This window comes from Erinaceus europaeus, chromosome 2, assembly GCF_950295315.1.
Source record: "Erinaceus europaeus chromosome 2, mEriEur2.1, whole genome shotgun sequence".
Classification (NCBI taxonomy): Eukaryota; Metazoa; Chordata; class Mammalia; order Eulipotyphla; family Erinaceidae; genus Erinaceus; species Erinaceus europaeus.
The window spans coordinates 28,434,882-28,506,321 of NC_080163.1; the positions used below are offsets into that span (position 1 = coordinate 28,434,882).

Consider the following 71,440-nt stretch of genomic DNA (forward strand, 5'->3'; position numbering starts at 1 on the left):
ACTCTATAGAGGACAAAGGAAAGGAGAGTTACCCAGTACATGCCAGTCTCCATAGTTAATTTTGTTAAGGTCCCTTTTAGAGTTCTATTCATCCTTTCTACCTGTCCTGAGTTTTGGGGCCTGTAGGTACAATGTAATTTCCATTTTGCCCCAAGGACACCTACCAAGTTCTGGGTTACCTGGGAAGCAAAGGCTGGACCTTTATCTGGGCTTAACTGAATGGGCATACCAAAACTGGGAAAAATCTCTTCTAATAGCTTTTTCACCACTGTCTGGGCCATCTCCCTCTTGGTCAGGAATGCTTCAGTCCATCCTGAAAAGGTATCTACAAAAAATAACATATATTTATACACGTATTTTCCTGGTTTTACCTCAATGAAGTCTATGTCCCAGTGGGTGCCTGGTCTGGTTCCTTTCTCACACACCCCTGGAGTTCTAGGCTGGTTGCTAGCATTTGTAAGTCTGCAGGCTTTGCATTCTGCAACTATTTCCTCAGTCAGTTGGTTCTTGCTGTGGATTCTCTGGCTGGCCTCTTGCAAAAGTTCGGCCCTTTTTCTCCACCCAAGGTGGGTGGTTCTGTGTATATGTTGTAGCAGGTGTTTGGCCATGGCTTGGGGTAAGATGAGTTCACCATCAGCTGTCAACCACTAGTTACCCTGCTCATTGGCAAGAGGTAACTTTTTATCTGGAGCTCATCATCTGGTGTATATTCTGGCTTATCAGGCAGTGTGGGCTCTCCAGGGTCTGGCAGACAAAGAGCCAATTAGTCAGTTCTTTCTAATGTGACTTGTCTGGCTGTGATATCTGCTAGGAAGTTGCCCTCACTCCACAGAACTTTCTCGCTTTTGGTGCCCAGGGCAGTGTATTATGGCTACCTCATCTTGCATTCAGATAGCCTCTAACAGGTCTAATATTTCTTGATTGGTTTTGATAGCTTTACCTTTAGCTGTTAGCAGCCCTATTTCTTGATATATAGCCCCATGGGCTGTGGCAAAGGCATTGGTGTAGATGTTAAGTCTTTTTCCTTTTCCCAGGTTGAGGGCTTTTGTGAGGACAATTAATTCAGCTTTTTGGGCTGAAGTCCCAGCAGGTAGGGTGGCTGCCCACACAGCCTCTTGTTCAGTAGTTACTGCAGCCACAACATACCTTATCCCATCTCTGATGAAGCTGCTCCCATCAGTGTACCAGTTCACTTCTGTTCCTTTTAAAGGCTGGTCATTCAGGTCTTCCCAGAGGCTAGATGTGTAGCTCAGAATCTCAGAGCAGTCATGTACGGGAGTGTCTAATTTGGAGTCAGGGAGAAAGGCAGCTGGGTTCAAGGAAGTGCTGGGTGAGAACTGAATGAGGGGTGGGTTTAGCAACAAGCTTTGATAATGAGTTAGCCTGGCATTGCTGATCCACCTGTCAGGAGGTTGTCAGAGGATTCCATCTACAGCATGAGGAATAGTCATGGTCAATTTCTGAGCGAGAGTCAACTTCTGAGTGACCATTGTCAGCATGGCCATAGCAGCTATGATGTGGAGGCACAGTGTCCATACAGCCACCACTAGTTTTTTTGAGAGATAAGCTACTGGCCATGTCCAGGGCCCTACTGTTTTTGTTAGGACCCCCTTTTGCTATCCCTTGCTTTTCCTCTATGAAAAGGTGGAAGGGTTTAGTGACATCAGGCAGTCCCAAGACCAGAGCCGACAACAGGGCATGCTTTAGTTGTTTGAAGGTGCTCTCATGAGCCTCAGTCCATTTAAAAGGCTGCCCATCTCAGGTGACCTCATAAAGGGGTTTTGCTATTTCAGCAAAACTGGGGATCCACAGCTGGCAAAACCACACCGACCCCAAGAATTCTCTTACTGCCCATTGGGTCGTGGGAGTAAGTATCTTAAGTACAGTCTCTTTTCTTGGTTCAGACAACCATCTTTGCCCATCATTGAGGATGTACCCCAGGTAGGTCACTTTTCCTGGCACAGCTGAGCCTTCTTTGTGGAGGCTTGGTATCCTTGATCTCTCAAGACTGGAAGGAGATCTTCAGTACTGTTATGGCACTCTTCCATTGTTCTGGCCACCACCAGGAGATCATCAACGTACTGTAAGAGGGAGGTCTCAGGGTGTGCCTGCCAGTACTCACTCAGGTCTTGGTGCAGTGCCTCATCAAAGATGGTCGGAGAGTTTTTGAATCCCTGTGGTAGCCGGGTCCAAGTCAGCTGTCTGCTGAATCCTGCTTCAGGGTCTTGCCACCCAAAGGAAAATATTGGCTGGGTCTTTGTTGCTAAGGGGAGGCTGAAGAAGGCATCTTTTAGGTCCAGGACTGAGTACCATACTTGGTCTGGATCTAAGGAACTCAGGAGTGTGTAGGGGTTGGGTACTGTAGGATATATGTCCACAACCCTATCATTTACTTCCCATAGGTCTTGGATGGGTCTATAGTCTCCCATGCCTGGTTTTTTTTTTTAACCAGTAAGAGCGGGGTGTTCCAGGGTTATTGGCAAGATACCAGAATGCCCAACTCCCGTAATCTTCTGATATAGGGGGCAATGCCCTTACAGGCTTCTAGAGGGAGAGGATACTGTCGAACCCGGATCAGCTCTACCCCAGGTTTGAGTTCTACCCAGGTGGGGGTCTGATGTTCTGCCAGCCCCATTCCTCCAATTTTGGCCCATGCAAGTGGAAATTTATTCATCCAGACTACCATCTGGGGAGGAGGCTCTGAAGGGCTAGGTTTCTGGTAAAGTCAGTATTTATCAGTCAAATTTAAGGTAAGGATAGGAACTGGCATGGAGTTGGTGGTCATAACTACTTGGGGTTGGAAAGTAATAGTTGCTCCCATGTTAGAAAGCAGGTCTCTCCCAAGAAGGAGGTAGGGGCATTAGGGAATAAGCATAAAAGAATGAGATACCTGTCCCTTCCCCAAGTCCACAGTCCTCTAGGTGGTCCAGGAATATTGTTTCATGCCAGTCACTCCTTGCACCCAGGTCTTTTGTTTGGATAGTTTTCCCATGGATTGGGTTAACGCTGAATGTTGAGCCCCCATATGTACTAGGAAGCTAACAGGTCTCCTCTACTTTTAAAGTTACCCTGGGTTCAGGGAGGGGACCCAAACCCCATCGGCCTTAGTCACCGAGCTCACCCAGTTCTAGGATTTTTGTCTTATTGCCCTCAGTGAGGTTTCAAGTCTGTCACTCGCTCGCTGCTGTCATTGTCCGTAATTGGCATTCTTCAGGGGTCTCTCAGTTGTTAAAGACTTTCTCTGCTACTGCCAGCAGTTCCTGTAAAGACTTATCTGCTAATCTATCTATTTTATGGAGTTTTTTTCCAGATATCAGGGGCAGCCTGGTTTACAAGGCCATAATTACTGCTGACTTATTCTCTGGAGTTTCTGGATCTAGGAGAGTGAACATTTGATACGCCGCCATGATTCTTTCTAAGAAGGCAGCTGGGGTTTCTGTCTTTTCCAAACTGGTGGGTTGGTGTGCCGCTGCCCAGAGACCTCCCATTAGAGTCTGGCGATAGACCTGGAGCCTCTCCTTACTACTTCAGGTGAGTTAAAACCCCAGATGGGTCTTATCAGAGGGAAACTGCCATCTATCAGAGCTGGGCTTAAGGTGGGGTTCCTGTCTGCCCCGGGCACAAGTTTTTGGGCTTCCAAGAGGATCCTTTCTCTTTCTTCCATGGTAAAAAGAATCTGTAAAAGCTGCTGGCAGTCATCCCAGGTTGGCTGATGAGTAAAAATAACAGAATCTAACAGGTCAAGGAGTGCTGCTGGTTTTTCTGAAAACTTAGGGTTCTGAATTTTACAATTATAAAGATCACTAGTGGAAAATGGCCAATATTGCATCAATTGTTCACCATTCTCATTCAGGGATCCTAGGGCCTGGAGGAGCAGGGCCATTGAATCAGGGGTCCTCTGGGCTGTATGGGCTCTCATATGGGGAGGGCTCTGTAAGTCCTGGCCTGCTGCCAGAGGTTCCTGTGGGACTGGGGGAGGTTGAGGTTGATAGGGAGGAGGGTGCCCTAGGAGGTCTTCTTCGGGACCACCTTGGAGAATAGGGTAGGAGGGGGAAGTGAGAGGGAATGCAGAGGGGACAGTAGGTTGAGATGAGAATCCTTTAAAGCAAGAATGGCAGGTCACAACCCCTCTGGAGGAATAAAAGGTTTTAGCCAAGGGGGGGAGGTTTCTCTACCAGATCCTACCAAGTGAGGATATAAGAGATCTGGTCCGGGTGTCCTGGGTCAGAAGATGATGTCATTGGTGGCATAGATAGTAGGCAGGTCCCAGGTTCCTTCTGGGGGCCAACTGGTAGAGAAGGTTGGCCATTCGCTTCAACAATAAGTGATCATCCAGTCCTGTTTTACCCCTAGATTCAAATTATGAGCCCTATATTTGAATTCTTTGAAATTATACAGGACCATAGTCAGAGGAGTTGAAGTAGCCTGACCCATGATTTTAGACTCAAGAAAGACAAGACTGATAATGAACACAGAGACAATACACACAAAGAAAACTCCAGCGGCCCTAGGACCCCTGAACGAGAATGGCGAAAGAAAACCAACAGGTGGGAGGACGGCCTTTCACCGTTTCATGGGTGCGACCCACTCTCCCCTTCAAAATTTGTGAGGGGGATCCAATCCCCTACAGCAGGGCCTAGGACATTTCCCAGAACCCTGGACCTGGAGCCACCCAGCGTTTCCACCTTCGACTCCAAGGGGTCTCTCATGACAGATAAGGATATGAATAGGAATGTATATACCTGAAGTTTGACTGGTCCTGAAGGCTCAGTGAGACTGGTGTTCCTTCAGTGAGATGGGGATCCTGGACAAGCCCCTAAATGTTGCGCCCAGAAGTTTAGGTCCCGATCACACACAAGGAAGTCCAGAGTCACATGCAAGTACAAGAGCCTTTATTAGCAAGCTTAAGCTTGGGTCCCAAGGGCCTCCATGCAGGGGAAGTCTTGTGACCCCGAACATTTTTCATCTCAGCTTTTTATAGTTAGCACAGGGTGGGTACAGGTGGGGATGTTTATGCAGAACAAGGAACGGTTGTTTTTGGGTCAATGGCTGTTCTTATTTACCTCCTCACCTCCCTGCTGCTTGCTGTTCTAGATTCTGAGGGCAGTAGCAATGGAGACTCAGAGTTGCACTTGGTGAGTCTCAGGGGAGTCCTCTCCTTCCTACCTTCATCTGTCCCCTTGTTGGTGAAACAGACTAGAGGTGGTGTCTCAACTGATAAACTCCAAGACTGTTACCAGCCACTTATTCTCTCCCTAGGCTCCTCTCTGTCCACCAGCTACACGTGTTTGCACTCACCGGTGATTTGGTGGGTTCCTGTAGTCATTCTAGTCCTGCCTTGTTTCGGTCCCAGGTGGTCTCCTTTGGTATTCCTAGTTGATCTGGGAGAGGAGAGGAGACCAGAGAAAGCCATTTTCAAAATCCAATTCATGAAGAAAATGCTATGGAAATGGGGGAGTAGATGGGAAATCCCTCAAGATAGTGGAGTCCATATATAGCAAACCTACAGCCAACATCATACTAAATGGTAAAACTCTGGAAGCATGCCCCCTCAGATGAGGTACTAGACAGGGTTGCCCACTATCACCATTATTATTCAACATAGTGTTGGAAGTTCTTGCCATAGCGATCATGCAGGAGCAAGGAATTAAAGGGATACAGATAGGAAGAGAAGAAGTCAAACTCTCCCTATTTGTTGATGACGTGATAGTATACATAGAAAAGCCAAAGAATACACCAGGAACCTCTTGGAAATTATCAGACAATATAATAAGATGTCAGGCTACATAATCAATATACAAAAGTCAGTGGCATTCCTCTATAAAAACACTAAGTTAGCAGAAGAAGAAATACAGAAATCAATTCCTTTTACTATAGCAACAAAACAACAAATATCTAGGAATAAACCTAAGAAAAAAGAAGAGAAATACTTGTATACTGAAAATTATGAGTCACTATTCAAGAAAATAGAAAAAGACACTTAGTAATGGAAAGATGTTTCATGTGCATGTGTTGGAAGACTTAACATCATCAGCATGAATATGCTAGGGGGCCAGGAAACAATGCACTGGGTTAGATCAAATTGCAAGTACCAGCACAATGATCCTGGTTTGAGCGTCCAGCTGCCCATGTGCAGTAAGGTCATTTTGTAACTGGTAAAGCAGGTCTGCAGGTGTCTATCTTTCTCTCCTCCTCTTTTTATTTCCCTCATCTCTCAATTTATTTTGAATTATTATTATTATTTTTTAAATATTTATTTTATTTATTCCCTTTTGTTGCCCTTGTTTGTTTTATTGTTGTAGTTATTATTGTTGTTGTCGTCGTTGGATAGGACAGAGAGAAATGGAGAGAGGAGGGGAAGACAGAGAGGAGGAGAGAAAGATAGACACCTGCAGACCTGCTTCACCGCCTGTGAAGCGACTCCCCTTCAGGTGGAGAGCCGGGGTTCGAACTGGGATCCTTATGCCGGTCCTTGTGCTTTGCGCCACCTGCGCTTAACCTGCTGCACTACAGCCCGACTATTTTGAATTATTTTTTAAAAAATTATTTGTTAATTAATAGTGGTTTACAAAACTATCAGATCAAAGGGGTATAGTTCCACACCGCTTCCAGCACTAAAGTTCTCTGTGATCTTTCTTTACTTCCCAACTAATAACCACTTCAGTTATCACAAAGTTTTAGAGATAGTTTGAAGTTGGATTTATTTTTGTAAGTTTGTATGTTTCAATCCTCTGTATTCCACATATGAGTGAAACCATTCTGCAGTTGTTTTTCACCTCCCTAGTTACTTCACTAAGCTTAATCAGCTCTACTTCCATCCATTGTGTTCTGAGGGATATGATACCATATTTTTGAACAGCAGGGTAGTATTCCCTTGAATATATATCCTACAGTTTACTTATTCAATTATGTCCTGATGGGCAGTTAGGCTGCTTCCATAATTTGGCTATCATCAAAAACACAGTTATAATACAGGGATGTGTATGCCCCTTTGAATTAGTGATTTAATGTCCTTTCGATGTATTCCTAGAAATAGAAATGCAGGGTCATAAATTATTTTCATTGTGGGGGACTTTCCATACTGGTTTCTATAAGGACTGCAACAGTTTATATTCCCACCACAATGTAACAGGGTTCCTTTTTCTCCACATCCTCTTCAGCACTTGTCATCACTTGATTTGTTGATGTGAGTCATTCTCACAGATGGGAGGTGCTATTTCATTGCAGTTTTAATTTGCATTTCTCTACTGACAAGTGAAGCAGTATGTTTCTTCATATATCAGTGGACCATATGCATGTCTTCTTTAGAAAACAGTCTATGCACATCTTTTGCTAGCCTTTGGTGGGGCATTATTATTGAGGTTGTTGTTGAAGATGTATGAATTCTTAATAAATATCTGATAATGATTTATGATGTACAAATATATTCTCACAATTGCTGGGCTGCCTGTTTATTCTTATGTAGTTTTCTTCTGAGATATATAGAAGCTTCGCAATTGGATGTAGTCCCATTTATTTAATCTTGTTTCAATATCACTTCCTCATCAGGTTGAGTCTCCAAAAACATTTCTGATGTAAAGATTCAAGTGTTTCGCCAATGTTTTCTTCTATTTATTTTATAGTTTCAGGTATAATATCCATGCCCTTAATCCCTTTTGATTTAATTTTGGTGTGTGATGTTAAGTGGTGATCTAGTTTCATTTTTTCCCCCACATGTGGCTATATATAGTCATCCAAATTAGAATGTGAACACCAAAAAAAATCTATTTTTTAAATTTTTATGAGAAAGGTTGGAAGAAAGGGTGGGAAAATAAGAGAGTATCAGAGTATAGCTCTGTTCTGGTACATATGATGTCAGGGATTGAATCTGTTGTCTCTGGAGCACTGAGTTACTCCCCAGTCCTCTAAAACAATACATGTTTACAAATTATTCGATTTTATCCTAGAGTCCACAATAATTAATAATAAAATAAAATAATAAGGTTTCAGGATACAAAGTCAACATATAAAATCAATACTTGTGGGGCTGGGCAGTAGCGCATCAGGTTAAATGCACATGGCATGAAACCAGCTAACGGATCTGGTTCGAGCCCTCCCCCACCTGCAGGGAGGTCATTTTACAGGCAGTGAAGCAGGTCTGAATGTGTCTATTTTTCTCTCCCCATCTCTGTTTTCTCCTCCTCTCTTAATTTCTTTCTGTTCTGTCAAACAACAACAGCAATAATAATAATAACAACAAGGGCAACAAAAAAGGGAAAAATGGCCTCCAAGAGCAGTGTACTCATAGCGCAGGCACTGAGCTCCAGAAGTAACCCTGGAGGCAACCTCCCCCCCAAAAAATACTTGCCAAAAATAAACTATTTAAGGGCGGAGGGTAGATAGCATAATAGTTATGCAAACAGACTCTTGTGCCTGAGGCTTCAAAGTCCTAGGTTCAATCCCCCACACCACCATAAGCCAGAGCTGAACAGTGCTCTGGTAAAAAAAAAAAAAAAAAACTATTTTAAAAAGAAAAGTAAGAAAACATTTTTTATTTATAATAGTACCAAAAAGAATAAAACATAGGAATACACATAGCTAAATATTATGAAAGAACTTATATACTGAAAGCTATGAAACATTGATGAAAGAAGACACGACAGACGGATGAAAAAAATCCGTGACTGGCATACTGTCAAAATAGCCACTTTACACAGTAATGGTACGCAGATTCAGTGTAATCTCTATCAAATTCCAATGACATTTAACTTACAGAAAAAGAAACAAATAAAACAAAGCAATTGTATATTTCACATGGAACCATTAAACATTACAACTGGCCAAATCAACACTAAGAAAGGTGAACAAACCTGGAAGCCTTACGTTTTCTGACTTCAAAATATATTACAGAGTTACATTAATAAGAATAGAATGGTATGCTATAAAAACCAACATATAGACCAATGGGAGAGAAAAAAAAAAGTCCAGAAGTACATCCACATATTTATATTCAGCTGACCTACTACAAAGATGCCCCCAAAAGTGGGTGAAGGGGCAATCTCTTTAGCCAATGATAATAGGAAAACTGGATATCCACATGAGAATGAATAAAACTGACCCACTATTTTATTTTTATTTATTTATTTTTTAATTTTTTATTTAAGAAAGGATTAGTGAACAAAAGCATAAGGTAGGAGGGGTACAACTCCACACAATTCCCACCACCCAATCCCCATAACCCACCCCCTCCCATGGTAGCTTTCCCATTCTCTATCCCTCTGGGAGCATGGACCCAGAGACCCACTATTTTATACCACACATACAAAACTACTCAGACAGGACTTCGCAACATTGGTCTTGGCAATACTATCATGAATAACAGGTCATAAAATACACATGGGAAAAAAGAAGTAGAACATCACATTAAAGTAAAAAAGCTTTCTGTACAGCAAGAGAAACAAACAGAAAAGAAAAGAAAAAAGCAGCCTACACAATGATAAACCATAACAAACCATATATCTTACATGGGGTTAACCTCCAAAATAAATTGTGAATTTATGGAGCTCAACAGCAAAAACTCTAATAACTCAATTGAAAACAAAATGACTATGGGCTTGAATAATCATTTCTTCAAAAACATATGTAAACAGCTTAATGTCACTAATTGTCATAGTGTAAATGAAAACTACTTAAGACAGCCACTAAGATATCATCTCATACCAGCTAAGTTCTAAGATGATGACTATTATAAAAAAAAAAAAAAGAAAGATGACAAAGAGAAAGAAAAAGAAAGAAAGAGAGAGAAAGAAAAGAAAATAACAGGAACAGCCAACAGGGATGTTGAGAATGTGAATGTGGAGTCCTTGTGCACTATTGATTGATATGTAAATTGTTACATCTACTATGGAAAACAGAATGGAGATATCTTATTCCCCAGGGGAACCACAGTTACTCCTATGTCCCTGTATAGTGGGTCTGGGTCCTAGGATCTGGGAAATCAATTGGAAAAGCTGTCTCCATTTCCAATTTAAGGAGAATTACACTTTTCCCTTTTCAGATATCAGAAAAGCACTCCACTCTACCTCTCCAATTTAAATTAAGTTCTCAACAAGTGTTGGATTCTAGAAAATAAACCCAGAAGGAGGTGTTTTTTTTTTTATATTTACTTATTCCCTTTTGTTGCCCTTGTTGTTTTATTGTTGTAGTTATTATTGTTGTTGTTCTTGATGTCGTAGTTGTTGGATAGGACAGAGAGAGATAGGACAGAGAGAAATGGAGAGAGGAGGGGAGACAGAGAGGGGGGAGAGAAAGACAGACACCTGCTGACCTGCTTCACAGCTTGTGAAGCGACCACCCTGCAGGTGGGGAGCCGGGGGCTCCAACCAGGATCCTTACGCAGGTCCTTGCACTTTGCGCCATGTGTACTTAGCCCGCTGCGCTACCGCCTGACTCCTGAAAGAGGTGTTTCTATTGTCAATCTTTTCCTGTCTACTAATACAGTTGTCTTCCAGGCAAGAATCTTAAGAGGCTGTCATTTTAGAATAATTATGTGGGGTGGGATGAGAAGAATTCAGGTTGAAAAGAGATAAATGCATAGAGAAAACACATGTTAAAAACTTGATCTTTCAATTCAACAAATGCTACTGATCATCCACTGTACATTAGACACTTTCTAGATTCTAGTAATAAAGCATTAAATAAAACAAACTCACTTCCTTTCACATACTTGAAATTTTTGTCAGAGGAGATCAGCATGAACAAATGACTAAGTAAAGTATACTGTGGGTTTGTGGAAGATGAATGTTATTTAAAGAAATAAAGCAGAGGCGGAATAGGTTATGGCAAGGTATGTGTCATTTGTTATAAGAAGGGCCCAGGATATGTTAGTAATGACACTTGAATCAAGAATAAGAAGAGGAAATAAGAAGAATAAGAGAGGAAATCTTGAGTAGATGGTTGAGGGAAGAGTTTTGCGAGCAGATTGTGAGCAGAGGCTAAGTTTAGCTTGTATGAGTAAGGGAAAGGAAGGTTTAAGTGTGGCCTTGGGATTAAGTGGAAGTCACGGATGGGAAGGGCAGAGCTGTTAGTCACTGTTAGCACCATGGCTTCTCCTGAGGAATGGCAAGGTAGGAGTTCTGTGTTAAAATGATCCCTCTGGCTGTTCAATGAATCATCCTGCCATGGAAGAACTTTAAGTGACATTGAGCTCCACAGCACTGCCACATGGTGCCTGTTGGGAGATTTTTGGGTTTGTTTTGAGGGCATACAAGAATAAAGAGAATGAGATCCAGCTGGTGCAGTGTGACAGTTAACTTTTTGCTCTACAATCTGGGGAGAAGTTTGTTACTGAGAGAACTCTACAGACACCACAGGGTCCCTGAAAACTAGCAAAGTGTAATTGCTTGAAATCATCACTGAATCATTCCACCACTCATGTCTATCAACTTTTTGGAAGTGTGAACAACATTCTAAAGCACTTCTCTTCACTAAGTCCTGGTTATTTTTGGCAATAAGGGACCTCCTTTGGAATTCTAACTTCCAGGTAGCTTTCCTGGGTGGACGAATGACATTTTGCATGGCTGAATGACCACCTGCCATAAAAGAATAACAGAATTTACTAACTCTGAAGTTAACTGTGAAGTCTTGAGGGGTTCTGCTTTGCTCAGTTCTCATTGAGATGAAATCTTCTTAATCAATTTGGAAAAGACACTTCCCTCCTGCTCCAGGCTGGGCCTTATTGTAAAAAATAGTTTCTGGTTGAATGTCATGATTTATTTGTTTTTCAAAAGATGTCTTATTTTCTGTTATGTAAAATTGTATTTATATTGTTCATGCTGACTAAAAGCTTAATAAGTATGGAGAGAGAGAGAGACTGAGAGAGAGATACATATTCTGACTTTGACGGCAGTCCATTTTGGGGAAGAGATCAGCAATCATCAGACTTTTCATTGAAATCTAAGATACAAACAACACAAAAGCAGATTCCTGTTTCAGCGGAGTTTTGCACTTATTAGTGAAGTGATACTTTATGAATCACTTGCTAAAATGCACAAGGTTGTCTCTTTAATGAGATTCTGTAGATTTTCTGTTTCTGGTCTTTCAGTGTTGCACACTAAAATAATATCTTAAAGTGGCATATGTGGATTTCAGTATCCACTGAGCTCTCTCCCCTGAAAACACCTCACACTACCTTTTAAGTCTAACTGAAGATAGCAAAGAGAGACAGAGACAGAGATTAAAACTGTCAGACCTTTAAACTGGGATTCACACACATAGACTAAATACAATATGCCAAGATTTGTTACTGCTAAAATTTCACCAAGGGAAAGTCTCTCTCTCTTTCTCTCCCTCTCTCTCTCTCTCTCTCTCTCTCTCTCTCTGTCTGTCTGTCTTCATTTGGCTGTTTTGCAAGTTTAACATTATAGAAGAATAGTAGAATGCCAATAAACTCAACTTGGAGCATTTATTCAATGAGTTATTTCCTAGAAGAAGGAAAATATTGAAGCAGGCTAGGCTGTCTAGAGGGAAACCATGTAAATGACTTGTAACTAAGAGGATATGACCCTCTGCATAATTCATAATCATTAGTCCAAGTGACACTTCTGCAGTCATTTGCCAGGACACTCTAATATGTCGAGGTTGGAACCCAAACAGTCCACTCAGCAGCTGTCCCTGTGTGATCAAGTTTCTCTGAAAGTCAACTCCCTGAAAGGCTAGATTTGGGATGCAGGTTTTTTTTTTTTTTTTTTTTTTTTTACAGAAGATGCTGGCTCAGCTTCATCATGTGTGCAATTTAAGGGTTGCTCAAGTGATTCTTTAAAAGTGCATAAAAGCAATTCTGCTGTGCCTGGGAGACAGTCCTGCTCTAATGTTCTGTGCATACATCTGCATGATTTCTCAGAGCTAATTCAAATTTAATGCATTGGTAATTCCTTTTCTGTTGAAGCCACCCAGCAGTAATCTGAAGGTTACAGAATGGTCTTCCAACTCAAATAACACTTTTAGACTAGCATAAATGGAGAAGGCAGGACTGTAATGGGCAGAATTAGGCTTGCAATGATACATTCCACCCTCATTACCACCCTGACTGAAGCTGACCAGAGTTTAGAGTGTTTTTAAAATGATAATCATAATAGAGTTTTAATAAAACTGGGAGTCAAACTATAGTAATTTGCCTTTAAAAAAAAATTAGAGATGGCATAATAATCAAGATGACAGCCTAGGAACAGCTCTGAAAATATTTCCCTAACAGTTGAAAAGACCATTCTCTGTAGAATTTAAGCTTTTGATTAAAGCACTTAGAGGACACCAATTACATATCTATGGGGCATCAAAGAATAATAATTTAGCTTAGATATCATAAAAATTTTGACACCTTATTAAAGTCCATGTATTCCAGAGTAAATTAAAATTATTTTAAAAATAATGTTTTTATAAGAAAGTAAGATTTTTCACAGAAAAATTCTGAAGACAGTACAGAGTTCCCACAGACCTCCACACCCAGTTCCCCTTATTATTATATTACATTAGGATGGTATATTTGGCATAATGGATAAATTGATAGCAGTACATGATTACTAATTATAGTCACACTTCATGGGAAGTTCCTCAAAATTTACCACAGTTCAGAGCTAGGCCATGGCTGACACACCTGGTTGAGACATGTTACCATGCACAATGGCTGAGGTTCAAGGCCTTGTTCACCACCTATAGGGGTGTAAATTTCACGAGTGGTGAAGCAGTGCTGCAGGGTCTCTCTCTCCCTCTCTAATACCCCCTTCCTTTTCAATTTCACACTGTCTTATCAAGTAAAAAGGTAAAAAGGAAAACATGGTCACTAGAACAATGGATTTAACATGCAAGCTTTGGGCTTCAGAGATAATTCTGGTGGGAAAAAAATGCCATGACATTTTATTTTCTGTTTTGAGATTTCATTCCAGGACATCACATATTATTTAGTTGTCATATCTCATTAGGCTTTTCTTGTTTATGATAGTTTCTTAAGACTTTGCTTTTTATTACTGTGACAACTTGGAGGAATACATCTCATGTGTTTTGCAGAATTGGAACTTGCATAATTTTGTTTCATGATTAGATCAGGGTTATAGATTTAAAAAATATTTATTATTGGGTAGAGACAAAGAGAAATTCAGAAAGGAGGGGAGATAGAGAAGGAGAGAGACAGAGAGACATCTGCAACCCTGATTTACCACTTATCAAGCTTTCCCCCTGCAGGGGGAGACCAGGGCCTTGAACCCAGGTCCTTTCTCATTGTAATCTGTGCACTTAACCAGGTGAGCCACTACCTGGTCCCAGGTTACAGGTTTTTGAGAGGCCACAAAGTACATGTCATTTTTCTCACCTTAAATAGAGGATACATACTATCAATATGACTTATCTCTGTAGATGTTAACCTTGATGATCTTTCCAAAAAAAGTGTTTGTTGGGTTACACCATTTTTCTATACTGTATGCTCTGAGAAATGGTTATGTCATACAACCTAGACTTAAAGAGAGAAACTATGCTCAACCTCATGGAGAGTGTAATTTTCACCCGAATAATATTTAAATGCTTCACAGGAAGTTTTTTTATTCTCTAAAATTTGTTTATTCAATTACTTATTTCTGTGATACTATGGAGGCTATTTCCATTTGGAGCTATAATACAGCAGTATTTTCTTTGCAGTGCAAATGTCAGGCTTTTGCTCCACCAGAACTTGTTCAGTTGGCTGCCTTTGGTAAGTTCCCCATTTCCATCATCATTTTTTTTTTGGAGGGAGGTCTGGGAAAGGACTTTTGTTACTTTCTTTTACTACTTTATTATTTTATTAAATTATTTAATTTTTTAATTTTTAAAAAGGAAACATTGACTAAACCACAGGATAAGAGGGGTACAAATAAGCACAATTCCCACCACCAGAACTCTGTATCCCATCCCCTCCCCTGATAGCTTTCCTATTCTTTTCTTTTTTTAATTTAATTTGTTATTTATAAAAAGGAAACATTGACAAAAACATAGGATAAGAGGGGTACAGCTTCGCACAATTCCTACCATCAGACCTCCGTATCCCATCCCTTCCCCTGATAGCTTTCCTATTCTTTAACCCTCTGGGAATATGAACCCAAGATCATTGAGTGATGCAGAAGGGTGAAGGTCTGGCCTCTGTAATTGCTTCCCCGCTGAACATGGGCATTGACAGGTCAATCCATACTCTCAGTCTGTCTCTCTCTTTCCCTAGTGTGGGAGGGCTCTGGGGAAGCAGAGCTCCAAGGCACATTGGTGGGTTTGTCTGTCCAGGGAAGTCTGGTCTCATCCTGCTAGAACCTGGAACCTGGTGGCTGAGAAGAGAGTTAATATACAAAGCCAAATAAACTGTTGGACAATTATGGACCTAGAGGCTGGAACAGTGCAGGTGAAGCATTGGGGGGTTCTCCATTTTGTAGGTAGCTAGTAGGCATATTTTAGTTATATTTCAAAGGGCCTGTAGCTATACTAGTGTTTTTTTTTTCCTGAGCCTGAAATTGATATGCAGGTGAATCCTAATTATTGTTGGAGGAGATGATGTCATGGCTGGGAAAAGGACCAGAAAGTTGGATCAGGGAAGAGAGTAGCTCCCTAATATGTGAAATGGGTATAAATATTACTGTAAACTCCATCAATCTGATGTGATCTGGGGCTCATAATTAGCTTAGGAGCCTGTGTGACCTCTACATCCCTCTAGATCTGAGCTCACATTCTGTGGTCAGGAGTAGGAACATTCCATGCTGCCCCAGTATCAACCCATCTTCCTCAAGTGTAGCATAGAGTATGTTGTCCATCCTCATTTCGGAGGATCGAACATTCTCTACCATTGTTGATCCAGGTAGGGCAAGGTGCTATGGGGGCCCACAAAGGGATCTATTTTGTTGTTCCTAATAGAGATGACCGGAAACAATGGAGAGAGGGATTTATTTGAGGTCTAGGCCCATCAAGTCTGTTTGAGAATCTCTGGACTCCCGGATTAGGGCCCCAGCTGGTGGAATGGCCTGATAGTGACTAGAGAGTCATTGTTAAAGTATGCCAGTCTCTTGCCCTTATTCAGCTTTTGCAGTCCTTGCTTTGCTAAAGTTAACTTTGGAGTGAGTGAGAGAACTGTAATAGGAAGTACGTGAGGAGGGTATCTAAGTCTAAGTGGACACTATTTTACTATGAACTTGATACTGACTCACTACAGACTGTTGTGTATTTTTGCTTTCAGGTATATATTTTGCCCTAGTTTATAGATACATGTGAACATATGCTTTATCTTACGGGACCTGGCTTATATCTAGGTTTTGGGACTTTGTTAGGAAGTGAACTTCCTGGAATGGAATTAGAGAATACCATGATTGGAAAGGTCTCACAGGAGTGATGAGGGTGAAGGGTTGGCATTCCATGCCTGATGTCTCTCTAAACAGTCTGAGGTGAAACATGCTGAGATGGTACTTGTTGCATTGATTAGGTTGGAATCAGCGGATGCAATATCACTTGGCCTGACTTGACAGAAGCATGCAGTGAAGTGAGCCCCACTCCAGAGGTTCCAGGATTGGGAGAAACACAGGCTCTATTGAGGAAGCGGGAGTTTCGTGCTGTCTTAGGGTTTAAAAACACAATAGATAGTTATTGCCATAATCATATTATTTGGCAGTTGGGTTAATTTTGAAAATCCCTTTGTTAGGATTTGCTGTATCATACACACCCTCACCATATTTCATGTCCTTTGACATTGTTTGTATATAGCTATGCCACCGGTTGCTTTTGTTCTCTCTGGACTAAGCTTTTAAGAGAGTCAACATATCATATCAAAGACTTAGCTTATGCATTAAAAAGACTCAGTCTGTGCTTTAAAAAGTTTGAGATATTCAATTAATTTTTCCCCTCTCATATTAATGAAGTAGTGATTTATATGACTGAACATTGATAGGAGTGTACATAAATACCATTCCCACCACCAAAAGACTGTGTCCCATCCCAACTCCCTCCATCCTCCACCCCTTGAAGCTGAACATTCACTCTTACCCTCCACCCAGGGTTTTTTCTTTGGTGCCTTACTCCAACCTTTCCCATTCTTTAACCCTCTAGGAGTATGGACCCAAGGTCATTGTGGGGTGCAGAAGGTGTAAAGTCTGGCTTCTGTAATTGCTTCCCTGCTGAACATGGGTGTTGACAGGTCGACCCATACTCCCATCCTGTCTCTTTCTTTCCCTAGTGGGGAAGGGCTCTGAGGAAGTGGAGCTCCAGGACACACTGGTGCATTAATCTGTCCAGAGAAGTCTGGTCAGCACTGTGCTAGCATCTGGAACCCAGTGGTTAAAAACAGAGTTAACATAAAAAGCCAAACAAATTGTTGACCAATCATGTACTTTAAGGCTGGAATGGTGCAGATGAAGAGTTGGGTGGTCCTCCATTTTGTAGATAGCTAGTAGGCATTTTTTAGTTAAATTCCAAAGGGCCTGTGGTTATACTATTTTTGTTTGTTTGTTTTTCCTTTTTCTTTTTGCCCCTGAGACGTAAATCTGATACGCAGGTGGATCCAAGTTATTGTGTGGGGAGATGATGTCATGGCTGGAAAAAGGACCAGAAAACTGAATCAGGGTAGAGAGTAGCTCCCTAACATGGGAAAGGGGTATAAATATTATTTGCTATAAACCCCATTGATTTGATGTGATCTGGGGCCCATAATCAGCTTAGGAGCCTATGTGACCTCTTTCTAGCGTTATATGATACCCCAACCTCATCTTCAAATCCTAGAAGATGGTGTTCCAGCCTAAGCCCCAGAATCAGTCATTTTCCCAAGCATTCTGGTTCCTTTTCTTTGAGAATGTATTTAGAAAGTAAGAACTGATATTCTGGTTGTTACTGGAGTATCTTCACTTTATCTACTCTTGGTTAGTAAGGCAAAAAAGTACATATGCATATACTATATCATGTATAGTCATATATTTATAAATGTTTATGGACAGAACCATCTGTGTTATTATCAGACTAAATATTATTTCTCATTGAAGTCTCTAAATCTACTACCCATGGCTCATGGTAGAAGCTGCCCTTCCACACCTGCACTTAACCAATTCAACAGTAAGAAACCTGGCTTACTGGGAGTGTTTTCACTTCTTTTGTGATCTAGATGGCAGAGTTCATAATTCAAAGTCTTTCTCATCTGACCCTGTTCATAGACTGTCTTTTGACTTTCTACTCAGCAGATTGATGTTACCCAAAAGTATACAGGCAATGAGCCCACTGGTGATTCCCGAAGCAAATTTGCATTCAGGAATGGGTTGTCTACTTAAATGTGACTCCCTCAAGGCTTAAGAGTTGTGAAAATGATTGCAGAACCATTTTTTCCCTCTATGAAGTTAAATAAAAGCATGTGGATTCAAGTACTGTCAATGTAGTAACTTCATAGGAATAAAATCACTAAAAGCTGTTCTTCCCTGAAACCAAGTATTACTCATTGGCAGATGTTATCTGTTAGTAAAAGGATTGCAACCAGTAAATGCTAGGGATCAAGGTCCTACTTAATACAAAAACCTGACATCATCTGTGTCACTTACAAATCTGGTATTAATTATTTGATAAGCTTGGGGCTGATTTTGTATCACAGACATTTTGTCGTATGCATGGTGAATGTCAAGGATGACTTATTACCCTGAACACATTTAAAAGGAATGCTAATATGATTTCCTATAGGAAAGACCCAATGGCAGCTGTACCAAAGACTCAATTAGACTTTTGTGTGCAGTATACAGACTTATTTTCCAGATAAGAGAAAAAGGAGAAGGCACATGAATGTTTCCAAAGAGATGTTTGGCTTCTCTGCCTTTTGGAATACAAACTTGAATATAAAGTACAAAGGGAAGGAAAGATATTGCTCAGTAATCTGAAAGGTAGAGTCTTTTAGTCCCAATGATTAATTCACAAGAAAATTTAAGTTCATAAAATTATACTTTCATACAATGTCAAGTTGAAGAGCCACAGAGCCAAGAATACACATATTATTATCATTTAACACAACTGGATTTTCTATCCTAACACAATTATAAAGAGAAATAATCAGGGTAGAAATTGTATAATGCTTTTCTCTAAAATAAGATATATGCTGAATATGGTCATTATGGAATAAACAAAATAAAATGAAATGAATAAACCAAACTACATTAGACTGACAGATAGTTAGATATAAGATATTCCTTAAAACCCAGTTCCAGTTGTGGTTGTGTATTTCAAATGAAGGAACAAGTTTTGAATCAAGCAGAAGGTAAGCTGATGGCTAGCATGTGGTCCCTGTGCAGACCTTTCTTGTCTGCCCACAAAAGAAGAGATTTACAAAAGGAAGTGGTGACCCTGGCAGAAACAGTTCTTTTCTGTTCTTAATTGATTTCTTCTCTGAAAACTCCAAATATTCTTTCTTGACAATTTATGGAAAACATTGTTACTGAGAATGTTGTTTTGCTTGTTAGTAATGCCATATATTGAAAGGAAAAGCTGGGGACCTTTAAAAATAACAAATACATGTTTTAAATGGTGATGTGAGAATCAACAAGACAGTAATTTAACAGAATATCACCAAATGTTTCAAAGGAATTAGTTATGGTCAACATGCCTTTAAGAACCTGGCATTTATTTTTAATTTTTGAAATATTTTTATTTTATTTATTTATCATTGAAAAGAGAGAAATTGAGAGGTAGGACATAGAGATGGAGAGAGAGAGAGAGAGAGGGACACCTGCAGCTCGATGTTACCACTAGTGAAGCTTCCCCCCTGCAGGTGGGGACCAGGGGCTTGAACCTTTCACACTATAATGTATAGACTTAACCAGTGTGCCACTGCCTAACCCCATGATGGAGTTTATAGCTAATGGTATCTATATACTTTTTCTATATTTGGGAGCTACTCTCTGCCCGGATCCAGCTTCCTATTCTTATTCCAAACTCTGACACTATCTTCCTAGACAATACTCTCAGCCCACCTTCATGTTAGTTATCAGGATTAGGTAAAAATTAGTAAAGCCATGGTCCCCTTGGACTATACCTAAAATAGACCTCCTAGCTTCTTCCAACATGGAAATGTCAAATCTTATCTGCTCTGCTCTTGCCTTTAGGCTCTTGATTATTAAATAATTTATTCTGCTTTATATTCTTGTATCTTTATGATTTTTACTAAATCATACAAATATATATATTTCTTTTTTTTTTTTTTCACTAGGGCTCTTTGCCTGGGCAATTCCACTGTTCCCAATAGACATCTCCCTCCAATTCCCACCCCACAACCCCCAGATAAAGCGTGAGAGTGTGAGCTAAAATGAAAGAGGATAGCCACCACAGCACCATTCCAACATTAGTGAAGATTCCCTTTGCATAATGCCTTCATGTTGTGGTCCATGACTCAGACTTGGGTCCTGGTATATGGGAAAGCGTGCACTCTAGTGGGTAAGCTCTTTCCAGGTCCCCTATTTGTGATTTTCTCTAGAGAAATACCGACAAAGTCAATTAGATATTCAGATTATTAAGATTATGATACATTTTGGATTTTCTCTTATTTTCCTATACTTAAAATCTTGATAATTACCATTTATAATTAAATAATAAGGTCTAAGTTATTCTTAGCTTCATTTCTATCTCATTACCCCTGACCATCCAGTGACATTACATCCATAACAAGTCAGTTTATTCTTTTTTAAAAACATTTTTTGTGATTCAATATTGAGTTCCAAAATTATAAGATAACAGGGGTATAACTGCATGATTCCCACCACTAGAGTTCCATATCCTTATCCCCTTCATTGTAAGCTACAGCAGTTTTCTTTTTTCTTTTCTGTGTGTGTGTGTGTGTGTGTGTGTGTGTGTTTCAAAGTACAGTCTTCCCTCACCAATTCACCCTTCAACTCTCCCAGCTTTACTCTATCATGTTTTCTTCAAATATATTCATTTAAAAGTTAATCAAGATGGTGAAAATAATACAGCACACACCCGGTTGTCTGAGTGAATTATATACCCTTGTATTACAATTAAATTTAAAATGACTGAACATATGGATTGTAGGGCTATATATTTCAACACCCCTGCACATCCTTCAAGGCAAGGTATAGCCACTTGACCACTCACCGTATATGTTAGAAATGGAGTGTGGTGAAACCAAGCCAATCAGTGTGTTTCCTCTCATACACACTTTTACATAGCTATGCATCAAAAGCATCTTTACTCCTGTAAGTGCTTGTGATTTCAGAGAACCTTTATCTAAGCCTCACAATGGCTCTTAAACATGCTACTCCTTCTTCTTTTTTTTTTTTATTTATAAAATGGAAATATTGGCAAAACAATTCCCACCACCAGAACTCCATGCATGTGTATCTTATTTCATGTGCCCTGGTCTAAATCTAGGTTCTTTAACTCTGCCAGGAGGTGTTCTATCTGAAATGGAAGTTAAGAGTCAGTCCTAAGGGCAAGGAAAGGTCTCACCCAAGTATTGTATCTGGAGGGTTTACATCCTAGGCCTGGCATCTCTGGACACAGTTCAAAGTGAATCATGTTGAGGTGGCACTGGCTGCATTGATTTGTTTGAGATCAGCAGATATAGTATCAGATGGTTGGGATCAAAAGAAGCATGAAGGAAAAGGAGCAAAGTTCCAGAGGTCCCATACCAGACCTTACCAAGATTTATGTCCCTTTAACAGCTATTTACAAATAACTATATCTTACATGCCGACAAGACTGGTTAATTCTGGCCTCCTTGGTCTAATTTATATGTGATTTAATATTTTTTAAAAAGTTATTTTAAAAATTGCATTAACAATTTGAGCCCAGTGTTGAAATTCAACCAGTTTACTAATTTGAAATCTTGAAGAAATATATATTCAGAACCGAAGTCCATGTATTAAAAAGCTCCAGACATTCAATATATTTTTAATCAGTATTCTCATACTGATTAAATAGTGATTTATAAAACTATAAGTTAATAGGATTATATATTAACACCATTCTTACCATCCAGGGTGTGTGGCCCTACCCCTACCCCCTACAGTGGAGCTGAAAATTTACCCATCACCCTCTCCCCCCAAGTTTTTTACTTTGGTGCAATATTCCAAACTTAGTCAACTTGCTACAGCAGTTTTTGTAAGATTGCAGATATGAATTAACTATCATTTCTACAACTATCTGTCTATATTTGTATATATTTGCCCATGTGTTTTCCATGGTCTCATCTTTTCCTTTTCAAGTCACACTTATACCTATTACCACATCCAAATTTCTCTCCCTTTTTTCTCTTCTCTCTCTGGATCCTGATGGGGTTGCAGTTCAAATCCCTCTTGTCATCTCTTATCATCTCTTCCCTACTAGGAGTATGGACCAAAATTATTTTTTGAGGAGTACAAGGTGGGAGCTCTGTCTTCTATAATTGCTATTCCACTGGACATGAGTATTGTGAGGTCAATCCATATCTCCAGTGAGTTTATATCTTTTGATGGTGGGGTAGGTCTCTGGAGAGATCAGATTCAGGCCATACTGGCGAGGTCATCTGCCCAGGGAAGTCAGAGTGGTAGATGATAGCATCTACAACTTGGTGGCTGAAAAGTGATAAGATATAAAGCAAGAAAAAAAAAAAAAAGATTAATAGACAGCACCAAAACATAGGAGCAGAACAGATGAGAGTAGAGATCTAAGGTTTAAAGAAGTGTGAAAGTCTATTTTAGGTATGTTCCTAGGAGCTCATGACTATCATAGTTCATGCTTTTTGCTTGAACTTGATAGCTAACATGGAGTTGGGCAAAAGTACTGTCTGAGAACATTATGTCAGAGTTGAAGAAAAGGGCTAGGAAATTTGATTAGGGCAGAGAGTAGCTCCCTATTCTAAAGAAAACTTATGAATAAAGTTAACTGTTTAGCCAATCTGCCTGACCCAGAGTCATCTATACTTATATTTATCACAGGAACCTGTGTAACCTCTGATTATTGCAGTTTATGGTAACATCTGGAAATATTCTAGGCTGCAATCATTTCAGGACCAGTCTTCCTCCAGTGGCAGCATAAGATGACCCAGCATTTCTTCAGAGAATAGGACAGTCCCTATTTTGCTGCTTTATAGTGAGGGCAAGATCCTGGAGAAACCCATAAGAGGGCTTATGCTGATGTTCAAACAGGTCAGTTTGTTACATTTCTCTGCACATATGATTTCTTTTGAAAATACTTCCCAATTGCCAATCTTGTAAATGTCTATCTTATCATTACACATTCTAAATCTATGACATTATTTGTATATTAACTACTTAACCAAGTGCTTGCATATGTTATTTGCAAATATTTTTGTCTGTTAAATCTAAGTACTATAGAATTATTTAAAAGTATATTCACTAGTGAGAGATAGAGGTTGTTTCTTTGTGTGTGTTTGTGTAGGGGGGCTCCTGTTGGCAAAAATTAGTTTAATCTATTTATATATTTATCTTTATCAGAATTTCACTGTTCTAGGCTGACGTTGCCAAATAAAAAGGAGAGACCAAATCAAAGAAAAAGAGAGATAGATAAGGGACAGAGAGAAAGAGAGAGAGAGGGAGAGAGAGAGGGGGAGAGAGGAGAGATGAGAGAGAGAACAGCACCAACATATTTTTCAGTGTCATGGAGGCTGAAGGACTGAACCTTGCTTGTGTACAAAGCAAAACAGGTGTAATCACAGGTGAGCTATTTTACCAGTTCTTACTATTTTAAATAATATCTTTAGTTTGTGTAGTGAGCCTGTAATAGTCTTAATTTTAAAGACACTAACAATGTGGTCATGATACACCTATATTTCTTCCTTACAAAGCCATCCAGGTACACACCAAAATCTTCAGGCTGTTCATGTGAAATTATCTTACTATTTTTACTGAACCCTGAACATGCCAGTGAGAGCTCAGAGTTTTTTTTTAACCTGCTAAGGAGATTGTAGCAGCAGAACTAGAGAGAAGTAATGGAGTGCACTGCATGAGAAATTGACACTATTATCTGGCAATAGATTGGTTTGCTTACCTTATACCCATTAGCTCTGTCCCTTGACAATCACCTTCACACTCAGCTGCACTTCAGACCTTGTTTACCATGTTGCAATGATGTTTACTCCCTAAGTTTATTTGATGTTAGCCATTTGAAAACATTATCATTTAAATTGGTGCCTGTAACTAATGAGCATATGTTTCATATGTGTTTCACAGAAATGACTCAGTGAAAATATGAGTGTTCTGAGGACTGCTTTTGTAGGCAGCCATTTTAGCTAAAGTACAACATAGAATGTCAACTCTTTAGATGCTAAAGGAAGGGTAAAGGAGGTATCTCTCTTCTAGTATGAAATGATAACAGAATTTTGTGAAGATGACAAGAAAATTGAAACCAAAGCTGAGATAATTATTAGCTAACTTAGAAAGAAATCTTGAGTGCAAATGCTTAAGACTTGCTTTGGGACATTTTGAATATATTGAATGAAATAACCATTCCCTTCAGACTTGCTAGAGGGAATTATAAGGATATGAGATTCCTCTCTACAAATGCAGAATGCTGTCACTGGTCATACTGAATGACAATGTACAGAATATACTTATTCATAATGACATGGCAGGGGGTGGCACTTGGTGCCCAAACCAAACTGATTTGCATTTGCTGTCAATTTTAAGAACATCAAATGATTCCACAGAAAGGAGAGAGAGAGAGAGAGAGAGAGAGAGAGAGAGATGGAATAATTATCCATGAAGTGCAGAATCTGAAATTAAATTCTGTGGAACCACAAAAATAGCCCTAACTCAGTATCTCTTCAGTGCTCTTCTAGAGTGCATGTCCCCTGTATTCCTTTGATAACTGAGATCTCTCTCTCTATTTCTCTCTCTCTTTCTCTCTCTCTCTCTCTCTCTCTCTCTCTCTCTCTCTCTCTCTCTCAGGCTTGATTCAGTGTTTTGATAAGAATGATTTCACTCCTGTCCAGGGATGGGCATATAAAGTGGGCCTGACAAACCAGAATGCTGTAATCTCTTGGTTTAGAGATGGGTGTGTGGCTAAAGTCACTGAAATGCAGAATAGTTGTCAGGCACAGTTGAAAAAAATACAAGCACACTTTTCTGTAAGTCTGAATCTCAAATTGTATACTTCTGACAGAAAGCAGAGATAAGAGTTGAACCAAGGATGAGGGAAATATCAGGTCAACTTTATCAGAGACCCTGAATAAAGGAGTAGATAAACCTAGATCTACCCAGGAATTCTCAGAAACAGAACTCAATAACTTGCTTTTTATGCCTAATTGATTTTAGCTTGGATTAGGTCACTTAAAATGAAAAGGTTTCTGATGAACAAAATAATAGAAACGCTGGCCCAGGTAATCTCTAAGCTTTTTTTCATCTCCTAAAAAATTTTAATCTAAAAACCAATCCTTCCAAATGTGAATGAACTTTACATGAGTAGTTAAGACTATGACTGTAAGAAATATACTTATAGCTATAACTAGAAATTTTTATCATCTTTTCAACTTTGTATGGTACTTCCACCATGTATTCATTATTTATTAACATATATTTAAATGTCATTTGCTCTTCTTTACTAGAGTGTGTGTGATAATGGATTCCTTACTGAGCAAGAATAGCTTTACCACTTGAAATGCTTTTGTTTCCTTGCTTCATTAAAAATAGTACAGGTACTTCTAGAAGCATGGCTATGGAGTAAAAAATATTTCACATTTCTCTACTTGATAAACTAACCAAAAAAAAAAAAAAAGTAATGAAAAATCAACAAAATACAACTGGAATTTCTTCAGAAACCCACCAAGCTACAGATAAGTGCAGATGCATGGGGCTGGTGAGGGAGAGATTCTCAGCACTAGAATAGACATATTCAGTGATAGCTGGTACAAACTGGAAGTTGACTAGCAGAGCATACTGCTGGTGGCAGGAAAATAGATCTGGGTGTTTAACTTATTTACTCAGGGACAACAGGATATTGAACTGCCCACAAAGACCCACTGGTGTTTAAGGAAATATAATCTGGCTGAAATTAAAGCCCTGTGATCTTCTCAGGCTCCATAGCTAGAAAAATAAATCCCACCCAACCTTTGGCAGCATGGTAAAGAGTTAGCAGCTGAGGCATGACACACACAATATCAAGTTAAAGCAACATTTAAAAAAAAAACCCTAAAAACTTGCCAATTCACATCTGCAACTTCTTAAGTAATTCACTTAGCCAGAAGTGGATACAAGCAAGTGTGGTCAGGAATGAAGGAGAGACTTTAACCCTGTTCAGTAGCAGTGAGTGCCATTTTGATACTTAGAAAACAGAGCATATGGTCAGAGGAAGGAAGGCATGGAATTTGGGGGTTCTTAAATTGTGAACTCAGGGTCATCAAGATAATTGATCTGCCCACAAGGATCGACAGAATTTATGGCAAAAACCTGACTGAGAATGAATCCTGCATGGTTTATGCAGGCACTGGCACCCACCTAGGGAAGTCAATCCTGCCTCTTTGAAAACTAAGGACAAAGGATTTGTCCCATATTGTTACCCCACCTCACCCCCAGAGGCTGAAAGTATAGGAGAGAGACCCTATATTGATAACACAGATATGAAACCTTCCTAGTGTCATAGGATAAAATCTTCCCCACCAAATTATATAAACAGGGAAATTCAATACCTTATCCACAGAACCTCTTACTGAAATAACTATAAAAGCCATAGTGAATCAGGAAACAGAGAAATACAGAAACTCCAAATGACCAGACACAGATCTGTAAAAAAGTAACAGATAGTTACAGATAGAAAGTTCATTTTTAAATCAATTCAATAAATTACACGTGACATACAAATACAAATTCAAGAACTCACAGACCATTTAACCAAAATAAATAAATAAATAAAAATAAAAAGGAAGAAAAATATCCAAATGGAGCTGCAGGGTGTGAAGGACACTTTGAATGCCGTTCAGGCTGAGGTAAGAAGGCTAAGGAATAGACTAAATCAGGTGGAGGGACGAATATAAACACTAGAAGACACAACCACCACATTCTGTGAATTTAAAGTTGTTGGAGAGGAAATGTTTAGGAAAAATGAAGCACTTCACTGATATAGCAAACTATCAGAAAGGCGAATGGTTGAGTTATTGGGATCCCTGTGGAGGAAGAAGAGAAGGAGTGAGGAATAGAGAACCTATTCAAAGTATTAGATAGAAGAAATTTTTGCACACCTGAACAATATTCAAAATATAGGAACCACAATGCATACCCAACATACTGAATCTTCTTTTAAATTTTATTTTTATTTATAAGATGGAAACATTGACAAGACCATAGGATAAGACCATAGGATAAGAGGGGTACATTTCCACACATATCCAGAGCTACATATCCAATCCTCTCCCTTGATAGCTTCCCTATTCTTTATCCCTCTGGAAGTATGGATCCAGGATCATTGTGGGGTGCAGAAGGTAGAAGGTCTGGCTTCTGTAACTGCTTCTCTGCTGAATATGAGTATTGGTAGGTCAATCCATACTCCTAGCCTGTCTCTCTCTTTCCTTAGTGGGGTAGGGATCTGTGTCACAAATCTGTAAAAAGTAACAGATAGTTCAGAAAATTCAAATGTCACACTCCAAAAACACACCACAGTAAATCTATTAAAAGAAAGAAAGAAAAAAAAGAGTAGAAAGAAAAATTATTGCAGGTTTCTAGGGAAAGGAAGATAGTTATAAACAGAGGCAGAACCATTAGGCTTTCACTGGATCTATTATCACAAACTCTAGAGACAAGGAGAGAGTGAAATGGTATATTAAAAATATTTAGGGATAATTGAGAGCCAGGAAATGAGTCCCCATACCTATGGATATCTAATCTTTGACCAAAGTGCCCAGACTATAGATGGGGAATGGAGAGTCTCTTCAAAAAATGGTGTAAAAATTGGGTTGAAAGATGCAGAAGAATTAAACTGAACCACTATATTTCAACAAACACAAAAGTAAATTCCAAATAGATCAAGTACTTGGATGCTAGATCAGAAACTATTAAATACTTAGAAGAAAATATTGGTAGAACACTTTTCCATCCAAATTTTAAATGCATCTTCAATTATATGTATACAGCTACAAGGAAGATTCAAACAAACATAACCAATGGGACTACACCAAATTAAAAAGCTTCTGCACAGCAAAAGAAACCAACATCCAAACAAAGAGACCCCTTACAGAATGTGAGAAGATCTTTATATGCTATACAAGACACGAGGTTAATAACCAAAATATATAAAGAGCTCACCAAATTCAGCAATGAGAAAACAAATGAGCCCATCCAGAAATGGGGAGAGGATATGAACAGAATATTCACCACAGAAGAGATCAAAAAAGCTAAAAAAAAAAAATATTGAAAAAAAAAGGCCCCAACTCATTGATTGTCAGAGAAATGCAAATAAAGTCAACAATGAGTTAGCACTTCACTCCTGTGAGAATGTCATACATCAGAAAAGGCAATAGGAACAAATGCTGGAGAGGTTGTGGGGCCGAGTGGTCCCTTCTGCACTGCTGGTGGGAAGGTAAATTAGTCCAATGTCTATGGAGACAAGTCTGGAGAACTATCTTAAGGCTAGAAATGGACCTATCCTACAACCCTGCAGTTCCTCTCCTGGGGCTATAACCTAAAGAATAAACACAGTCTCCCAAAAATCTTTTCTATCTATGTTCATAGCAGCACAATTTGTAATAGTCAAAACCTGAAAGCAATCCAGGTGTCCAACAACAGATGAGTGGTTGACAAAGTTGTAGTATATTTACACAATAGAATACTACTTAGCTATTAAAAATGGTGAATTCACATACTCAACTCATCTTGGATGGAGCCTGAAGGAATCATGTTAAGGAAGATAAGCAAGAAAGAGAAGGACAATCCCACTCATAGTCAGATGTTGATCAATAAAAACAGAAATAGGAAACACAAAGCAGAACTTGGACTGGATTTGTTGTATTATACCAAAATAAATGACTGTGGGTATATGTGTGTGTGTGGCGGGGGGGGGGGGGGAGTCTCAGATCCTGGAACATGCTAGCAGAGAGGAGGACATAGGTAGGGAGATTAGAGTGTTATGTGGAAAACTGAGAAATGTTACACATATACTAACTACTGTATTTTATTGTCAACAGTAAACCATTACTACTCCTAATAAATAAAAATTAATATGCAAAGATCACTCCTTCAATTCAATATACTAAAATTTTGAGATTTAATCTGTGTAAAAATAAATACATTTTAAAATTTATGTTTCACCTCCTGTTTTGATTCACATTAAACTTATTGTGAATTTAGAGGATATTGGTAAAGTATATGAGATAATTTAGTGATAATTTCTCTTTTTAATAGTTTCTTAAACTGAATTTAACTTGTGTAATCTCTTATCTGTTAAGTCTAATAATTTCTACCCCACTCTCATTTTTCTTATCAGGGAATTATTTACTAAAGCAGGATGTTAAAGATTTTAAGAACAAAGGCTTTATCATCTAATGTAGGATCCCAATCATGCTGTGCTACTCACTTATTGGCTGTGTGATTTCCTGGCAAGTTACTTAAACTCTTTAAACTTACCTTTTCTTCATCTATAAAATTAGGTAAGTTATAGCACCTATCTTGCTGAGTTGAGAAGACAAATGAAACAAATGCCTACAATAAAAATAAATGTCTGTAATAAACTTGGTTACAGCCCTGGAAAGCTAGTAAGTACTCACCAGATCTTAATTATTATAATTATTATGTCAGCAAGCATAGAGCAGTTACAGATGGTAACAAGTTATTCTTAAATATGAAAGAAAACCCTTGCTTGGTTTCTCAAGATTAAGAACTTTGAATTTACATTTACATTTGAACTGTGCAAAGTCTGAAAAGATAAATACCCTCATCAGAATGTTCCCCGTCTCAGCTTGCAACCCTTTCCATAGAGTTAGTGAGTGTTTCATACACAGTGAGCAAATTATTTGATATATCTAATAATACACTGACCTACAAATTTTCTTAATTTGTACATACAACAGCTGAGACAATGGACTAGATAATACCTTATCTATACTTTGAGATTATAGGCCAGTCTCTGGTGTCTATGATTATAAGAACATCAGTGACAAAAATCCTCAACTTTGTAGTCAGTAAACATACATCACACACATATACACACATATTTTCCTGTAACTTTGGGCACATGTTATTTTCTGCCTCAGTAAACAGCTTGTTTGAGTAGATTAAAATAATTCAATATCCAAATGATACCTCTAAAAATAAAACAATATAATAACTGTATTTGTGGCAAGAATCATTAAATCTCATAATTCAACAATATCTTGGACTGGATGAAATCCACTCTTACTGGGGGCATCACATAATTAAAATAAAAAAATAATTATTTTATCCCAAATTGCAAATATTTATATATAAATTGAGTTCAGTAATAATGTAAAAATTTTCCACTTCTGTTACCAAATATAGATGTCTTATCTTTGATAAGATGTGCTTTGAATACATTGTAGTTTTGCAATGGGAATAGTGAGCCATCTCAAATTTGCCTCAGGGAAAAGTTTAAATTGAATCAAAAACATTTCATTATCTAGTTGAAACTAAGTAATGTCTTCTTCATTATAAAGAACTGACTCTCCTATTGCTTGCATGTCATGATTTTTTTTTTGAGTTTTAAGACCATAAATAACACCCATTTGTCAACAACCATACCACCATCCATTAACACTCAACTAAAGAAAAATGAAAAAAATTCAAATCATAAAACCATAGTTTCTAACTTCCAGAGGCATGAAAGCAGATGCATTGTGCTCTCACTGATCAACTAGGAATAGCAAAGAGGGTCACCTGAGAACGCAACAAGATAAGACCAGGATCAACTCCAGGAACCCACCAAGCCATGGATGTATGCAAATATGTGTGGTTTGTGGATAGAGGGCTTAAGGAGAGTTTCCTGCAGCTAAAAGTTGGTACCTACTCGGGAGTGGCTGGTACCAGTCTGGCAGTCTGCCAGTTGAAGCAGTATCTCCAGTCTGAGTTTTATCAACAAAAAGACTGCTGAATGGAGAAGATTACCTAAACCATACCAATTTACAACTGTGGGTCTCCATTGCTGTTGTCCCTTATGGGTTGGAATAGCAGTAGGGAAGCCCTATACTGACATCAGGGGAAATGAACTGGCTGGGTGATTCAGGAGAAAATCTACACTCATAGTGGTCTGGAGGTGTGGCTATATAGTAGAAGCCTTTTCACATTGTTCTCCTGATAAATTAGGAAAAAGGATAACTAATTCCCTTAGAAATCAGTATTTATGTAGAAACACAAGGCCATAGAACTCTGCTTGGTTTGGTTCTGGTTGTTGGTGAAGTGGGAATTGGGCTCAGGACTTTGGACACTAAAGGCATGGGAGTCTTTCTTTATAACCACTGTAATCTCTACTCCCCACCCCATTTTATTTCTTTGTCACTAGTGAGTGAGTAAGCTTAAAAAACCAAACCAAAACTAACAAAAAAACCTATTTATAGTTAAAGAGCCCTCAGGCTCCCATAGACTTTGTGGAAGATAAATACAATAAGGTTTTACAGCCACTCTGCTTCAACTCAGGGATTGAGATTACACTGAAACAACTGTTAGTTTTCACAACTATGAATTGTAAAGTAACTTACTTAGTCAATGCAGGCAAGTGTGATTAGTGGGTTTAAAGGTAGTGTTAGAGGGACCTCACAACACCCCAAATAAAATGGTTAAAGTGAGAACAAAACATTGGAGAAATGAACCAGGACAAAAGCCCAGGTAAAATCCCTCAAAATATAAAAGCGCATAAGAATAAGAACAACATCCAAAACACTAAGCAATTCAATAGTTACAGGACTGAGGAAAGTATTTTGAAAGTAGTATTATCAGAGACAGGGAAACAACAAAGGAGACTCTGAAAGAAAACACTATCTCAAGGTAATTTGAGAGTTGAAAGCTGAAATAGTTGTGTTAAGAGCACAAGTATTTGAACAAGCTAATACAGTATCCAAACAAGGTAACAAAATAATTGAGTTACAGAAAACAAGAGAGGGCAGGAGAGCAGAAGTGAGGCAAAAAACAGAACTAGCAAGATTGAGAATGAATTAAAGAAAACTAAGAAAGAAGGGAATTAAAAAAAAAGATTAAGAGATATTGAAAACAACAACAGAGATATCTGTGATGACTTCAAAAGAAGTAATATACACATTATTGACTTAACAGAGGAAGAAAGAGAGAAAAGGGAAGAAAGTATTCTACATGACACAATAGCTGAGAACTTCCCTACTGTAGATAACATAAAAGACATAAATGTTCAAGAAGCCTAAAGAGTCCCAAACAGAATTAAGACAGACCTAAAGACACCAAGACATATATTTAGAATGAAAAAGAATAGTATTAAAAAAAAAGGGATCCTGAAAGCTGTAAGAGAAAAACAGTCACTTACAGAGGAAAACCCCTAAGATTATAAGATTAACAGCAGATTTGTCCACACAAACTCCAAAGGCCATAAGAGAATTCAAAATATATTTTGAGTGCTCAGTGAGAAAGTCTTTAAACCAAGACTACTGTATCCTGCTAGACTGTCATTTAGACTAGATGGGGACATAAAACATTTCTTAGACAAGCAACAGTTGAAGGAAACAATTAACACCATGCCTGCTCTGCAAGAAGTTCTGAAAGATCTCCTATAAGCAATCATATCACAATAAACATATCATATATCATAACACCCTAAATGTTTGGAATAGTGGCATTAAAATTTATTAAATATATAATATCAATAAGTATCAATGGCCTGAATTCATTATTAAAAGGCTCAGAGTAAAAAGATGAGTCAGAAAAAACAACCCATTCATATGTGGTCTGCAAGAAACCCTCTTAACTCAACAAGACAAACACAGACAAATTGAAAGGATGGAAAACTATCAAAGGATAGAAAACTATCACAAATAGGAAAGGAATAGGTATTCTCATATCTGACATAATAGACCATAAAATAAAATAAAGTTAGGGATGGATCTATCTTTATTAATCAATGCTTAGAGGGTCAGTCAGTCAAGAGGACTTAACAATTATTAACATCTAAGTACCCAGTGAGAGGGCATCTAAATACATTTAAAATACTGAAAAAGTTAAAGCAATATATTAACAAAAATACACTACTAGTAGGGGATCTCAACACCCCACTATCTTAACAGATCATCTAGGCAGTAAATCAATAAAGAAATGAGGCAATTAAATGAAGAGATAGAGAAAGTAGAACTATTGGACATTTTCAGAGTCACTCACCCCAAGAAACTGGAATACACATTCTATACAAGTCCAAATGGGTCATTCTCAAGAATAGACTATACGTTAGACCACAAAGACAGTGGCAACAAATTCAGGTGCATTGAAATCATCCCAAGAATCTTCTCAGACCACAGTGGAGTAAAGCTAACATTTAACAAAAAAAAACAAAAAAATTAGTAAAAGTCCCAAAATATGGAAACTCAACAGTACATTGCTTAACAACTACTGGATAAAAGAGAAAATTAAGGAAGAAATCCAAAAGTCTTGAGAAGCTAATGAAAATGAAGATACACATTATCAAAATATTGGGACACAGCTAAGGCAGTACTGAGAAGGAAGTCCATACAAACACATATTAGAAAACAACAAAAAGCTCCAATAAACAACCTGACTGCATACCTTACAGACTAAGTGGAATAGTAATAAAGGAATCCTAAAGTAAATAGAAGGGCTGAGTTAAATTAGGGCATAAATAAAATAACGTTGAAAATAAGAGAACCATACAAAAGATCAACAAAGTTAAATGTTAGTTCTTTGAAAGAGGAAACATAATGAACAAAACCTTAGCCAGACTAAAAAAAAAAAAAAGAAGAAGAAGAAAGAAAGAAAGAAAGAAAGAAAAATAGGAGGGTGAGAAGATTTAAATAAATTGGATTTATTTTATTTAAATGAAAGAGGAGATATCACAAAAGTCACCATAGAAATCTTAAGTATCGGGAGTCGGGCGGTGGCGCAGTGGGTTAAGCGCACGTGGCGCAAAGCGCAGGGACCGGCATAAGAATCCCGGTTCAAGCCCCCGGCTCCCCACCTGCAGGGGAGTCACTTCACAGGCAGTGAAGCAGGTCTGCAGGTGTCTATCTTTCTCTCCCCTCTCTCTCTGTCTTCCCCTCCTCTCTCCATTTCTCTCTGTCCTATCCAACAACAAAGCAATGTCAACAATGGCAATAATAACCGCAACGAGGCTGCAACAGCTAGGGCAACAAAAAGGGGAAAAAATGGCCTCCAGGAGCGGTGGATTCATGGTGCAGGCACCGAGCCCAGCAATAACCCTGGAGGGAAAAAAAAAAAAAAGAAATCTTAAGTATCATGCAAGACTTCTATGAACAACTATATGCCACCAAACTAAATAACCTGGAAGAAATGACTCAGTTCCTAGATATCTACAAACTTCCAAAATTAAACAATGAGGAACTAGAAAATACAAAATCAATCACAGTGAAAGAAATTGAAACAGTTATCAAAATCCTTTCCAAGAATAAAAGTCTTGGACCAGATGATTTTACAAATGAATTCTACAAAATCTTCAAGGAAGATTAACCTCCACTTTTAAAGCTCTTCCAAAAGATTGAGGACACAGGAATAATCACTTCCAGCTTCTTTGAGGCCAAGATCAGCCTGGTGCCAAAAGATTGTTCATCATGACCAAGTGGGGTTTATCCAAAGGATGCAAGGTTGGTTTCATATATGTAAGTCAATCAGTGTGATCCACCACAAAAATGAAAGAAAAAACAAAAGCCACATGATTATATCAATAGATGCAGAGAAAGCCTTTGACAAAATCCAGTATCCCTTCATAATCAAAATGCTACAGAAATGCAAATGGATGGAAAATTCCTCAAGATAGTGGAGTCCATATATAACAAACCTACAGCCAACATCATACTCAATGGTGAAAAACTGGAAGCATTCCCCCTCAGATCAGGTACTAGACAGGGTTGCCCATTATCACCACTACTCTTCCACATAGTGTTGGAAGTTCTTGCCATAATAATCAGGCAGGAGCAAGTTATCATAGAAATATGGATTGGAAGAGAAGAAGTCAAACTCTCCCTATTTGGAGATGATATTATAGTATACATAGAAAACCCTAAAATCCAGCAGGAAGTTCTTAGAAATTATCAGGCAATCTAATAAGGTGCCAGGCTATATAATCAACGTATAAAAGACAGTGGCATTCCTCTATGCAAACACTAAGTTAGCAGAGAAAGAAAGCCAGAAATCAATTCCCTTTACTATAGCAACAAAAAGAATAAAATATCTAGGAATAAACCTGAAAAAAGGAGAAAAAGATTTGCATACTGAAAATTATGAGTCACTATTCAAGGAAATGGAAAAAATACACAAATTAGTAGAAAGATATTTCATGTTCATGGGTTGGAAGAGTTAACATCATCAAAATGAATATACGTCCCATAACCACATACATATTTAATGTAATCCTTATCAAGGCCCCATCCAATTTTTTTTTTTTAGTAGAATAGAGCAAAGCTACAAATATTTACCTCGAGCTAGAAAATACTTAGAATTGCTAAAGAAAAAAAAATCGTGAGAAGAAAGAACTGGAGGCATCAGACTCCCAGATTTATAATTTTATTATTAGAGGGCCATTGTAATTAAAACTGCTTGGTAAGGAACATAAATAGACACATTGAGCAGGGGAATAGAGTTGAGCACCCAGAACTAAGCCCCCAGGGGAGGGGATGGGATATGGCATTCTGGTGGTGGGAACTGTGTGAATTGTGTCCATCTATCCTACAATATTGTTTATCAGTATCAAATCTCTAATAATAAAGAAAGAAAAGATGAAAAATAATAAACACAAAACAGAACGTGGACTGGGTTTGGTGTCTTGCACCAAAATAAAAGACTTTTGGGTGGCAGGGAAGGTTCAGTTTCTGGAACATGATGGCAGAGGAGGACCTAGAGGGGGTTGAATTGTTATGTACAAAACTGAGAAATGTTACACATGTACTACTATATTTTACTGTTGACTGTATACCATTCATTCTGCAAATAAAGAAAAAATTACAGTTTCCAAATATACTTACAATTTCCAGTTAGTATATATGAACCTTTTCTACTACTTTGCCAGAAAAATCTGTACATTAAAGACATACACAAGAGAGACAATGAATCTGATTCTCCAGTGACCCCTCAGCGGATGCTCTGAGAAGTGACAGCTGTGTGAGTTGTTCCACAAAAAACTGTCTAGAAAATTTCTGACTTAGGACTTGAAAAATAACCTGGTAATCTTTTCTCATTGTTCATGCATTTCTTTTTTAATTTAATTTTTATTGAGTGGATTAATGGTTTACAGTAAATACAATTGCTGAAACATTTGTAAAATTTCTCAGTTTTCTGCAAAACACTAAAAAAAAAAAATAGAGCTTAGGTCTTCCTCCACCATCATGCACCAGGAGCTGAAATTCCCTACCACCTCACTCCAGTCCTTTGTTTTTGTGCAATACACCAAACTCAGTCCACATTCTACTTTGTATTTCCTGTGTTTTTATTTTCCAGCTTCTTTCTATGAATGGGATCATCCCATATTCATCCTTCTCTTTCTGGTTTATCTCACTTAACATGATTCCTTCAAGCTCCATCCAAGATGAGGTAAAGAAGGTGAATTCATCCTTTTTAGTAGCTGAGTAATATTCCATTGTGTACACATACAACTTTCTCAACCATTCATCTGTTGTTGGACATCTGGGTTGCTTCCAGATTTTGGCTATTACAAATTGGCTGCTATGAAGACAGATCTTTTTGGATGAGTGTGTTTGATTTCTTAGGATATATCCCCAGGAGAGGAATTGCCTGGTCACAAGGTAGTTCCATTTCTAGCCCTCTGAGGGTTCTGCAGACTGCTCTCCAGAAGGGTTGGACCAATTTATATTCCCATCAGCAGTACAGAAGGGTTCTTATTTATTTATTTATTTATTTATTTATTTATTTATTTATTCCCTTTTGTTGCCCTTGTTGTTTTATTGTTGTAGTTATTGTTGTTGTTGTCTTTGTTGGATAGGACAGAGAGAAATGGAGAGAGGAGGGGAAGACAGAGAGGAGGAGAGAAAGATAGACACCTGCAGACCTGCTTCACCGCCTGTGAAGCGACTCCCCTGCAGGTGGGGAGCCGGGGTTCGAACCGGGATCCTTATGCCGGTCCTTGTGCTTTGCGCCACCTGCGCTTAACCCACTGTGCTACAGCCCGACTCCCCAGAAGGGTTCTTTTATCTTTGCAACCTCTCTAACATTTGTTGTTGCTATCATTTCTGATGTATTATATTCTCACAAGATTGACTTGGTTTCTTATTGTTGTCTTTATCTGCATTTCTCTGACAATCTATGAATTGGTGTATCTCTTATGATGGTCAGGAAATTATCTTACCCTTTTTCTATCTCCAGTACATAGTCTTATGCTTGGCTCTAATTCTCAAATATTTGTTAGTAAAACTGAATTAATGAAAACAACAACAACAATAAAACTGTGTTCTGGATATTCAGACTTATGTAATATCAAATCAAAGTCCATACTGCTCATTAAAGACCGAGAAAGGGCACAATTGTAACATAGGTCAGAGTTACTATTGATCCTGCTATTTTGCACGTGTTGACTGTAGTCTAGCCATAGAGTGAATCATAGAAAAAGCAAATAATGTCTAAATCATGTATGCTTATAGTTTGGTTTGTCCTCTGAAGATCTGTTTGTAGTCCTGGTGTAGTGTCAAAATAAAAACTATTTGGCTCTCTTTCTCACGGTAATTAGAAGCAAAATTATAGTACCTCTGGGTTTCATGGAAATTCACTCTAATTTTCCTTTGCTATACTTTCTATTTCTTTATGACCTTCCTGAATCCATAAGGGATTTGTCCCAAGTAGATTCACTGATCTAACATGTAAAGGTATATTCTAATTTGTATACAGGTTAGAGATTATGGTATAGTTTGGTAGAGCAAAGTCTAATGTGATTCATAATGCAAAAACTACTTCAAAGAGATTTTTTTTTAGATTTTGTTTATTTATTTATTTATTTTCCCTTTTGTTGCCCTTGTTTTACTGTTGTAGTTATTATTGTTCTTGTTGTATAGGACAGAGAGAAATGGAGAGAGGAGGGGAAGACAGAGAGGGGGAGAGAAAGATAGACACCTGCAGACCTGCTTCACCACCTGTGAAGTGACTCCTCTGCAGGTGGGGAGCCGGGGGCTTGAACTGGGATCCTTACTCTGGTCCTTGTGCTTTGTGCCACATGCACTTAACCCGCTGCACTACCACCAACTCCATTCAAAGAGGATCTTAACACTGTAATTGTTGCATGACTGACATAAGGTTTTCATGTTTTATAATTTTAGGATTTCCAGTTCTCATTGAGAAAGACTTTAAACCAAAACTACTGTATCCTACTAGAATGCCATTCAGACTAGATAGAGGGGTAAAAACCTTCTCAGACAAGCAACAGTTGAAGGAATCAACTAGCACCAAGCCTTCCCTGCAAGAAGTTCTGAAAGGTCTCCTAAAGTACATTTATCTTTCTGACTTTCACAAGTGCATGAAAGTCTATTATTCTCTGTGGCTTCCTGAATATCACAACGGCAACAGATTTCCATGTACTTGGCTTTCTCCATATAACACTGACACTTTGAGCTTTAGCTATTGATTATCTGACTTGAGAAATATTCTCAAGTAATCTCAGTATGTGAGTGAGTGAGGTGTGTGTGTGTGTGTGTGTGTGTGTGTGTGTGTGTGTGTGTGCATTGTTAGCACATATGTGTGTTTGTTCACATGTATATAAAATGATGGGTGTTTTTTAGCAGATAATGAAAACAGAATACCAAACACTACAATCCCTATCTAAATCATACTCAAAACAGTAGAGAAAACCTCACTAATTTGAAAGGCATGAATCACTACTATCTGGTCTGCTTTAGGTTTTTGGATGTTTTAAACAGCAGCAGGGTATTTATTTGGCTAGGCATTCAGAGCTACTTGGAATTGTGGGCCATTTTGACTAGGTTCATATTGACTCAATGGAATTTTTCAGTTTATCTCCCTACAATGCAAAATCAAGTGGAGTATCTAACATAGCTTGCTTTCTTTCTCTGTCTCCATTCTAATGTTATGCTCCTTCTTGATATAATGAGATCCAAGAAGGTCTATATACTGAGCCTGTGTTGAGCTGGCAAGGACCTAAAAAGAAGTTGCATTCTTAGGCTGAAAGTTTTCTGAGAACCCAATACTTGCCATTTTACATCAGCAAAGACAGTTGCATTATTATTATTCACAGTGAAATGCTGACAGGTCCTTCTCTGGGGTGACAGTAGCAAGTTCAGGTTATAATTACCCTTGCTACATCATTTCTTGCCCTGATATATGCACAGCAAGTGAGCTATTGCTCAGTAGACAGATTTGTGTTTATAGCCAAAGAGTTACTTCTTTTTCTTTCTTTTTTTTTTTTAATAGCATTTACTGATATCTTGGAGGGAGGAAGAATGGGAAGAGGAGAAAAATTGTTATAGAGTATCATGAAGAGAAACAGTAAACACTTACAGGATGAGAACATGATCACCATCCAGCTTGAAGCACAGGATCAGGGTTTCAAGCCAGGCATTTCTGACAAGGATATCAGTCCTAGGTCCATTAGCTGCCCTTCCTGCTTGCAGGATATTTTAAATGGAGGCAATTTACATTAAAATAGATTCAGTGACACCATCTTCTCATTACTGTCAGTTTACATTTGGGCTCATAAACTATAATTGTAAATAAAATATGCTTTTCATTACAATGTCTATTTAGTAGAATATGGTAGGAAATTAGAGGCATAATCATGATCTAAATTATTAATTCAGTGATATTTTTCAGGTGCCAAATGTAGATACTCCAGTCTGTATAATGAATGTGCAGGCAATGGGGGAGTCCAGTCTAGTTCTCTGTACTCTGCCTCCTCTTCCTGTTCCTTATTTTGTTTTTGCTCCTCCATTTTATCTCAGTGACCCAGAGTAAAATGAGGTTTTACAGCTGGTCACAATGAAATCATCTATGCCGTGATTTCATCTCATTTCACTTACTAAATTTCAAGGAGGCCCCCAGTATATAGTACCCTTCTTGCATGTTTATGTTCTAAATGTTGATAAATGGAGAGACAGGAGGTCAAAATACCAGAATGCTTTCTTTCTTTCCTTTTTTCCTTCCATCCTTCCTTCCTTCCTCCCTCCCTCCCTCCTTTCCTTCTTTCCTTTCTCTTTCTTTCTTCATCTCTCTCTCTTTCTTTCAAGTTTTATTTAGTATTGGATAGACACAGAGAGAAACTGAAAGGGGAAGAGGGAGATGGTGAGGGAGAGAGACAAAGAGACACCTGAAGACCTGCTTCACCAGTTGTGAAGCTTTTTCCCTGTAGGTGGGGACGGTAGACTTAAACTTGGTTCTTACAGTATGAGTGCTTAACCAGGTGCACCACTGCCTGGCCCCTCAGATTTCTCATGGACAGAAAATAAACTGGAGAATGGGATTTAGTCTTTGGATCATGTGGACAAAAAACTGGAAATTACCTAGACTTTCATGATCTCACAATGACAGGAATGGCTTCCTCTACACTCCTGCCCTATGCAACGTGCTGAACACTTGCCATCCAAAAGTTTTCAGATACTAAATTCTGGCACCTCTGTATGATAATTAGTAAAATTTCAACATATGTGATTAAGTTAAGGATTTTAAGAAAAGATATTCCTAGATTATGACAGAGGCAATACATGTTGTCAGAAGTATCCTTAGAAGAGAAAGGCTGAAAGAACTAAGATGTCAAAAGAACAGGCAAAGTGGAGAGCACTTTGGAGAACTCTCACAAGGCTGGACATGGACCTTCCATATGATCCCTGGGGATATACCCTAAGGACTCCATAACACCCAACCAAAAAGATATGCGTACACCTATGTTCATAGCAGCACAATTTGTAATAGCTAAAACCTGAAATCAACCCAGATGCCCAACAACAGATGAGTGGCTAATAAATCAGTGGTATATAAACACAATGGAATACTATGTAGCTATTAAGAACAATGAACCCATCTTCTCTGACCCATCTTGGGTGGCATTAGAAAGAATTATGTAAAGAGAGCTAAGTCAGAAAGACAAAGACGAGTATGGGATGATCCTACTCATAAACAGAAGTTGAAAAAGAATAACAGAAAGGGAAACTCAAAGCAAGATTTGACTGAGTTTGGAGTAGGGCACCAAATTAAAAATCTCTGGGTGGAGGCTGAGGTTGGATGCTAAGTAGCACTGGGTGTGGGGGTAGAGGGTGGGATGGGACACAGTCTTTTGGTGGTGGGGATAGTGTTTATTTACACTCCTATTAACTTGTAGTCATACAAAATCACTATTTAATTAATATGAGAAGGGAAAATTTGTTGTTTTCAACAGGTTATGTTGTTTTCGACGGGTTATGTTGTTTTCGCCGGGCTGGCTTCACGGGTGGGTAACAGACGACCAGGGATTCATGGTTGAGCTGTAGGCAGTATCTCTTTATTCATGCAGGACGCAGCACAATCTAAGCCAAGCTAAACTAAAGTACAGTACTCTAAAACTCACAATGTTGTCTTTATATATACTTCCCAAGTAGGGTGGAAACAGGATGTGACATAGAGAGGGTGGAGAGAAAAGTGACTGGTGAAAATCAGGGTGTGACAAAGAAGGGATCAGGGTGTGACAAGGAGGGGGTGGAGCAGGCGAGAATCCTATCACTGAACCACAAATGCCCTGGAGGGAGGTAGAAAATGTTAACAGTGGTTATGTAAATAGAATAGTGTTAAGCAGGGGGGATTTAAACCAAATGAAACAGAAGGGGTCTCATGCATACCAACAAAAATTTATTGAATGTTTCAAACTTTTTAATGTACAGGCCATAGGCCTTTGAAATATTGATTTGAAATATTGGCTCTCCTAAAAGCTTAGACCAGGGAGAACAGAAGCAACCAGTGGTGTTACTCTATGACTCAGCTATATATAAATAATGTCAAAGCACAAAAATTATGGTGATGCTTTGTATGATACAGCAAATCCTAACAATAGGATTTTCAAAGTTAACCCAATTGCCAAATAATTTGATTATAGCAATAACTATCTATTGCTTTCCTTAACCCTAAGACAGCAGGAACCTTTGGCTTCCTCTATAAAGCCCAAATTTCCCCCAGTCCTGGAAACTCTAGGTTGGGGCTCACTTTCCTGTATGCTTCTCTCAATTCATACCAAATTATATTGTATCTGCTGATCTCAACCTGATCAGTGCAACAAGTACCACATTAGCAAGATTCACTTCAGACACTGTCCAGAGACGCCAGGCTTGGAATGTCAATGTTCAGTCTCATTACTTGGGTGAGACCTTCCCTTTCATAGGATTCTCTAATTCCATTTTGGGTAGTTCACTCTTCAACAAAGTCCCCAAACCTAGATATAGACCAGGTCCCATGAGATAGGGCATATGTACATATGTATCCATAAATTAGGGCAAAATATATACATTAAAGCAAAAGTGCAAGGACCAGTGTAAGGACCAGCATAAGGATCCTGGTTCAAGCCCCTGGCTTCCCACCTGCAGGGGAGTCGCTTCACAGGCAGAGAAGCAGGTCTGTAGGTGTCTTTTTCTCCCCCTGTCTTCCCCTCCTCTCTCCATTTCTCTCTGTTCTATCTAACAATGATGACATTAATAACAACAATAATAATAACTACAACAACAATAAGAAACAGCAAGGGCAACAAAAGGGAAAATAAATTTTTTAAAAAGTGCACAATAGTTTGCAGTGTGTCAATAAATGAAGCAAGCAAGTAGAAAGACCTAAAAAGACACCTTAAATTACCTAATGAAATAGTTTCTACTTAGACCTAGATACCCTCCTCATTTACTTCCTATTACACTTTCCTCAGTCACTCCAAAGCTAACCTTATCAAAGTAAGGACCACAAAAGCTGAATAAGGGCAAGAGACTGGCATACTTTAATGATGACTCTTTAGTCACTATCAGGCCACCCCATCAGCTGGGGCCCTAGTCGTGAAGTCCTGGGATTCCCACACAAACACGATGAGCCTAGACCTCGAGTAGATCCCTCTCTCCATTGTCAATGGTCATCTCTATCAGGAACAATATAATGGACCCCTTTATGGACCCCAACAGGACTTTGCTCTCAATGTGTATCAATAATGGTGGAGAATGTTCCATCCTCCGAAGGGAGGCTGGACAGCATACTCCATCTACCACCTGAAGAAGATGGGTCCTGAAATCAGGGCAACTCAGAAGATTCCTACTGATGACCACAGAAGTTAAGTTTGGACCTCCAGGGATACAGAGGTTACATAGGCTCCTATAATGAATGTCGGCCCCAGACCATATCAAATCAATGGGGTTTACAGTCAATAATACTTATACATTTTTTTTCCATATTTGGGAGACACTCTCTTCCCTGATCCAGCTTTCTAGCCCCTTTTCCAGCCATGGCATCATCTCACAAGACAATAACCTGGGTCCACCTGCATGTCAAATGTCAGGCTCAGGCAAAAACTAATAAAGTCATATATCCCTTTGGGATCCACCTAAAATAGATCTACTAGCTATTTCCAAAGCTAAACCCCCAAATCTTCATCTGAAATATTCCAGCCCTTAGGTCCATGATTAGTCAACAATTTGTATGGCTTTATATTTTAACTCTTTTTCACCAGGTTCCATATGCTACCATGATGCCAACTGGACTTCCCTGGACAGATGACCCCAACAATGTATCTTGAAACTAACTGCCTCAGAGTCCTGCCCTACTAGGGAAAGAGAGAGACAGGCTGGTAGTATGGATTGGCCTGTCAATGCCCATGTTCAGTGGGGAAGCAATTATAGAAGCCAGAACTTCCACATTCCCATAATGACCCAGAGTCCATACTCCCAGGGGGTTAAAGAATAGGAAAGCTATCAGGGGAGGGAATGGGATATGGAGTTCTGGTGGTGGTAATTGTACCCCTTTTATCCTATGATCTTGTCAGTGTTTCCATTTTATAAATAAATGAATTTTTTTAATATTTATTTATTTATTTATTCCCTTTTGTTGCCCTTGTTGTTTTATTGTTGTAGTTATTATTGTTGTTGTTGTTGGATAGCACAGAGAGAAATGGAGAGAGGAGGGGAAGACAGAGAGGAGGAGAGAAAGATAGACACCTGCAGACCTGCTTCACCGCCTGTGAAGCGACTACCCTGCAGGTGGGGAGCCGGGGTTGAATCCCGGATCCTTATGCAGGTCCTTGTGCTTTGCGCCACCTGTGCTTAACCCGCTGCGCTACAGCCCGACTCCCATAAATGAATTTTTTTTAAAAAAAGAAAATGCAGAACCCTCTAGTTACTCCATGCCAGGTCAGTCCTTTCTCTCATCCCGTAGGAGTCTCTATGCATGATCTGGGGAACAATCTGAGATAACAGATAAGCCCTTTTTTAGTGAATGGCCATCCACTGAGCAAATAGAAAGTGTCTCATGGCAAATCACTGCTAAGTCGTCTCTTACGGGCAAGATGAAGCAAGTGTTGGTTTTATCATCCTGTTGCTTAAGATCAGTTAATGATCTTTGTGTCATATGTGTTTAACCGCTGTGCTACCATCTGAACCCATACTTAATGGTCATTGTAAATGCATTACATGGGAGAGACTTTTCAGTATTAGAGCTTATTAAATAAATATCCTCATCAACATGTAAATAAAAGAGAAAAAAATAGGCAAAGTAACCACACAGGCAGAGATCAGAGTGATGCAGTCATAACTGAAGAAAAGTCAGCTGTCAAGGAAGCTGGAAGAGGTAAAGAAGAGCTTCCCCATTCACAACAGGCTCCTGCCAGCACTCTGGTCTCAGCTCAGGGAAACTATACATGGGCTTCTTATCTCTAGAACTGTAGGAGGATAAATCTATGGTGTTTTAGCTACTAAACTGGAACCATTTTATTACAAAAGCTATAGGAAATTAACATGCTGTTCTCTAATCTCTGGTAAATTTGAGATAAATCACCTCTAGGAGATTAGAGGTAGATCTCATCTCAGCAGCCAAGGTGCTGGTGATGATGACTCACAAGAAAGTGAAGAGCCATGTATGTGTGGAAATTATGAAACAAGAACAGAAAAGTAAAACACAAAATGCAACTTAGATGGGTTAGGTAGATTGCATCAAAGCAAAAAAAAAGATGAGGGAAGAAGAGATAAGAGAAGGTAAAAAGGGCCTTGAGGTCTTGATATGTGATGACAGTAAAGGCTCTAAGGTGGGGGTGAGGGTATTCTGGAAATACCTATAATAGGGTGATGAGAAACTGTACCCATGAGTCAACAACAGTACTGTAAACTGTTACCCAACCCTCAGTAAAGTGGTTGTGGTGAAGGAGAAGAGCTCAGAGATCTAACTAAGAGCTAATTGTACCAGTTGAGTTCAATACTCAGCAATCAGATGAATCATCCACTTTCTGTGGGGCAGAGTTCTTGAAAAATAGGGAAGGGGAAGGATATATTTAGAGTAAATTCCATTCACAGTAACCCCCACCTTTTCATGAACATCTCTAAATAATAAAATAGCAAAATTAAACTCACTATCCAGGTGTGATGTGGAACTACCTTGCATAATCATATAATCTGTAAAGTATTATCATATCACTAATACAAATAAAATAGCAAAATTTCCCTCTATGATCTGCTGAAGCTATAATGATAATAAAATAGTAACCTTGGGATAACTTTTAGCATGTACTTATATAATCATACACAAAGGCTGAAGCTGAAATAAACTTCTATATTAGAGAACAATAAGGTCAGGGTTGACATTGTATGCTAGTGCAGGAACAAAGATGTTCCATACCATAGAAACTGCACTTGTGTCTCTGCCTCACAATCAATTTCCATGTTGTGTATAGAGAACATAGAAGAAGCAGTATGATTTTCAATCTTGTTCAGAGAAAAAAAAGTCAACCGATTTCACTACTATAATATTCCCTGCTCATCGCCCCCCGGTAAAATGGTGCTATCTAGTTATAAAAGTCCCTGTCTTTTTATATTTTAAAATATTTCCCCCAAATATTAAATAAATATGTAGAGAAATTATATTCATCTACCTGAAAACTCATTTTTAAAAATGTTTTATCTTGGTTGAATAAATTAGAAAAACAAGGTTGTGGGAGGTAGCTATATGAGTAGAATGCATGTTTCACCATGTGTCAGGCTCTGGATTCAATTTCTGGCACCACATGAATGGTCCACAGACGAACTCAAGGGAAAACCATGAAAAGGGAAACAGTGCTTTGGTCTCTCTCATCTGTCTTCCTTCTCTCCCCTCTCTCTTCCCCATCCTTTAAAAACATGAATAAAAAATTAGGCTGGTCCGTAGTTTAGCAGTATCATGATGTCTGAAGTCCTGAATTTATTCCTCAGAACCTCACTGACAGAGAAAAACAAAAATTGACAATTTGTCAAAAATTCAAAGGTACATACAACAAAATAAAACAAAACTATCGCCTACTGACTTTGAGTCAAAGGAGGATGACTGGTGCATAATGGACATTTGCTTACCTTTAATGTTTTCTCTTTCATATAGCCTCTGAATATAATCTGCTAAATATTGTGTCCCACCATAGATCTAAATCAACTAATGCATACTTAAAAAACCCTTTCTGAGTGCCAACTACATGCCAGGGATTATTCAGTGACCAAAAATAAAGACCCTAAACTCTGTTAGATTAAAATTTTCTTATACTATGGTGTATTTTTGAACAGTTTGATTAAACTCAGTGGAAAGAATGCCTTTGTCTAATTTGGACACATATAAGCAAAAATATATTTAGTCTAGACACTTGGGTCTGATAAAAAAACATACAAACAATTAATAATGGACAGATACTGTTGAAAAATGTGCATCCTCAATGTTGTCCTAACTACTTGAATAAGCCATTCTTTGTGACTAAAAGAAGACAAAAGCAGTGATAATGTTCTACTGAATCTTTCATGTCCACTTGGTAGCTCTCTGCAACAGGTGTTTTGGCTCTAAAAACCATTGGGATGGCCACAGAAAAGACAATGTTCTAAACACTGCATTTTATAAAAATAGATTTTTTTCCTATTTTTAACATTTTAAAATTATCTTTATTTATTTATTGGATAGACAGTCTGAAATTGAGAGGGAATGGGAAGTTAGAGAGGGAAAGAGGCAGAGAGACATCTGCAACACTGCTTCACTGATCACAAAGCTTTCCCTTTACAGGTGGGGATTGGGGCTTGAACCTGGCTCCTTTCTCATTGTAACTTTAAAAAAAAATGTCTTTATTTATTGGATATAGACATCCAGAAATGGAGAGGGAAGTGGGTGATAGAGAAGGAGAGAGACAGAGAGACAGCTGCAGCTCTGCTTCACCACTCATGAAGCTTTACTCTTGCAGGTAGGGACCTGGGCTTTAACCTGAGTTAAATTGTAACATGTGTGATCAACCAGGTGCACAACTGCCTGGCCCTATACATCAGTTTATATATTCATAGAACTCTGGGAAGTTACACATTTTTCTTTCTTTTCTTGTTTTCTAACAAATAAGAGCTTGTGTTTTGGAAATTGTTCCCTCTGCTATGCATATTTGCTCTGTAATTATTTCATACTGGTAGTTCTTAATTCTGCAAAGCATTTATTTTGTGGAGCTATTATTATACTTCATATCATTTAAAATGACTTTTAAACTTAGCATAGTGCTTTAGGCATTTAATTAAATGTTTTTATTGATGTGGGAAGCAATAGAAAGTGAGTGTGGTGAGAAAGGAGTTATAAAATGACAAAGTAAAACATGGCCAAATGAATTTAAAGAGTCAAAAAAAAATTGTGTTGTTTAACTACTATAATTTTTTTTCTTCTTTACTGGTCACTATTATAACACTTTCAAATTTGGAATGTTAATGTTTTTAAAAAGAAATTACTCAAGGGGAATTATTCAAGATATTTGCGTGCTAATGGAGAAATAATACTTTTCTTTAAACGACAGAATATGTCATTGGATTATGAAGACTAAAACTCAACTAGAAAATAATAGACTTAACATTTGACTCTATTAAACAACTATATAAATATATTCCTAAAGGATTTTCTTTTTTATCATTTATTTCCCTTTTGTTGCTCTTGTTTTATTGTTGTTGTAGTTATTATTGTTGTTGTTGATGCTATCACTGTAGGAAAGGATATAGAAATGGAGAGAGGAAGGGAAGACAGAGAGGGGGAGAGAAAGAGAGACACTGAGATCTGCTTCACCCCTTGTGAAGTGACTCCCCTGCAGGTGGGGAGCCAGCAGCTCAAACTGGGATCCTTATGCTGGTCCTTACACCTTGCGCCATGTGTGCTTAACCTGCTGCCCTATTGCCAGACACCCTGTCATAAATGTTTTACATCCGCTTTTGATATTTTTATTTACTTTCCTTCTGAATATACATTTAACTACTTTTCAAGTGACCATAAGCATTTTAATTTAGTTTATTTTACAAATTTATTTTTGAGTGGGTATATAAGCTTTTCTTGAAAGTGGGTATACTGAGCTTTTCTTGAAAGTGAAGTCTATAGATGGGCAAGTATATATTACCAGTGAGTGCCTTCCTGCTTGCCTGTCCATTATCCAGTCTTAAAATTTTTGTGTGCATGGTTTTTATTCCTTTAATACCCAGAGTTGTTTACTTTTCCCACATATGGGAAAGGTTTAGTTAGACTCAATATTTAATGGAACTAAAATTGGCAACAAAGAAATATTTTAAAAATGATAAACCATTATTAAAGAGAATTATTGAAGATTGAAATAAACGAATTGATATACCATGTTCATGGAAAAGAAGATTCAGTTTTGGAAAGATGTCAGTTATCCACACACAAATATAATATCCTATTCCTAGCACATGATTTCAGTAGGGAATAAGAACAAACTGAATTTTGTGAAGTTTTATGTAAGTACCAAAAGCCCCTAAGTAGTGAAGACATTTCTGAAGATGACTGTCATGGAGGAATATTGCTTACCAGATGTATATTACGACACTGTGGTAAGAAGAATAATTAGGAGATTATGAAATTTGTTCAAATAAACTGGTGGAACTGAGAGCCCATAAACTATCCAATTCATTGGTGGTGGTGGTAATGGGAGGATTTGTTCCATAACAGCTGTAGCATTACCAGTCAGTGGGGAATAGAGGATCTTTTAAGAAAACAGTGCTAGAATAATTGGCTATTCATCTGAGTGTGGGAGTAATAAGAGTACCCTCAACTCATGCAGCTGTGATTATTTTTTCATATTATTTAATCATGAGAGAAGGGGAACAACGTATGCTTATTATAATCTGTTATACTATGAATCCCCTATTCATATTTTGCTTTTTCCTATTAAGCCTTTTTCCTTTTCTTCATCTATACATTGAACTTTGTGGAAATAAAGAAATTTATTTTTTTGTTACAATGACTACTATAATCTATTCAGTATTTGTTATTTATATAATTTAATTGTATTAAAAATAGTACACAATCTTTTGTATTTAGTCCAACATATCCTATGATCCCTGGGTTCTATATTCTGTAAGAAACAAATTATTTCTTATTTCATGATTACAAATTGTATTTCCTGATTTAATTTTGTGGTCCTGTTTTATGTCTTAAAATCACTTATCCATGTAAAATTTGTATAGTTTGAGAAAAGAATAAATTTTGATTGCCCTTCCAAAATTCCTGATAGTTTCTTTTTTTAAAAAATTATTTATTTCCTTTGGTTGCCCTTTTTTATATTGTTGTAGTTATTATTGTTGTTATTGATGTCATTGTTGTATAGGACAGAGAGAAATGGAGAGAGGAGGGGAAGACAGAGGGAGAGAGAGAGAGAGAGAGAAAGATAAACACCTGTAGACCTGCTTCACCGCTTGTGAAGAGACTCCCCTGCATGTGGTGAGTCCGGGCTTAAACCTAAACTGGGATCCTTACAGCTGGTGGTTGCTCTTTGCACCATGTGAACTTAACCCGCTGTGCTACCGCCGGACTCTCCTGATAGTTTTTTTTTAAATCTTTTTTTCTTTATTTATTTCTTTTTGTTGCCCTTGTTGTTTTCTTGTTGTTGTTGTAGTTATTATTGGGATGCATTGGATCGACCTTCTCGTGGTGCATCCCGTGAGTACCCATTCATTGGGGAAACTGACGATCCTTCCTAGCCGACTGAATCCACATGGATCCCAGTCATTTTCAAAGCCAGCAACAAGCAGCTCCTGACAGCTTTCAACCTAACTCTGTTGACTGGCTACGGAAGAAGGGCAAACTCTAGAAGAAGATTGGATACTTGTATAAAGCAATAGTCTTTGATTACTGTAGCCTGTGTATTCCAATCGATGAACATCAAATTGTGCCAGCAAGCAACAGTATTCCCGTTTCCTTGATTTTAGAACAAGTAGCATTTCTAAATGTTCAGCTAGTTTTAAAGGGCTTAACAAAAAAATGTAAACTATGTCCTCAACAACTGATGTCTGTGAGCTAAAGCACTCTTTTTAGTTTGTGTAGAAATGAATAGGAATGAATGAATCAAGAAAGGGAGTAGGCCTGATTGACAACTTTTAAAATCATTTTAATGAGGAGGTTAGTAGTTTACAGTACAGTCATTGGCAAATGGGTACAATTTCTCATCTATCTGTGAAGGTTCTCTGAAAAGCACTCATGCCAACAACCTAGGTCCCTTCCTCCTCCTTCCCCAGAGTCTTTTTCTTTTATACAATTTTGTACAATACACCATTCCCAATTCCCAATCCATATTTCACTCTGTGTTCTCCCTCCCTGTCCCTATTTATTAAGACACAACTATAAGTGAGATAATACATTTTTATATTTGAGTAAATCTTGAATTATACTTTTCTGAATGACAGTCTCACACCTTTGCAGAATATTAAGAATTTTCATCTTTGACTTGTTTATTGATGCATTTACTTTTGTTATTTTATCATGCGATCTTTCTTGTGTAAACACACACACACACATTAATTCTAGAAGCCCAAGAAGTACCATTGTCATCTGATAGTTTGGGGGAACCATTCTGCAAAGGACTCTATTTTTGTTCTCCCTGTTTCCAGGTACTTAAGCATATTTCATCAATACAGTTATATTTCTTAAATATAATTCATCAGTAAAATAGATGATATTGTATCCTTTGGGATAAAGTGGATGGAACTGGACAAGATTATGCTTAGTGAAGCAAATAAGGAGGTAAAGGACAACTACAGAGTGCTTACTCTCATATGCAGAATAAAGAGAATTGAACATCTCTATCTAAGACTGTGGGAGAACTAGAGTGGTTTTCTAAGGGAGAAAGATCGGTGGAGACACCGATCTTTGGTGACAGGAGTGGTGAGAAACTATATTCTTAATAAAAAAATAAAGAGACAGAGATCTGGAGATATTACACATGTACCAACAACTCTACTTATTGTAAATTATTAATACCCCTAATAAAAATAAACATAAAATATAGAGATTCATCCAGGTTGTGTATCAAAAATACTTCATTATTTCAACATCTGTAAGTTTGTTTGCTAGAGTGAAAAATTTTGTTCTCACTTCTAGTAGTGGTGTAATGTCATTGGGGTCACATAACTCAAAGATGGGTAGCAGGGAAAGATCCCACAGAGATCAATTTCTTTTTTCCTTTGAGTCATCTAGAAAATAGAAACAATGTTTCCTGTTTTCATTTTCTCATATCCTGTTCATTTTTCAATCCACTAGAATCTGGATCAGTCTTCCACTCCTATAAGACTGTATTCTTTTCTCCATTTAGGGTTTTCAGATCACTCTGTTCACTTGGTGCTAGAATGTGCACTAAAAAGAAGGAGGAATACTTTTCTTTTTGGGGGGGGAGAGTATTGTTGCAGTCTTGCACATGTACAATTTTACCATTCTGGGCTAATGTTTTCAGTGAGAGAAACAGACAGGTTGGCAGGTAGGCAGGTAGGCAGCAGGCAGACAGGCAGACAGACTGACTGCCTGATAATTATAGCTTTCCCAGGCGTTGTAGTATTCCCAGTGATGGAACCTAGACTGTATACACGGTGAGGCAGATGCTCTATTAGGTGAACCACTTCTCTAGTCCTTATCTGTCCCCTTTGTCCTATGCTATGTTCTAGAGTCCAGCACAGAGGAGGACTTACAGCAGTATTTGCTCCAGGGATGAATGTTATAACCACAACTTTTTTTAAAAAATTCTGCTCTTAGGCTTTCCTGGCTTACTTCTCAGTTTTCCTTCTCTTTATTTTCTTTCAGGTTCTTTTTCATTCACCTGCCTCTTACTTCAGGGCTCCCCAAGTTCAGTGCTAAACCTACTAACTCCCCTCTATACACTCATGAAGCAGCTGCATCTATTTAAATAACACACACACACACACACACACACACACACACACACACACACCCCTCATCTCTGATCTTGTTTTCTTTATCAAACTTTAAAATGCCATTTATCCATATGTGGGTAGAAAACCATCATAATTTGAATCACCTGGAATGAATTCCTCAACTGCTTGGAGCCTTGGGGTTGTTTTGATCCCTGGCCAGTTCCTAATATGACAGAACAGTTCTCTGATCTTTCCCATAAAATAAATAGCTATATCTAAATTTATAAAATGCAGATTTCATGATTGAGTGGTGGAGCACCTAGTCAAGTGCACATTTTACAATGGATAAGGACCTGGGTTCAAGTCTCCAGTTCCCACCTGCAGGAGGAAAGCTTTGGGAGTGATGAAGTAGTACTACAAGTATCTCCTCCTTCTTCTCAATTTCTGTTTGTCTTATCCAATAAATAAGTAAAGATAATATGATTTTAAAAAATAAATAAAATACAGGTCTCTCCTCTTCCTCCTCCTCCTCCTCAGCCTCCTTTTATTTACTAAATAAAGTATTCATGGTTGAATCTGGGAATTAGTATTCACAAAATTTACAAATGCCCTTTTTTCACCGGAATGAGTGTTAGACACAGTGCTGATAACAGTATCAACCAGTGATAACTGCAGGGAGATAATTCATGATGACATGGGGCTGTATCTAGGCCTTGAAAGATAATTACATGCCCCAAACAATTTTTGAAATCCACCTCCTTTCCATTATTTCTAGCATTAATTCCCTAGAGTTAAAAACACCACCAAACACCACATCATCTGAGAAAATAATGCTAGTCAGAATAATGTTCATAAACAACAAAGAGGAAGAAGAAAGACAAATCACAGTGATGTCTAACATCTACTGAATACTTAAAATGTGTAAGATTCTTCTAAATTCTTCATTATGTCCTTAGGAAAACAATACACTCCTAATAACCCTATTTCACTCCTGCTTCCTATAAACCAACTTCCATCAGTAACCGGTTCTGAAGATGTAAATCAGGTGGTACCTCTAAAATCTTCCCATTGTATCTACACTAATCCTTCTATGGTTAAGTGCTACAGATAATAAAATCCAAGCTTTTTGCTGTGACTCCTATTTCTCTCCAATTCTCCATCTTGCACACACTGCTGGCCTTTCCCCCCATCAAATGCACCACACTTTTGGCACTCTGAAATACTCAGGCCTTGTTCTTCTCTCGGCTTAATTGTAAATCCAAGCCACCCTCTGGTAGCCCTCTACCCATAGCGTTCAACTTAAAATGCCAGCCCCACAGTATAGCCTTTCCTTCCTTCCCAATCTAAAGCAACTCACCCTCTGTGTCTATTTCATACATTTAATACTCTGAGAATGTCTCCTCTTTAGTCATTTTTTACTTATTTGTCGGTCTCCTCTATCTCATTGGCTGTGTGTGCTTTTTCATTGTTGTCTCCTTTACTTGCAGGCTGTTTATCATATGAGTATAGCAGATACTCATTAGATGATTCATTAATGCAAGACTGAGTAGCTGATAGATGTCTCAACAGGTGGAGAAAGTATATGATGGTCAGGGCTATTGACATAAGCAAAGTATTGAGGACCATCATTGGGTGTAGAAGTATAGCCAAGGGTTTATAATCTTTGTTCAAGGGTTTATAATCTTCAGGAAGTAAGCATGCTAGAGAAAACAAATCATTTTCCATCCTTTTAAAAGAAAGCAACTTTGGAGGATTCCAAATGCAAAACTGAGTGGTAAAAATAGTTTTATCTTATGTTTTTGCCTTTTTATTCATTTTTTTCATTTGTGATTAATACTGGGTTATGAGATTATAAGAGTGCAGAATATAGTTCCACACCACACCCAAGGTGGCATATATTTAAGCAGGGAGAATGCTTCTTAAGTCTAAAATATGCATATTCATGTCTCTATCATCACCATAGTCAAGAAATTCTGAGTATTCCAAAATTACAGGCAAGAATTAAGTTAGCACTTCTTGTTCACATACACAAAACAGATATAAAAATACAGCTATTCCTATAAGTTATGTTTCAACATATTAGCAAAGTGTAAATACTTCATGCTTCAGGCTGATTTTTCATGTAGACAGAGGAGAGAAAGACACCACAAAAATGACACTTCCTTTAGTGCCAGAGCACATCCCATATGGTACCTGTTCTCATGCACATGGTAAGGTTTATGACCCACCTGGTGAACTATCTCCAGCCCATGCAGAATATTTTATATAAAAATTTTTAGTAGAAATATGTAACCAAAATACCCACAGATAACAATATAAAGACCTCTGCGTCAGATGTAATCTCAGGGACAAAGAGAGAAAGAGAAAACACCAAGTTAAACTTGGACTGGATGGATGAGATAGATTACGCCAAAGCAAAGGACTCTGGGTAATGAGAGGGAAGGGAGTGGGTGGAGAGGGCATTAGGGTCTTGGTGAATAATGGTGGAGAAGGACCTAAGCTGGGGAGAAGAGTGTTTTGAACACACCTAACACTGGAGATGAGAAACTGTACCCATGTGCCAACAACTGTATTAAAAACCATAATCCACAGTAAAATGATTTTAAAAACTCAGAGTAACCTAAGGTTGGTTCAACAACACAAAAATGGAAGAAAGAATAAATATATGCTTTGATACACAGCTTTTATGAATGGCCGTAAAATCACAAGTGAAACATAGGCATTGCTATGTGTGGTATAGACTATTCAATGGAGTAGAAATTCTGCATGACTGCAAAAGTGCTTAAAAATCACTGGTCTCAGGGCCCATGAGATAAAGCACATGTGCACATATATCCATAAGTAAGGGGGACATATACACATTAAAGTAAAAGTGCACAATAGTTTGCAGTAACTCAATGAGTGCAACAAGCAAGTAGAAAGACCTAAAAGTGACACCAGAAAGTAATCAAATAGTTTCTACTTAGACCTAGATTCCCTCTTCACATACTTCCAATATCACTTCCCTCAGTCACTCCAAGACTAGTCTTGTCAGATAAAGTAAGGACTGCAAAAGCTGGATAAGGGAAAGAGACTGGTATACTTTAATGATGGCTCTCTTGGTCACTATCAGGCCACCCCATCATCCAGGGCCCCAGTCAAGTAATCCTGGGATTCCCACACAGACCTAACAGATCCCTCTCTTCACTATTACTGGTCATCTCCATCAACAACATAGTGGACCTTCTTGTGGGCCTCTACAGGACTTTATCCTCAATGTAGATCAACAATGGTAGGGACTTCCCCATTCTCTGAAGGGAGCTTGGGCCAACATACTCTACTACACAAGGAAGATGAGTTTGGCAATGAGTGTACCTAGAACAGTCCTAGCTGTGACCGCAGAATGTGAGCTCAGACCTACAGAGATGCAGAGGTTACACAGGATCCCTGCTGAATGTAAGCATCAGATCAAATGAATGGAATTTACAGTTAATGATATTTATATACTGTTCCCATATTTGGGAGCTACTCTCTGCCCTGATACAGCTTTCTAGTCCTATTTCTAACTCTGACACCATCTCCCCAGACAAGACCTTTGGTCCACCTGCATGTTAGCTGTCAGGCTCAGGAAAAAATTAATAAAGTCATGAGCCTCTTGGAATATACCTCAAATAGACCTACTACTAGTTTTTTCCAAAATGGAGACCCTAAATCTCATCCGCTATATTCTTACCTTTAGGTTCTTGATTATTAAACAATTTGTTCTGCTTTATATCTTAATGCTTTTCAGGCACCAAGTTGCAGATGCTACCATTATGTCATCCTGAATTCCCTGGGCAGATGACCTCATCAATGTGTCCTGAAGTCCAGCTAGGGAAAGATAGGGACAGGCTAGGAGTGTGGATCCACCTGCCAACACCCATGTTCAGTACAACAACTATTACAGAAGACAGACCTTCCACCTTCTGCACCCCATAATGATCCTGGGTCCATGCTCTCAGAGGGATATAGAATAGGAAAGCTTCCAATGGAGGGGATGAGTTACAGAACTCTGGTGATGGGAACTGTGTGGAATTGTACCTCTCTTATCCTATGGTCTGGCCCATCATTATTGAATCAGTTAAAAAAAATTCACTGGTCTATGTCTCCCAGGATGTGTCTGATTCTGATTTAACCATGGGAAGAGAGACTCACTTGTATAGATTAGGAACATCTGGGTTTCATTTTAGGGCTAGTGAGACTAAAGAGTTAATTATGTGTACATGTCAGTCATCATCAGTCAGTCAATCAGGCAACTAATGCCTTTATGGGTCATGAATCTAACAGGACTGAAGCTGACAGGCAAGCTGACAGTCCAAAGTCTGTTACCTAGATAACAGGTTGTGTGAATCAAGCCATTACTTGTTGGGGCAGATGGCACAAAGGAAGCTTAGCTCCTGGGTATGACTGACTTAAGAGATACAACAGTTCTCTGGAAAGTACCAAATGCAACCACTCAAGCACCTGTTATTTTTGTTAGCAACTACCAGTCTATTTCACACTGGATCAGAGTGTAAATGGAATCACATATGTTGAAGCAGAAATGGACCCCAGGGTTCACCTACACCAACCCTACATTTAACTAAGGCAGATGCAGATACTGAGCTGAAACATTTGTGGCATTTAAGATTCTTCTTCTAGCGTTTGCCCTTCTTCCATATAGCCAGTCAACAGCGTCAGGTTGAGCCTGATGTAAAGTTTTGAGACCTCCTTTGAATCTGGAGAGGTGAAAGTTGTTGACTATGTGGGTCATAGTCTGTCTGTAGCCGCAGGAGCAGTTTGGGTCATCTCTGGCTCCCCAGCGAGGAGGGCCCAATCATAATGTGCTAGGTCAAAGCCGGGTTGACGCTTGCAGGGGTCTGTGATGAGGTGTTTGTTCTTTACCTCAGCTGACTGCCAACTCTGTTTCCAAGAGTCTGGAACAGAGAAGTTCAGTGTAGGCATATGGGGACCAGATTGGATGACGAGACGTCAAGCGTTGGACAGGGTGGGTGAAGATATCCGCGTATATTGGCAGTTCCGGTTGAGAGTAGACGTGGGAAATTAACTTAGATGATGCTGCATCCTGACAGATATCTGGCGGGGCGATGTTGCTAAGAACTGGCAGCCATAGAACCGGGGTGGAATGGATGGTTCCAGAAAGTATGGTCATGGAGGAATATAATTTGGAATTGACCAAGTGGACATGGGGGCTACAGAACCATACTGGGGCACAGTATTCTGCAGTGGAATAGCATAATGCCAGAGATGATGATCCTAGTGTGGAAGCGCTCGCACCCCATGAGGAGCTGGCCAGTCTTGCAATGATGTTATTCCTCGCGCCCACCTTTGCTGCAGTTTTTATGAGATGTTTGTTAAATGACAGAGTGCGATTGAGAGTAACGCCAAGATAGACTCATTTAAGATGAGAACCCACATTTCTGATGCATTATTCTAAATCTTTGGTTTACTACTTAGGTTCATTCTAAAATTAAGCATCCAACAACAGAATTTTTTTTCATAATTGCTATTTCTTTTTTATTTATATAATTTTTATTTATAAGATAGAAATATTGATAAGACCACAGGATAAGAGGGGTCAATTCCACACAATTCCCACCACTAGAACTCCACATCCAATCCCTTCTCTTGAAAGCTTTCATATTCTTTATCCCTCTGGAAGCATGGACCCAGGATCATTGTGGGGTGCAGAAGGTGAGAGGTCTAGCTTCTTTAATTGCTTCTGTGCTGAACATGGGCATTGTCATGCTGATCCATACTCCCAGCCCCTCTCTTTCTTTCCCTAGTGGGGCAGGGATCTGGGGAGGTGAGGATGGTTGTTGTCCTGGGAAAGTCATGTTGACACCATGGTATCATCTGGAACCTGGTGGCTGTAAAGAGTTAGGAAATAAGGCAGAACAAATTTTTGACTAATCATGAACCTAAAGGCAACAATATTTCAGATGAATATTTGGGGTCTCTATTCTGGAAAAAAACTCATAGGTCTATTTTTGACATATTCCAAGGGGCCCATGATTTTACTAGATTTTGCCTAAGCATGGTGGACTCAGATTGTTGTCTGGGGAGGTGATGTCATAGTTGGAAATAGGGCTAGAAAGCTGGATCAGGGAAGAGAGTAGCTCCCAAATATGGAAACATATATAAAAATCGCTAACTGTAAGCCCCACCAGTTTGATCTGAGGCCCATGTCAGCACAGGGGCCTATGTAACCTCTGCATCCCTGTTGGTCTAAGCACACATTCTATGGTCATGGCTAGGAACATACAGGCTGCACTAATTTCAGGACCCCTCTTCCTCGGGTGATAGGTAAAGTGTGTTATCCAACCTCCCTTCGGAGAATGAACCATTCCCTTCGTTGTCGATCCACATTGAGGACAAGGTACTGAAGGGGCCCACAAAGGAGTCCATTATGTTGTTCCTGATGGAGATGATCAGTGACAACAGGAATTTATATGTCTGTTCTCTCATTGATAACACTGAGAAATCTAATTTCGTCAAGTGAAATGAATACAGCAATCAGGAACTTAGTATGTAACTTAATGGAGTGAATCTTTTAAAAAATTCACTCATGGAAATGAATGTAAATGAAAATCACTTAAACAATCTCCAGAGAATTTTGTAAAAGCCAGATAGTAGACAAAGAAGCAACTAAAAATAAACATTAAAAGGAATACCATTAAAACCCCTTTAAAATACGTTAGCTCTTAACACCACTCACTGTCAACCAAAGAAATTCTAAAAAGCACACATGCTACACACAGACTACTGAAATAGATTCTCCAGGCCTACAGATAGTATATTCTTGCTTTAAAATAAAAGATCTTCATCTAAATTCAATGTACAATTTATATAAACAATGTGTAAAATCCAACTCTCTTAAAAACTCTGGAGAGAAAAATAAAAATTACAATACCCACAGTTTAGACAAGTATCAAAACCCTGCTTTGCCACCAGATGTTCCAACACTCTAAACATCTTTACAGTCATATTTCATAAATAGACTGCACTCTGTCCAGATGTGGACACAGAGAAGAGTTAACATTTCAATTACAAGTTTGAATGGGAAATAGAGCAGGAGACACAAACAAACAGAAAAAAAAATCCTGGAAAATGTTAAAACTTCATGTCAGCCAGTAATTCCCTGTACTCCCTCACTCATCAAATCCTTTACCAAACCTGCTTCTAAGGAGCCATGATGGCTGGCTTGAATCCTGTGTCCTAGTGCCCCATTTGGCATGCATAAGTGAATAGTGAGGTTGAGGTAATGCAGACAGAAAGAGAAAGAGTAAAGGGCCTAGAAAACTCAGAAAGTAAAAGACTAAACCTTGAATTTGCCAAAGTTGCTGAGGATAAAGAGAAGAAAAACTGGCCTTCATAAAGTAGAAATGATAGCTAAAAATGTGATTGCTAGTAACTTTCCACACTTACTAGTAAAAGACAATATATCTTTTTTAAAATATTTATTTTATTTATTTATTCCCTTTTGTTGCCCTTGTTTTTTTATTGTTGTAGTTATTATTGTTGTTGTCATTGTTGGATAGGACAGAGAGAAATGGAGAGAGGAGGGGAAGACAGAGAGGAGGAGAGAAAGATAGACACCTGCAGACCTGCTTCACCGCCTGTGAAGTGACTCCCCTGCAGGTGGGGAGCCGGGGTTCGAACCGGGATCCTTATGCCCGTCCTTGTGCTTTGCGCCACCTGCACTTAACCTGCTGCGCTACAGCTCGACTCCCAAGACAATATATCTTAAGACTAACATACATTTAGGACATCTTGTGATTTCTGAACTGGACAAGTTGTGAAGAACTGTGGTGTTTAGCTAATGAGCTCATTCATTGATTTCATGAAAAGGAGCTTGTGAATGCAAGATTCTACCACCCTCAGACTGAATTTTTCATTCCTCTTACTTTTATAGAGACACAGAAAGGGAGAGAGATACCATAGTGCCAGAGCTTCCCGCAGTACTGTGACACTCACCTGTGAGTTCATAGTTTGATCCTGGGCTGTGCACATGGCAAGGCAGGTGTCCTACCCAATGAGCTATCTTCTGGTTCACCCAGTTACTTTTTAATATGGAAGCTCAGGCAGTTCTTAAAGGAGAAACGGTTTCCATTTTAGGTTAAGGGTAAGCCAAGTACCAATGGAAGCCTGAGACAGGAAGTGTGGTTTAGAAGGGTTACTAATTCGGAAAACTGAAATAACATCTTCAACACCACCTTTTCTTTGTTTTTTCCTCTGCCTTTCTGTTTTATTTACAGAGATAAAGTTCTCTTGCTTAGGGCAATGGGACAAAAAGAGAGGAAGTGCAACTACTTCATGACATACTTGCTTTTCTATTAGTTTGGTTTCTTGGCAGCTATCAACACCTTTTTGTTCCAGCATGGCATTGTGACTTCAGAGGTAACCCAACCATGACATTTGTTCCTGGATGGAATGTCTTCCTATTGGTGAGGATGCAGTGGGAGCCCACTGCTTTGTGTTTGGCTTCTCTTTTAACAGGATTGCCTTTCAGTGACATCATTCACAGCCCTGAGATATGACTGCACTTCCCCAGCTGCCTGATAATGAAGCAAAGGTTACCTTCTATCTCAGAGCAGTGTTGTCATCAAAGAGCTCTATTTCACAGATGTGACAACACAATGAATAAGATTTTCTCTAAGTGTGTGGAAAAGGCCAAAACAACCTTTACAACAGTAAACCAATGAGGCACCACAATTCAGACAGCATCCTGAACAGATAACTGGTTTGGCTGCCTCTGATATCATACCCGCCTTTCACTAAAGAGTGACTGCTTTGTGCTCGACGTTATCTTTGCTTTATTATTTGTAGTACAAAACAAAACAAACAGTCCATGGACACTGAATGGATGAGCAGAATATAGATGCCCACTAGCCATTCATATTCTGTGTCTTCATAATGGCTTGGATTTCACATGGACTTTTAGAAAGTAATTTGACAGAATCTTTAAGTGAATGGGTCTAATTCTTAAAATGAAAAGGAAACTAGCTGCAAAGCATTCACCGACTTCCATAAAAAAGTCTTTTCTGTGCCCTTGTATTTCAATAAATGTGATCTGAGGTCGCTTACTAATTGTAGTAGATTATTAAAATTCAGGCAGAGAAGTCATTTTGTTCTTCTATCAATGACAATGATTTCATAGTGGGAAATGGAGTTCTGTCTGCAATTGTTGTTTAACTGGAGGGAAGTGTCTAAGAGGCTCAAAATAAACAGAATGAAAAGTGTTACAGCAGGTAGAAAATATTAGCTTCCATTTCTCTGGTCCATTTCTTGCAAATGTTTATTTCATGGGGAGAGAACAGACCCTTTGAGCACTGACCCCTCAATATCTCTTTGTAGATTACTCAGCCTCCTCCCCCCAAAAAAAGAGTCTAAATCTCCTTCTTTCTTCTTATTTTATAAGAAACAGCATCTTGCATAAAATTAACACATACTCAGACAAGAGGTTTTCTCTGAATGTGGGGCTAGGGGTGTGTGGGAGTGCCTTTTAAAAGTAGGTCTGACTGTTTTATGGAAGAGGTGGAGAGGAAAAGATGAGTTGCTTTCTACTTCACAGAGCAATCTGAACATACTTGGCAAGATGTGCTTATCATTTAAAATGCTTCTCTTCATCCACCCTTCACACCGTTGATCCTCTTGTCAAGATCACTGTTGATTTGTTCAGAGATCCTTCTCCACTGAACATGAAATTTCTATCTGGAGGCCTAAACACTGTGCCTATCCTCAAGAAGAGAGAGGACAGAAATATTTTTTTCTTTCTCTCATTATCTGTTTCCTTTAAACTTCTCTTGATCTTTCAAATTATCCCACTTCTTCTTCTAGCGTTTGCCCTTCTTCCGTAGCCAGTTAACAGTGTCAGGTTGAGCCTGATGTAAAGTTTCTAGACCTCCTTTGAATCTGGAGAGGTGGCAGTCGTTGACTATGTGGGTCATAGTCTGTCTGTTGCCCCAGGGGCAGTTTGGGTCGTCTCTGGCTCCCCAGCGGTGGAACATAGCAGCACACCGGCCATGACCTGTTTGATAGCTATTGAGGAGGGCCCAATCATAACGTGCTAGGTCAAAGCCGGGTTGACGTTTGCAGGGGTCTGTGATGAGGTGTTTGTTCTTTACCTCAGCTGACTGCCAACTCCGTTTCCAAGAGTCTGGAACAGAGAAGTTCAGTGTAGGCGTAGGGGAACAGATTGGGTGACGAGACGTCAAGCGTTGGACAAGGTGGGCAAGATATCCGCGTATATTGGCAGGTCCGGTCGAGCATAGACGTGGGAAATTAACTTAGATGATGCCACATCCCGACGAATATCTGGCGGGGCGATGTTGCTAAGAACTGGCAGCCATAGAACCGGGGTGGAATGGATGGTTCCAGAAATTATCCTCATGGAGGAATATAATTTGGAATTGACCAAGTGGACATGGGGGCTACGGAACCATACTGGGGCACAGTATTCTGCAGTGGAATAGCATAATGCCAGAGATGATGATCCTAGTGTGGAAGCGCTCGCACCCCATGAGGAGCTGGCTAGTCTTACAATGATGTTATTCCTCGCGCCCACCTTTGCTGCAGTTTTTATGAGATGTTTGTGAAATGACAGAGTGCGATCAAGAGTAAAGCCAAGATAGACTGACTGGGCTTCATGCCGGATTCTCGTATCGCCAAGCTGCACATTAAGCTCACGCAAGGCCGAGGCATGGTGTAGATGGAAAACAGATGATACCGTTTTTGCAGTGCTAGGGATTAGTCACCATCTTTTACAGTAATCAGATATCAGAGACATGTCTTTCGTGAGTGTTTCCTCTTTTCTCGAGGATGTCGAACTTTGATGCCTGAGTTGCACAGCAGATGTCATCGGCATAGATGAACTTCCTTGAAGAAGTTTCTGGGAAGTCATTGATGTAAATATTAAATAGTGTAGGAGCCAGAACAGAGCCCTGGGGGAGGCCACTTGAGACAAGTCTCCATCTGCTAGACTTGTCACCCAGATGCACCCGGAATCTTCTGTTTTGGAGAAGAAACGATATAGTGTTGGCCACCCAAGGAGGCAGACATCTTGAGATTTTGACTAGGAGACCACGGTGCCAGACCGTGTCATAGGCTGCTGTGAGATCAAAAAAGACAGCACCCATCTTTAAATTCTTCTGGAATCTATTTTCAATGTAAGTTGAGAGGGCTAGGACTTGTTTGCAGGTAGCTCTTCCTGGGCGGAAACCAGCTTGGGCAGGTGATAGGAATTTCTCTGTAAGAGGAGAAATTCATGACAGAAGCAGCCTCTCAAGGAGTTTGTAATACATGGAGAGGAGAGAAATTGGTCTATAGCTGGCGGCCAGTGTTGGGTCTTTCTTTGGTTTCAAAACTGCTATTATCTTCGCAGGGCACCAAATTTTGGGCATAGATTCGGATTCCAAGATGTGGGACAGGAATGTAGTGAGCCACTTCTTTGCCGCGGGGCCCAAGTTAAGAATGAGTTCTGGGGTGATGTTATCATAGCCAGCAGGCGTTCCCGGTTTAACCCTCTTCAAAGCGTCTTCCAGTTCAGACAGTGTAAAGGGAGAGAGTTTTGGAGATGGACAAGATAAATGGAAGTGGGATGACCACTCATGGGAAATTTCTCTTTTCCAGACTGGGTCGATCTTAGCACGTCCAACTTGAGTTAGGTGACTGGCCACTGAGTTTGGAGATACGGGAGGATGGAAGATGGGAGAGGGTTGGCTACCAGCACTCAGACTATGAAGAAGCTTCCAGGTGTTGTTTTCAACGGGTTAGGTTGTTTTCACCGGGCTAGCTTCACGGGTGGGTAACAGACGACCAGGGATTCATGGTTGAGCTGTAGGCAGTATCTCTTTATTCATGCCGGACGCAGCACAAGCTAAGCCGAGCTAAGCTAAACTAAAGGTACAGTACAGTACAACTCACAATGCTGTCTTTATATATACTTGCCAAGTAGGGTGGAAACAGGATGTGACATAGAGAGGGTGGAGAGAAAAGTGACTGGTGATAATCAGAGTGTGACAAAGAGGGGGCAGATGAGGCGAGAATCCTATCACTGAACCACAAATGCCCTGGAGGGAGGGTGGAACTTGTTAGCAGTGGTTATGTAAATAGAATAGTGTTAAGCAGGGGGGATTTAAACCAAATGAAACAGAAAGAGTCTCGTGCATACCAACAATTCCCCCTTTCTTTTTAACTAATGGCCATTGTGGGGTGAACACAAACCTGTATCGTACAGGCGTTTTCAAAAGAACTGGCATAAGACATGGAAAACAAAATAGGCGAGCAGCAATAACCAGTGTGATGCCAAGGGGAATGTTTCTTGACTCAAAGGGCAAGGCCTAGCAGGCAAAAGGGCATTTCTTGCCTCTGGGAGTGCTTTATGCCTCTGGGGGCATCTCTTGCCTCAAAGGGCATTTCCTGCCTCTGTGGGCATCTCTTGCCTCTTGGGGCTCTTCATGCCTCTGTGGGCATAACCTAATAAGGAGGGGGAGTTTTCTGACTCTGGGGCAGAGCCTGCAGGTGAGGGGACATGGTCTATAAAGTCTCAAGGCAATTGGCTGAAGTTAGTCTTTGAGAAACACAGCAGCATGTACCAGTAAGTCCGATGGAGGTGTCAGTCCAACGTAGCTGACCACAGAAGAAAATGCCAGAGGATGAAACGCTGCACGTCTGTCTTGATGGGGAATGTTGGACACCAGAATTCTGCTTTTCTTTAGAGAGTGAGCTTTGGAGTCTGTGAATCTGTTTCTTCAGGTCGTGCCAGGTCTCATCATTGGTTTCCGGGGGTGTGTTGTAATCATTCCATCTTGTGGGCGATGTCAGAGAACAGGGGTCCAAATGGATTTCCAGGAATTCCATTTGAGTAGATGCTTTTTCATGTGAAGACTTGACAGCTGAAATTCACTTACTTGTTGAACAAAACTTGTAGCAGATTAGAAGTTTATTATAATTGATAACTCCATTATAATTGGAAGTCCTCTCTAGTATGATTTTAAGGTTGTTTAAACAGTTTAAACTCAATAAAATGTGGAAAGGTAAACAGAAGAACCACAGTTAAAAGCCTCAGGCATGAGAATAATTAACATAATCATTGCACTATCTGCCCCACCCATAATTCATACAGTTTTCAGGATTAAACGTTTCAGATTCATGTCAAGACGTAAATGAGAAATCATAGGAGGGAAAAAACAATTTTTGGATTGTTCCTGGATGTCTCTAGAAATCATGGCTGCATCCAGCATTTTTTTTTAAGTCAATGTCAAACAAAAATTCAGTCATTCAAATCATTCTCTTATGAAACACAACTTGAACCAGATTATCAAGATCTCACCATGTAGGATTAAGAGTCCCTGGAGGGCGTCCTAGTCCAAAAAGCTCCTTGAAATTCCATTTAGGGTGCTTCTGACTGTTCCTGCTGGATTGCTTCAGGCACCCATTTTTAAAAGTGTCTTCCCATCGAAGAAAGAATCCAATCAGGAGAGTAGAACTAACCATGTGTCTCCATACTTGGGAACTGCCAGGGTACTGGAGAATGCTCCTCAAACTAGAGTAGTCCTTCTCCATGGGAAACATTCGAGAAGAAGTCCAGAAAGTCCCAGGGGAAATCCCCATGCATATCCCAAGGTCTACAATCATGGTCATAAAGAACCAAACTGTGGCCCGGAGCAAAATGTAGTCCTTTTCCTCAGGAAACATGGGAGAGGGAATCCAGGAAGTCCAAGGAGAAATCTCCGTGCATCTCCCAAACTCTATGATCCCGGTCATAAGAAATCAAAGTTCCCGGTTAGGGAACCCAAGTGTGGCCCAGAGTAAAATGTTCCAGAGACAGAGAAACTGTCTCATAATGAAACAGTAGAGGCTTTGGCAAACCTCTTCGTAAGTAGAAGAGAAGACCATAGTGCATAGGTAGGCAAAATCTTCACTTATCTGGGAGTTGCACAGGTCCGGACCCACGTTGTAGGCGCCATATGTTGTTTTCGATGGGTTATGTTGTTTTCTCCGGGCTGGCTTCACGGGCGGGTAACAGATGACCAGGGATTCATGGTTGAGCTGTAGGCAGTATCTCTTTATTCATGCCGGACGCAGCACAAGCTAAGCCGAGCTAAGCTAAACTAAAGGTACAGTACAGTACAACTCACAATGCTGTCTTTATATATACTTGCCAAGTAGGGTGGAAATAGGATGTGACATAGAGAGGGTGGAGAGAAAAGTGACTGGTGATAATCAGAGTGTGACAAAGAGGGGGCAGATGAGGCGAGAATCCTATCACTGAACCACAAATGCCCTGGAGGGAGGGTGGAACTTGTTAGCAGTGGTTATGTAAATAGAATAGTGTTAAGCAGGGGGGATTTAAACCAAATGAAACAGAAGGAGTCTCATGCATACCAACATCCAGGCCTTCCTACTTGAATGGATGAAGTTCAAACTTTCCATGAGTTGTTGCCAGCGGGCTTGGTGTGCTGCATCCAGGGAGGCAATGAGACAGTCAGCCACATATGGGTCGCCTGACTCATCATACTGCTTTAGTAGTTGCTCACATTCAGCATAAAGACAAGGCGTATAGTTAGCACATCTCCCACGAGGAATGGCTTGGGAAGCTGCTTTGAAGATGGCTTGGTGGAAGCACCTGTAGGAATCTTCAGAGGGAATAGAGTTAATTGGAATTGCAGGAATAGATTTGTTGGTATGATCACTGAACAGACGCCAGTTTGCTTTCCGAAAGTTCCATCTTAGTTTCTCTGAGCACAGAATCAGTGGGAGCTGGAGACCAATGTGGATGATAGCTGGGCGGTGATGAATGTGCGGGAAGTCCTTGAGAACTTGTCTCGTAGCGGGAAAGGCTTGGCCATTGACTGTGCTAATCCAGCACAGGTCGGGCGACTAGTCTTTATTCCATCTAGCACTGTGAAAAGAGCCTGGCTGTTTGGGATCGTATAATAGGGAGAGGTCATTCACTGAAGCCCAGTCGGCTAAAATAGAGCCGTCAGCTCGAGTGGAGGAATATCCCGTCTTGGTGATGACTATTAAAGTCTCCAACGTAAACGGCTGGGTGATTCGGGCTAGGCAGGACCTCATTATCCCATGAGGCACTGGGAGGCTTATATACGTTGACGAGCTGAATAGTTCCAATAGTAATGGAGTCGTAGAAGGTCGAAGAGGCCGTATGGTAAAAGTCCGCAAGATACAATTTGGCGTAGATGGCTCAGCCGTGTTTAGGATTGAGATTATAGCATATTAAATCGAATCCACTGATGGTGAATCGAGCAGCTTCATCGACTGCTATATGTGTTTCTTGTAGGCAAATGATATCTGCCTGATGCTGTATTGCCAACTGACCAATAAGGATGCGTTTGGCAAAGGACAGCCCCTCAACATTAAGTTGGAGGACTCGAAGAGTAAGACCAACAGCTTGAAAGCTGTCAGGAGCTGCTTGTTGCTGGCTTTGAAAGTGACTGGGATCCATGTGGACTCAGTCGGCTAGGAAGGATCGTCAGTTTCCCCAATGAATGGGTACTCACGAGATGCACCACGGGAAGGTCGATCCAATGCACCTCACTTATTATCAGAAATTATTATCCCACTTATCATCAGAAATAAGTCGCTTTTATCGTCATCTCCATTCTGAAGTTGTTGAAAGTGCTAAGTGATTACTTATCGAGAATTTACATCTAATAAACAATTGGGGAAAAGCCAAACTCAATACCAGCATTCTGCTAGTTGTTCCTTGTCTTTTCTGAGGAAAAAACACACATATACTATCACATAGCAGATTATCAGAGTCCCTCCACAATGGTGGGTAGATTGTAGGAATGTGATGTAAGTCATTGTTTCTCCTCTTACTACAATTCTCCAAAATGTTGATTCCTTCTAATTTCCTGTTTACTCTTCTTCCCTTTGCCACTTTCTTTTCTTTTTTTTTTTTTGTGGAATTGCTAGGGCAAACTGGTAGGGAAGAAAAACTCCTCTAAACTTTGCTGTGTTTCCTTTCACCATCTGAGTACCTGAGTAGTAGTTGGTATTATAGGAAATATCTCTCACATTATTCCACATTAGATTTGAATTTTGAAATGGACAAGAGAGAAGTCGTGAAATGGACAAGACCAGGTCGTGAAACACCCAGTAGAGTGTACATACTAACATGCAAAAAGGACCCAGGCTCAAGCCCTTGGTCCCCACACAAGGGAGAAGCTTCACAAGCAGTAGAGCAGCACTGCATATGTGTCTTTCTCCTCTCCTGTATTTCTCTCTGTCTTTATAAGAAAAAGGGGCAAAGGAAATGATCAAGTAGCTGTGAAAGCACTGAGTCCCAGTGTTAATCTTGGTGGAAATACAATGAAGTGGAGCCCATCTCTATTTAGCAAATAGTTACTTCTAAAAACATAGTAATTGTGATATTCTAAATTTCTTGGCTTTCATTGATACTTAACTCATGTTTCAACTCTAGAAATGCCTTTTTTTTTTTTTTTTTTACTGATTTTGGCCATATTGTCCATATTTCATGGCTCAAGTTTAAAGATGTTTCTGCTATTGCTTCATATGAAATTCCTCATCATTTCCATTTTTATTTTGGCTAAACTCCTAGGCATTTAGAAGCATAGTATTCAACAATAGTTATCCATCAGAATTATTTGGGTAGCATTTAAAAGATTTTAGTAGCTCAGTGTGTAGACTATAAAATCATAAAGTCTAGGGATCTTTATGAGATTCCAAATTAAAAGTGACTTTAGCAAGTAAGTCAGATAATCACCCCCTTTTTTGGGGGGATGTCTGTTTTTCTGTCTTATTTTCCTAAAATTATCTTTGAATCATTTCATGAAGCATACTAACAGGTAGTAATCTAGAAACAATTCAAGGAAACCCAGATAATTACAAGGATGGGACCTGGACGGGTGAATGAGGTAAGATGATCTAGATTGAGCTTCAGGAACAAGATTCTAAAATAAACAGGAATAAAAACATAAAGAAGATCTGTCTTGGAAGCATGAGTGATCTTTAAAACTGCAGATTAATTTTCTACTTAAGCTATTACAGTAGCTTCTCAGGATACATGGAATAAAAATCAAATTCCATCTCAGGGAAACACAAGTTTCTGCTTACCTCTCCTCCAACTTTGGCCCTTCTCTGTGCTGCTCATCTGTTCTAGTGTTCTAGTTATGCCAGGATCCTCTGCTGTGCACTTTAAGCTAGTTCTTGAATTTGGGCATTTACTTTTGAGCAGTATAAGTTAGAGTGTTCTTTAGACCCAGACAGTTGAAAGAACGGTCTTAAAAGTCCTGCTCCAAAGTAGTTTTCTATATCCTTCCTAATATCTCACTGGAGGGTAGTTTCATGGTGCTGTCACAAACTCAAACCATCATATTTATTTAGTTTCACTTCTATATGAATTTTACAGTCAGGACCTGACTTGTTAACTATTGTCTTCAGCTGAACATGTCACTCTTAACAGACACCATAAAGCTTTATGAGCCCTGTTGAGAGATTTAGAAACAAATGTTTCTTTTTTCCAGATGAAGACCTCCATTTAGGTACATGGGCAGATGATAGGTTGTACTTTTACTTATTTTGCTCAGTGGTAGGGTGTGGTTGAAGACCTGAAATATGCTTGACATTCAGTAACTGTTCCTTTACTGAAGGAATTTAAGGGGATTGGCTGCAGCAATATTTGTCAACAGAGCACCTCCTCCTGGGTCATGACATAGCAAAGAAAATTTAGCAGTGAATCAGTGGTGTGCTGATAAATGGAAAACAACAACAACAATAACAACACAAATATAAATCTCCAGAAGAATGATCAACCACCACTCAATTTGAATAGTGCTTGCCAAATTGGATGATATAAGTAGTCCCACTATAACCCATTTCAAGCTATTAACAGAATGTCAATGGTTCACAAAATTCCTGAAAATTGAACTAGCTCTGGCACAAAAATCAAACCTACTTTAGTACGGAATCTCTGATCTTGGGTTAGAGAAATCTACACATCCCAAACTTTCTTGTCACAGTGGTTTATAAACTATGCAGTGAGATCTTCATGCATGTACATATTAAGAACTTGCTTGTCTTCTAGGTTGATTGAAGCTCTAATCTGTTTAATTGCTTATTCTTATTCTTCTTCTTCTAGCGTTTGCCTTTCTTCCGTAGCCAGTCAACAGCGTCAGGTTGAGCCTGATGTCTGCTTGTTGCTGGCTTTGAAAGTGACTGGGATCCATGTGGATTCAGTCAGCTAGGAAGGATCGTCAGTTTCCCCAATAAATGGGTACTCACGAGATGCACCACGAGAAGGTCGATCCAATGCATCCCTAATTGCTTATAAGAAACAATATCAAGGTTAACACGAGCTACAAGATTCACTGAATTTCCATTTCTTCATCTACAAAATGAATAATTTGGGTAGATAGTTCCCATTTCCATAAGAAGACTAATGTTCTATATGTCACATGAGGACTAATGTGGAGTGAAGAGAAACCAGAAAGCCTGTAGTTTCTGGTGTGAAGAGCTTTGTGTTATGTATAGAAACAGACTAATATTTCTTTAAAAAATATTTATTTATTTATTCCCTTTTGTTGCCCTTGTTTTTTTATTGTTGTAGTTATTGTTGTCATTGTTGTTAGGACAGAGAGAAATGGAGAGAAGAGGTGAAGACAGAGAGGGGAAGAGAAAGATAGATACCTGCAGACCTGCTTCACCACTTGTGAAGTGACTCCCCTGCAGGTGGGGAGCCAGGGGCTCAAACTGGGATCCTTATACCAGTCCTTGTGCTTTGCGCCACACAGGTTTAACCCACTGCACTACCACCCTAGACTATTCTTTTTAGGTCAGTAAGCACTTAACATATTTTTTTCTAGTTGAAATAAAACAATTTACATGAAGTTCTTCCTGAAACTAAACTGAAGCTTAAGAACACTTAGAAATGCCAGTGTTTAAGATAGTAAGAGTCTAATTCTTCACATACTTTTTCTTCCATTCAGAACCTGTATTCTTGAGTTTTCTTTGCTTCTC

The 71,440-nt window shown here is 39.2% G+C and overlaps 1 long non-coding RNA gene across 1 annotated transcript; it reads right to left on the minus strand.

The window, feature by feature from the left end:
• Nucleotides 1-22,372: 22,372 nt before the first annotated feature.
• LOC132536918 (uncharacterized) lies at nucleotides 22,373-60,589 on the minus strand. The gene is made up of 2 exons (XR_009548448.1): nucleotides 60,416-60,589; nucleotides 22,373-22,562 (listed from the first exon to the last, which is right to left on the minus strand). It is a non-coding gene; the product is annotated as an uncharacterized LOC132536918 (long non-coding RNA).
• Between the last annotated feature and the right edge of the window lie 10,851 nt (nucleotides 60,590-71,440).